Genomic DNA, 72,089 nt, shown 5'->3' on the forward strand with positions numbered 1-72,089 from the left:
AACTCAACAGGAAGATTCATCTCACTTCATACTTGACCTTGTAAAGAAACTCGGTGAGAAATTGACGCCTCACTGGATTTTAGACGTAGAAATGGTAGTGTTTATCGGAAAATTACATAAAGCATGCATTCATAAAATGAGCTTACTCTGGCCAGGAACTCATGTTCCTGCATTTCACTCTTTATGGACATTTAGATCGTAGATTATCATAATATATCGCTAAGAGCCACTTCTTCTTCTTCGTTTTGCCTCATGACTGAGGCCTCGTGACTATCATAATATTAAGCCCTCTAGCCGATGAACCATACTCCGCCATTCTTCCCTATCTAAAGCTTTCAATGTGGTTGCTCTGAGAGAACATGTCAATCCATCGCGTTGGTATTCGTTCTCGTTGTCTGGTTCCCTGGACTTTGCCCTCAACAATCAGCTTTTGAAGACTACCATCTCGGCGCATTATATTTCCAAAGTAGCGTACAATCCGCTGAGAGACCTTACGCGATAGACGAACTTTTATCTGAAGTTGGTTCAGGATTAATGTGTTCGAGCGATGAGCTGTCCAAGGAATCCTTAATATTTTCCTCCAGCACCACATTTCAAAGCTTTCTATCCGTTCACGATCATGTTTGAGGATGGTCCACCTCTCTGCGCCATACAAGAAGACTGAGAAGATTAGAGATTCAACGAGCTTGTCTTAATGATGATGTTGTTATCTTTCCAAATCTTCCGCAGACGGATCATTGCTACCTTTGCTATTTCAATTCTTCGCTTAGTTTCATCTTTGGAACCACCAGAATTGTATAGTAAGGAGCCTAGGTATACATACTGATGTACAACTTCACACCCTCCAATCTGTTTGATACGTGGACTGTTGTTGTTATTACGATCAACAATCATGACTTTGGTTTTCTGTCGATTTAGGCGTAATCCAATTTCTAGGCTTGCTTCCTCTACTCTCTTGATCAGCTCTGTCAACTCCTCTTCAGCTGATGTTATCAAGGTGGTGTCATCAGCAAATCTCAAGTTGTTGATCTTGCATCCCCCATTGGAAAACCCTTTGTCCCAGCCATCTATTGCAGTCCTCATTGCATATTCACCATATATATTGAAAAGTAACGGTGACAGGATACATCCCTGGCGAACTCCAGCCCTTGTACGAAACTGCTGAGACTGTTTGTTTTGAATCTACACAATGGCTGTATTTTCCTAATATAAGGACTTGAGGAGATCAATCAAATGGAGTGGCAAACCCATGTCATCCAAAATTTTCCAACGATGGTTCCATTTGATATTATCGAAGGCCTTTTGGTAGTCAATAAAGCACAGATATACCGGAACATTGAATTCTCTAGCCTTTTCTATGATTTGCCTTAGGCTTAAGATCTGTTCTCGAGAGCCTTTTCCTTTCATGAATCCAGTCTGGACTTCAGGAATTTGATACTCTAAGAATGCCCGGAGTCTCTTGTGCAGGATATGAAGCATAACTTTACTGGCATATGAAATCAAAGCAATTAAGTGATAATTTCCACATTTTTCCTCGATCCTTTCTTCTGAATTGGAACGAAGATTGACTGTACCCATTCCTCGGGCCATCTTCTAGAATTCCATATTGCTTGGCAGATTTTCAACAGCATTTCAATTCCAGCATCGTCTGTAGCTTTCAAGACTTCTGCACTTATTTCATCAGGTCCACACGCTTTTCCAGTTCTCAGCATTTTCAAAGCCATTTTTACTTCATCTCAGAGGATGTCAGGTTCAGGATCTGACTGCTTGTCTATCTTCACTTGGTCTTGTGAATTACATTGTTCACTGTACAGATCCTGGCAGTACAATCTCCATGATTCCAGAACTTTCTCTATATCCACAACATCATCACCCTGTGAGTTCTGTATATTCCAGGAATATGGCTTGAATTCTCGAGTGATTATTCTAATTTTGCAAAAAAGATCCTTGCTGTGGTTTTCGTTTGCATGGTCTTCAATCTGAAAACAAATGTTACTAAGGAAGTTATTATTATCTCTTCTACAAGAAGACTGAATCCTCCTATCAAGATCAGACATTTGCTCCTTTTTTTCTTTAGTGTTAATGCCAGATTTTTTAAGGCACCTTCTTTCTTCTACAAGCTGAAGGGTCAAGTAAGAGACCCACTGTTGCCTTCTAGTACGTGGTACCGGAGATTCATTCAAAGAGGACTCTATCCAGTTTTTAGTCACATTACACAACCCTTCTGCAGTTGTTACTGGATCCTGTAATATATAGGCTCTTCGCGCCAATGATTGAAGTTTTATTCTTATTTCTGTCTAAGAAGCTGATGATCACTGCCACATACTGCACCTGGACTAGTTTGGGTGTCCATTACAGAAGACCTCCATCTTGAACTGATCAAGATGTAGTCAATCTGATTTTTATATTGACCATCAGGCGATGTCCATGTGTACATGTGCCGTTTGTAATGCTTGAAGACTGTATTAGTTATAGTGAACCTGTTTTGAATTGCAATCTCGAGAAGCCTGTTCCCCCGTTCATTTCTTTCTCCAATTCCGTATCTTCCTATCGATGTTCTGACATGCTCATCATGTTGTGTTGAACCAATTTTGGCATACCATCTATTTGCATTCACTGAATTTTAATTAATTTTCATGTTCGATGGCCAAGAGATAAAAAGGATAGTCTGTCTGCCTGGTCAGATGTAGGGCAATTTAAGGTTTTACTTACGAAAGCCGCCTACTGTGCTGTTTTATGATTGGTGCAGTACTGTTGCATCTGTCTCTTGGCACAGGCCAGAGCAAAATGTAGCTTCCATCGGAGTTCTAGTCCCATCCATGGATGTGACAATATGGGAAATGGGTGATGCTGAGTAACGATATTCAGGGCATGGCCAGTACGTCTGTTTGTTATAATAGGTGCTGCTCATGGGGTCAGTCATGCTGCCATAGCACATTCTGGGCCAGTGAACAAAGGAATAGCTAACTACCTCACTTTTCATCTTACCTATAGGACGCATCATTTTGGTACTGTCATCGGTTTTTGCGGATTCCCTATAACTACTAAAACTTTGATGGTGCTATTTGAGGATCCAATCAGCCTCTGGACTGATGACCGAACAGAGAGGCTCGCATGACGCGAGCAGCGTTCAAGTCATCCAGCTACACTGGTGGAAAAAAATTCAAACACCGTGAAATAAGGAATGTATAATAGGGAAATTTTCGTTAATGCCTTTGTAAATGTATTGCCAACTGATAGAACAATTGGGAGATATTTCGAATTTGTATTCCACTTGTAATGATTTTATTTCAGTCACCCTCGTACAGTAGAACTGACGATTGCACATACTTCGTGCATTTTTGTAATTTACACGCCAATACTTTCAAAACAATCCGTAACTTAATTGGAATCGTGATTGAAACTCGTACTTACCCCCTCGTAAGTAGCTTAAAATAATGTACGGTAAAACATTTCTCTGTGTTGCTTCCATTCCCTGAGGTAACGACGCATTGCAGTAGGATGGAAGCTTTTCTATCGGCAAATGACAGGGAGCGAACATGTAATTATGAATGATAGCAAAGAAGCAAGTCTGAGTTAAGAGTAAAGTAAACGAATGCTTTATATCCTCTGCCACTGTAAATAAACAACAGGAATTTGAAAGCACAGAAACTCAATTCAATAGTGAAACCCCTCTTTACTAGATGATGTATTCTAAATGTTTGCAGAAAATGTAATGCTATTGAGCAGAACACAAGCGTGGTTTAAATATTCATTTCCTTTGCTATTTGTGTGGTACGGCATCGTTTTAAACTTAGGCCTAACCTACAAGAAACACACTTTTTTAGAAGTGTTCATGAAGAACTAAAATAGCATTTGTATGTAACCAGATATAGCTCATATTATGTACTTTCAGGTCTTGCTGTTAATGAAACATTATTATGGACAAATAACGTTAATGCTAACTGTGACTCGGTATAGGTTAAAACAGGAAACGTCCGACTGGTTACTGAAAAGTGTCTATTATCCACTTATTGCAAACCAAGTTACTTAGCACCGGGCGAGTTGGCCGTGCGCGTAGAGGCGCGCGGGTGTGAGCTCGCATCCGGGAGATAGTAGGTTCGAATCCCACTATCGGCAGCCCTGAAAATGGTTTTCCGTGGTTTCCCATTTTCACACCGGGCAAATACTGGGGCTGTACCTTAATTAAGGCCACGGCCGCTTCCTTCCAACTCCTAGGCCTTTCCTATCCCATCGTCGCCATAAGACCTATCTGTGTCGGCGCGACGTAAAGCCCCTAGCAAAAAAAAAAAGTTACTTAGCAAAGACTAGACTAATTCCACAGTATTGAGAAAAATGGAATATGAAGCATTTTGTGAATGATTACTAAAATCATATTTATATACTCAAACAACTTCTACATATCTTTGTCTTAAAGAAAGGACACTGTATGCAATTTTACAGGAGAGCTAAAATAATGTTTTTTCAGTGTTTGTTTCACTTGCTTGTGTTTTAATGAAAAGCTTGATGAAATTTCTTCACGTTATAATTCAAATACCGAACGAGTTGGCTGTGGCGCTGGCCTTCTGACCCCAACATGCCAGGTTCGATCCTGGCTCAGTCCGGTGGTATTTAAATGTGCTCAAATACGTCAGCCTCGGGTCTATAGATTTTCTGGCACGTAAAAGAATTCCTGCAGGACTAAATACCTGTACTTTGGCGTCTCCGAAAACCATAAAAATAGTAGTTAGCAATGTTTTATTTTACCCGGTAAGATTAAGGCCTTCAGGCCTTCTCTTTCGTACAACCAGGCACTGAAATGTACATATATTACATTTTATTGCTAGTCCCATGCCACTACAATCCTGAAGGACCTTGGCCTACCAAGTGACCGCTGCTCAAGCCGAAACCCTGCAGATTACGAAGTGTCGTGTGGTCAGCACGACGAATCTCTCGGCCGTTATTCTTGGTTTTCCAGACCGGGGCCGGTATCTCATCGTCAGATAGCTCCTCAATTGTACTCACGTAGGCTGAGTGGACCTCGAACCAGCCCTCAGATCCACTTAAAAATCCTTGATCTGGCCGGAAAACGAACCCGGCGTCTCCGAGTAAGAGGCAGGCACGCTATCCTACACCACGGGGATTACATTCTATTCCATTACAATAATTAGATTAAATACACATTAAATTACTTAGTGTGACGTAAAGCCAATATTATTATTATTATTATTATTATTATTATTATTATTATTATTATTATGCACTAACCAAAACGTACAGCACGAAATACAGAGTAATGCAGCAGCCCTCAGGTGAAACGCTTACACTTTTGTCACAGTGTGTTCAATCTGTTCTGTCCGACACCCCGGCGTTTGTCAAGAACTAGAATTAATTATTTTCATTGCAACACAGTTACAGGGCTAACTGGAGTCACAAACCAGGCTAAATGCAATTACTCTGTAAGGAGTCCACGGAGATCACGGGTCCTTTATACCAATATACTCAGATGGTATCCCTGAACAACCTCTGAAATTCTGTCGGTGGAGTTCGGGTTCACCCTGTATAAGTGAGCAATGTATGTATGTATGTATGTATGTATGTATGTATGTATGTATGTATGTATGTATGTATGTATGTATTGAACCCATGACCTTTGTGCCCTAAGAACATTATGCAGTATGTAACAAAATAATTAAAAGTTGGATTCTTGATAGCATGGATTTGACACGTGACGAGGGGGTGATTACCTTCGGTCCCACGCTCTGGGGTACGTGACGTCAACCACACGTGTCGACGGCGGAAGAATCTCAAGTCATTTTTATGAACTATTTCAAAGCGCGTGTACACGGCGTGACCACGCCAAGTCAAAAAAAATATAGTGCCTATCAAAGGAGGTCAATCATCTCACAAATCGAACCCGTAAAATTTTTAAATGTCCATGAACACTACCATCAGAAATGTAGCAAGCATGTAGTCACTTTCAAAACTCTTGAAATTACAGTTTAGGTAAGTCAGAAAATTTATAAAATGTTTCTTGGCGGCAAAGGGAGAGACCTGAAGAGAGGGGGTAACTGCTATAAATATGAAGGGACGCCATGACGAAGCTTCCTTCTCCGGCATTTGTGATACAAAGCGGACGAAATTGTTGAGCTGCTCTGCGAAATCAAATCAACGAAAGTAGACTGAGTTCGACTGCAGATTTTAGCCATTGCGGCTAAGTCTTGACTCCATGGGGAGATAGTTTTCTTGAGAGAAATAAGTGTATCAGATAGGACGGTCAAAGTACTGAAATATTCTAATGTGATTAAGTAATTCGTGTGCGGGAATAATTATAGTCCATCGTGTGCGTTCAAGCAAACAAGTGAAGGGTATTTTCTTTTTTTTTATGCTTTATTCCAGGAAACCTGAAGAAATAATTATAAATTGTGAAGCCATGAATGTAAAAATGGCTAAATAAAATGCCAGGGTCGCAGGTGAGCCCTAAGACGAATACTGGCATGAAGACATGAGGTAGGTGACTTCCCATCTTACTGCCTCTTATATCTCGTCTCGTGATTTCTAAAAGTGTATTTGCATGGGGATATACGACGCAGTGGTCGCCCTACTAAGTTTTGTAAATGTGAGAGTACGACTAAAAGAGTCATTTGTTTTATTTTCCACTTGGATAAATTTTTGAAGTCTTGCGAGGGCCGTATAATGTTGTAAAAAGTTATTGAATAGGATTCCGAAGTGATATCACGTCCAATGTAGATCGTCATCCGTGTGAGTGTACTGCCTGTATTTTGTGATGTCAATGTAAGATGTTCATTCGACGTAAAATTCTTCTGTCTGCAATTTGACGTTAATAATAATAATCCATGGTTACTCATTTTCAATCGAGTGGAAGCGCGCTGTCGGGTGAGAACCTAGGGGATGAATTTGGTCACGGAGAGAAACGTTTTTATTTAATGCCCATTTTAAACTGTGTCTGACTGACAAATAAAAGATCTAGTAGAATGTTACAGTCATTTCTCGTAAAAATCAAGTTATTAAATACGATATCATTTATGCGAAGTTATTCATGATTAATGCATTGTGCGATATTATACGTCGGTATTTCTAGTGAGGATTTTATTCCAGTTCTTTGTCGATGATAATTGTGGAGCTGGGAAACAGAGGTTAGTTTTGTGAATCAGGTTGGACCTGTCATTGAAGCCGGGATACGGAAGCCCGAGGAGTGTTTTATATGAGTTGAGATGAGATGTGCGAATCAGGTTAGAGTCCTGTCATTGAAGCCGGGATATGATAACCCGAGGAATATTTTATAATGTTGAGAATGGAAAGAAATTCATAGAAATCCATAGCGGTATAATTGGCGACGCGTATAATTAGTGTGGGCATCTTGAAGCATATCTGTGCATTTTGTTGGTTAGAATATCGTATTTGTTTAATCATGTCGGCAGAGTTTAAAGGGAGCATTTTGAGAAGTCAGTCAGGTAGAACGAACCGGGTGGTTTATGTAACTGCCAAGCGAACTTGGGGTGAGAGACCTAAGCGGACAGCGGGGATAATAACGGGAATAGGAGTGGAGTCGAGATTGTACTGTAATTCTCGGCCAGGGAAAACGTTAAATTGCTGGATTTAGTTGAAAATTCATAGCCGGTAATGATCTAAGTATTGTGAAATACTGTAATTGGGGACGTAATGAACATTGGAAACCATGAACTTTGAGTATAAGGAACAGAGTAACCCAATTTCAGGGTTGTCCAAAATATAGAGCGATGGTCGTGATTGATCGGTTTGTCTGCGAGGGGTGTGCAAAATTCAGTGATGACGAGATATGACATCGTAATTATATGGCGAGTTGTTTGGTTTGTACGTAGATTATTAGGATATCCAAGTGTTAATAACGGTTAGGATTAGATTAGATTTTAAAGTGTGATATCACGATACGAGATATATATAGCTGGACATGAATGATGTAACAAATTCTTTTCCAGCCAGATAAACATCGCAATATTGAATTCACATCACAGCTGCGTAGAAAGTTGTGAAGAAACCAGAGTCCGCGGAGATAAAATTTACTGTTCTTTAGCATTTCGATAAATCATTTAAATTTATTAAATTATTAAATTCAGTGAAACCGCATTTTGAAATAACTTTAATCAAGCGAATAACTTGGAGATGCATTCTGGAAATTTTAATTTGTTGTCTGGGGAATATTAAAAAATAAAGTAAAGATAAAAGGGACATATCCGAAGGAAATGGATTTTCTGCCACAAAGTTTGTGAGCATTGTTGTTGTTGTAATTATTGAACTTTGATTGATTGAGCAGTGAATGTGCTGGGGATAAGTAAAGTGGAACTTTGGTCATCAACCGATGTAACTTAATTGTGTTTAGCCTTCAGCTCAGAAACTTGGATGGTCAGGGAGTCATCAACCTCAGTGACTTAGATTAGGGCCATATGCCATTGTAGCATCATTTCCTTGCGGTCATCATCCACAATGACTTTAAAGTAACTTAGAAGATTAGATGTCGGTCCATGACATAGACGCAGGTCACATCGATTCAATTAAGGGTCCATGCCGTAGAACCACTGTGTGGCACACACCGATTGGACGGCCTTAATTATAACCAGAGTCCAGAGTTCGTGTTACGAGGGCTGGACCATAACGAATCACTATGATGGTACATGTGGTCTCACATGGAAGCCGAATTTAAGGATTTCCAGACTTTCCTTTCCTAAATGATTAATAATTGAGACAATGGTTTCTAGTAAGAATGCCCATCAGGCAATTACGTTAAAGTCTCACACCAGTGTTCTGACCATTATGTAAAAATGATTGTGGTGTCCAGTGGATACAGTTGACTTCTATGATACCAGTGACAGATTGCTTCAGAATTTCCTGAATAAATAGGAATCTTTTAAACAGACCTTTCATTCCAGTAGATAGATTAGACTTAATGAACCCTACCTTTACCTCAGCAAGTGACGAAGAACCCGAAACGACCCAAGAGACAGATCTCATGAACTTTGCTGATAGGTAAGGAAGGTAGGTATCCCTCAATAAGGACCAAAAGGGTTCATTAAAATGGCTTCCAACGTGGTGGCATCAGTCACTTAACGATGGGGCATAAGTCACGATAACGATGAGGGAACCTAAGTCACGATAACGATAAGGATATTTTGGAAAAATCGTGTACTAGAGGAAATGAGAAATAATGTTGAGGCTATGCCACATTATGGATGATAAAATCGTGCGCCAGAGTTGATAGTGAACTCGAAGAAATAGATAAACGCCCGATGAGTAAGGCTAGGAGATACCACTATGAGAATAATTTATCTACTGAATGAAAGGTATAATTTAAGTGTGTTAGTGTAATTTCCCAAATTTTTGAATACTGGTTTGAGTGTTTTGGCTGATCACTTTGATCGAGTGAACATTGCAGTTCACGTTTTATTAAATAAAAATTTTAGAGAATGTTGCATTAACAGTGTGATGTGTTAGATAGGAGGATGTTGTGATGTTTATCGTTGTAGTCTTATTATACGCCGTTGAAGTCTCGGGCTCACCGATGACCTATCGTTTTCTGTTAAATACAGTATGTTTATGCAGGAGGGAGAATTGGCCCAAGGGCAGGTGGCCCAAATGATCAAGGACTTTATGGAGAGAATGGAGGCCGATAGGAAGGACTTAAGTGAGAATATTAAATGTATGAGTATGAAGTTGGATAGTACAGAGGCAGAATTGAAAGGTATGAAGGAAGTCGTAGGAACAATGGACAATAAATTAGATAGTGCAGATGTAGAATTAAAAGGTATGAAGGAAGTTGTTCAAAATGTTGACATTAAAGTGCAGGACACTCAGGATAGTTGTAAGGAAGCCAGCGTTGATATTAGGAAGGATATTGGTGACTTTAAACACGAAATAAATCAGCAGTTTATAGAAACTCGCGAGCTACATCGTGTTCTGAGTGAAAATCAGGACAAAATTAGAGGAGACCTCGATAGGCACGTCAACGAAAGTAGGGAACTACATCAGCAGTTGATGTCAGATCAAGCTGAGCTTAAGGCCGATCTGAAGACAGAGGTAGAGAAGTTCAACATCATGCGTGAAGACGATAAGTCAAAGGTCTTCACAGCAATGAATGAACATAAGGAAATGTTGTGTAAAGAGATAGCCGTCGTAAATGACAAAGTAGACCAGGTAGCCGAAGACGTCAAGGCAACTGTAGACCAGCGTATTGAGGCCATTGACTTTAAATTAATCCAGATGAATAAAGAGGATATGAGGAAATTAGGTACAACTCAGGAAGAAACGGCTAGGAGTATTGAGGAGGTACAAGCAGATATTGAGGAACTAGGAAAGGATTTAGGCGATACAAGGGTAGACCTATCGAAACAACTTAAAGATACCCAAGATAAGGTCATAACACTGAGCGACGAGTTGACATCTGTTCATGAGGCTCTTAAGGGGGAAGTTAGTGCCCGGAAATTGGAACTGGATGGGTTAGTGAACAATATCGTAGGAGTCCAGGCCAAGATAGAGGAAGTGGTTAGTAAATCTCGCCGCACCTCAGATATGTCGTTCAGTTGCCCTAGCAACGCTAGTAGTCCCATACATCCTGCAGGGAACGGACACTTTGACAATTCTACCCATTCTCAGGGGCAAAACGTCACTAATGTTATAAACATGATTCGTCTTAAGGAAGATCAGCCTAAGAAATTCGATGGCAGTGGTACCCAGACGCCAAAGGGTTTTCTTAGAGAACTTAGAGAGTATATTCGCGATAATAGGATACCTGAAGAGAGGCAACTAAGGACTGTGGAACGGTACCTAGACGGAGTTGCGTCGCTGTGGTTCAAAGGTTTCCGATATAGCTTTGACACGTTCGAGGAATTTCAGACCGCATTTTTGGGCAAATTTTGGAATTCTGAGATTCAGCAGAACCTAAGGCTAGAGTTATATAGTCGCCGGTATAACACAGCAGGACCGCCGAAATTTTCGCTTTACTTTACCGAACAATTAGTTAAGTTCAAGGAACTGGAATCAGCCCCAAGTCAGCAAGAACTGGTTCAGGCTATCCAGAAACAGTTCCCACCGGATATCCAGAGAATATTAATTGCTGCGAAGGTCGAAACCCCGATGCAGGCAGAATTGATATTGCGACAGCTGGACCAGACCCATTCGCATCAATCAGCCCCGCGAATAGTCAGGCATTCAGAGCCCCAGGTGAATGTCGTAAATCACAGCCAGGAGAGCGCGCCAGATAGGGAAGTTTCACGAGCACCGAGATATGAGAATGAGGGGCGGCGGTTCGACACCAGGCCATACCAAGGTAGGAAGAACTGGGAACAGCCCAGATACCATCACGAAGAGTGGGACAGACGCCGAGAACAATGGAGAAGAAACCAGGGTCGATACCAGGGGAACTCAGACCTAAGACGAAGGAACCCACGCGGGAATGAAGGCAACAGAAGAGGGGACGGTTACGAAAATTCCAGACGTTCTGACCGTTGGCACGGGCCTGAAGAGAGAAGGAGAGAAGGGGACCAGTATTTGAGAGAGCTGAGGTCAGGTACCGGACAGGACAAATGGAAGGACAGCATCCAACGAAGGGAAGTCAACACTGACTGTGTAGGAGCTCAAGACATGTCCCATACTGGAGCTATCCGAAAAACCTACCACCAGGATAGGGAATTAAACCCTAACGCGCCTCATTTCGACGAAAGTCTGAACTCGTCAAATGAGCGAAAAAAAACCCCTCCAAATTTCCAGTAGTGGTTACGAGACAGGATTCCCACACACAACCTGAATATGTTTCTCGCGACGGCTGGATAGTAGCCCAGATTGACTCCTGGATTATACAACCAGATGAATTAGTGGAAGACCACCTCAGACAGGAGGTTAGGAAAATAAGAGAGCTACCAATCATTAATGTCAGGATATGCAACTTTAAGGTGAGCTGTTTATTGGATACAGGCGCCAGCATCAGCTTAATTTCACAAAATTTCTTTAACGAATTGTCTACTCGGAAGAAATTGCCAGAAATTCCTGTAGCAAATATCAAAATTAGAGGAGTCATTCCCGACAAAACTGCCATTTGTAAAACGCAGACATTTTTGGATTTGCAGATAGGAGACATGACATTTTCGCATCCTTTTGTCATAATTTCAAAGCTGCACTATAATGTTATTCTGGGAGCAGACTTCATTTGTGAAAGTAATGCCGTCATCGATTTAGGAAGGAGAGAGGTGAAATTTAGGAAGGATGACGGACCGGAATTAGTAGCTCTAAACGAAGAATCAGTGGGTCAGACTGGGAGAAGAATGTGTGAGGAAGAAGTCCATTTCACTACCGTTTCTAAGGAGGCAGAAGAGGAGATAGAACAGGGAACAGAAGAGGTCAACCAGGAAGAGTGGGATGTCCTCGAGACTGAATTGGGAAAGGCTGTAGAAGATTTGATAAATCAGAAAGTATCAGAATGCCCAGGGACGGCGGAAGAGAAGATGAAGTTGAGGGAAGTACTTCTCAAATATCAGGATGTATTCGATTCAAAGCCAGGATGCATTCCAAATTTCAAATATGTGTTGGCTGTAAACAGTTGGGAGCCGTTCAAACGTAGGCCGTATCCCATTCCGGAGAAACATCGCCAGGAGGCTGGAAAAATTATTAAAGAGATGGAAGAAAGTGGGTTGATTTCCAAGGCAAATACACCATTCGTTAATTCCTTAGTTACCGTTCAGAAACCCGACGGGTCCCTGAGGGTATGCTTGGATGTAAGGGTCGTAAATGACAGACTAATCCCTGAAAATGATAGAGCTCCTCCCATCAAAGAAGTTATTAGGAGGTTTAGGGGCAAGCGCCGCTTCACTAATATTGATCTGACCTCGTCGTATCATCATATAATGCTCGATGAGAAGTCAAGATTGTTTACTGGATTCCTGTATGACCAGCACACGTATGTTTTTAACCGTCTCGCGTTTGGGATAAAAAACGCCGGTGCAGCTCTCATACGCGCCCTAGATCGCAACCTCACCGAACAGGTTAAGGCCATAACTACGCGCTATGTCGATGACATATTGCTTTCATCATCTCGAGTTGCTACTCGAAAATCTCAGGGTGGCTGGTTTTAAGATCAACTTGAAAAAATCAAATTTCGGACAGGAGGAAGTTCTCTTCTTAGGACACATCATTGATGGTGAAGGAGTACGCCCTAACCCAGTGAAATTGCAGGCAATTGACAACTTTCCAAGGCCTGTCAAGGTAAAGAACGTCCGACAGTTCTTGGGTATGAGTCAATTTTTCAGTGATCACTGTCCAAATTATACGGAGGTTGTGGCTCCATTGCAAGATTTGCTAGTAAAGAACAATCGATGGAAATGGTCTAGGGAACATGAGATTTCTTTTCGGGATACTAAGGAGATGTTAGCTAGAAGTGTGAAGCTAGGGTACCCGAATTTCGATAAGGCCTTTATCTTGCAAACTGACGCTTCCACCGTAGGGATTGGTGCAGTTTTATACCAAGAGGAAGGAGAAGAACCCAAGAAGAAGAACTACTTGGCATTCTTTAGCCGTAAACTTAGGAAACACGAGCTAAAATACAGTGTCACTGAATTAGAAATGCTTGCAATTCTTCAATCACTACAGCACTGGAGAAAGATGATTTTTGGATTCCCTATAACCATTAGGACGGATCACAAGGCCTTGACCTTTGTGATGAAGACGGTAGTTGCTAGCGAGAGAGTAGATAGGTGGGCACTGTTTATCCAGCAGTTTGATCTGACCATCGAGCACTGTTCAGGAATGTCAAATGTCCTGGCGGATGCCCTAAGTCGAAACCCAAACGATAACGAACATGAGGTGAACTTCGTGGAGTTAACTGACGAAGATAGAACCTTTCTAAATGAGCTGACACGATTACCAGAATGTCAACGACAGGACCAGTTCTGTGGCAGGTTAATTTCGTTGTTGAAGGGAGAACTTCCACATGACGACCCAGGACGTGGAGAAGTTGAGAAGCTAGCTGAGAGCTATTTGTTTGTCGACAAACCTTGCTGAAATTCATAGACAAGGATCACACTAAATCTCGAATTGTGGTACCACCACCACTTAGGAAGGGTCTTATATGGCATGCCCATAGGATAACCGGTCATGGTGGGATTGACAAGGTCACCGCCACCCTTCAGGAAACGTTCACTTGGGTTCATCTACGAGAAGACGTGAGAAGCCTTGTAATTACATGTGACACATGCCAGAGGGTTAAGGCGAACCCGTACCTCATTCGACAGGCACCGATACCTCTCTTACCAGCTAAACCTCGTGAATTGTTCGCGATGGATATTTACGGAGTCCTTCCCAAGTCACGTAGAGGGAATAGATACGTCTTGGTAACCGTGGACGTATTCTCTAAGTTCACATCGTTATGTCCATTACAGAAAGCAAACACTAAATTGGTATTAAGAGCTATAAATAGGACCATAATTCCAGCTATGGGGAAGCCCATGTTTTTATTAACGGACCACGGCACACAATTTACCTCAGCTCAATTTAAACAGGAGTTGCAAAGGCTTGAAATTCGACATATTCTTAGTTCAGTTCGCCATCCGGAGGGAAACCCGTCAGAGCGAATTATGCAGGTCATCGCGAAGTTCTGTCGGATCTTCTGTGCTCAAGAGCATTGGAGATGGATGGATGTGTTACCTATCATAGAAGATTGCGTGAATAACACAATCCACGAATCTATAGGATGCGTCCCAAATGTGGTTCATTCCGATATTTATCCTCTGAGACCATGGCACGCAGTGGTGAAGTGTCCGAGCGACCCACGGCCGACTCAAGCGATGCGCATTGAAGAGACAGCTAGGCACCTTCGTCAGCAAGCTGACCGACGTTTGAGACGCGTCAAAAATAAGAGATTTCATCGGCCCTTGAAAGAAGGCGAATATGTGCTTGTTCGTAAACCCGCTCTTTCAAAACCTGAGGACAAGTATTACGCGAAGTTTGCACCGTTGTATATGGGTCCATTTAAAGTCATCCAGAGTTTCCGAAATAATTCCTATAAAATCCAGTCGTTAGATGGACGCTCTGAGGCTATTTTCAATGCAGCGAACTTGAAGGTTTATCGCAAACCTGAAGATATGGCGGACCAGGAAGTTAACCTCATTGAATCAGTGGTGGATCAAGATGTGGAACCGCTCGAAGAAAAGCAGGATGACCCACTGAAACGATGTAGGGAATGCAGGCAAGTCCCAGACTCTGTGATATTGAGAGCATTTGAGGAGTATTGGAATCTTACAGAGAAAATCTCGATAGAACAGGGAGAATTTGAAGAAGGTTCTGAGGAGGAAGACTTTGACAGCGAGGAAGACTTTGACGGCGAGGAAGGGATAAATAGCTCAGTCGAAAATTCAGTGGAGAACTACCAGGAAGCTGAAGGCATCAACCACTATCCGCACACCAGAAGATGACCAACTGCATAAGAGAGAAGAAAGGAATTTATGTTCAAAGGTCATGTTTCATCAGACGTCAAAATTAGAAATTTCGCCATCTGGAGTATTTTAAAGGAAATTCCTTGTCACTGTGCGAAAGGAATTCGTGTCTTGGGGGAAATATGAACCCATGACCTTTGTGCCCTAAGAACATTATGCAGTAACAAAATAATTAAAAGTTGGATTCTTGATAGCATGGATTTGACACGTGACGAGGGGGTGATTACCTTCGGTCCCACGCTCTGGGGTACGTGACGTCAACCACACGTGTCGACGGCGGAAGAATCTCAAGTCATTTTTATGAACTATTTCAAAGCGCGTGTACACGGCGTGACCACGCCAAGTCAAAAAAAATATAGTGCCTATCAAAGGAGGTCAATCATCTCACAAATCGAACCCGTAAAATTTTTAAATGTCCATGAACACTACCATCAGAAATGTAGCAAGCATGTAGTCACTTTCAAAACTCTTGAAATTACAGTTTAGGTAAGTCAGAAAATTTATAAAATTTTTCTTGGCGGCAAAGGGAGAGACCTGAAGAGAGGGGGTAACTGCTATAAATATGAAGGGACGCCATGACGAAGCTTCCTTCTCCGGCATTTGTGATACAAAGCGGACGAAATTGTTGAGCTGCTCTGCGAAATCAAATCAACGAAAGTAGACTGAGTTCGACTGCAGATTTTAGCCATTGCGGCTAAGTCTTGACTCCATGGGGAGATAGTTTTCTTGAGAGAAATAAGTGTATCAGATAGGACGGTCAAAGTACTGAAATATTCTAATGTGATTAAGTAATTCGTGTGCGGGAATAATTATAGTCCATCGTGTGCGTTCAAGCAAACAAGTGAAGGGTATTTTCTTTTTTTTTTATGCTTTATTCCAGGAAACCTGAAGAAATAATTATAAATTGTGAAGCCATGAATGTAAAAATGGCTAAATAAAATGCCAGGGTCGCAGGTGAGCCCTAAGACGAATACTGGCATGAAGACATGAGGTAGGTGACTTCCCATCTTACTGCCTCTTATATCTCGTCTCGTGATTTCTAAAAGTGTATTTGCATGGGGATATACGACGCAGTGGTCGCCCTACTAAGTTTTGTAAATGTGAGAGTACGACTAAAAGAGTCATTTGTTTTATTTTCCACTTGGATAAATTTTTGAAGTCTTGCGAGGGCCGTATAATGTTGTAAAAAGTTATTGAATAGGATTCCGAAGTGATATCACGTCCAATGTAGATCGTCATCCGTGTGAGTGTACTGCCTGTATTTTGTGATGTCAATGTAAGATGTTCATTCGACGTAAAATTCTTCTGTCTGCAATTTGACGTTAATAATAATAATCCATGGTTACTCATTTTCAATCGAGTGGAAGCGCGCTGTCGGGTGAGAACCTAGGGGATGAATTTGGTCACGGAGAGAAACGTTTTTATTTAATGCCCATTTTAAACTGTGTCTGACTGACAAATAAAAGATCTAGTAGAATGTTTGTCATTTCTCGTAAAAATCAAGTTATTAAATACGATATCATTTATGCGAAGTTATTCATGATTAATGCATTGTGCGATATTATACGTCGGTATTTCTAGTGAGGATTTTATTCCAGTTCTTTGTCGATGATAATTGTGGAGCTGGGAAACAGAGGTTAGTTTTGTGAATCAGGTTGGACCTGTCATTGAAGCCGGGATACGGAAGCCCGAGGAGTGTTTTATATGAGTTGAGATGAGATGTGCGAATCAGGTTAGAGTCCTGTCATTGAAGCCGGGATATGATAACCCGAGGAATATTTTATAATGTTGAGAATGGAAAGAAATTCATAGAAATCCATAGCGGTATAATTGGCGACGCGTATAATTAGTGTGGGCATCTTGAAGCATATCTGTGCATTTTGTTGGTTAGAATATCGTATTTGTTTAATCATGTCGGCAGAGTTTAAAGGGAGCATTTTGAGAAGTCAGTCAGGTAGAACGAACCGGGTGGTTTATGTAACTGCCAAGCGAACTTGGGGTGAGAGACCTAAGCGGACAGCGGGGATAATAACGGGAATAGGAGTGGAGTCGAGATTGTACTGTAATTCTCGGCCAGGGAAAACGTTAAATTGCTGGATTTAGTTGAAAATTCATAGCCGGTAATGATCTAAGTATTGTGAAATACTGTAATTGGGGACGTAATGAACATTGGAAACCATGAACTTTGAGTATAAGGAACAGAGTAACCCAATTTCAGGGTTGTCCAAAATATAGAGCGATGGTCGTGATTGATCGGTTTGTCTGCGAGGGGTGTGCAAAATTCAGTGATGACGAGATATGACATCGTAATTATATGGCGAGTTGTTTGGTTTGTACGTAGATTATTAGGATATCCAAGTGTTAATAACGGTTAGGATTAGATTAGATTTTAAAGTGTGATATCACGATACGAGATATATATAGCTGGACATGAATGATGTAACAAATTCTTTTCCAGCCAGATAAACATCGCAATATTGAATTCACATCACAGCTGCGTAGAAAGTTGTGAAGAAACCAGAGTCCGCGGAGATAAAATTTACTGTTCTTTAGCATTTCGATAAATCATTTAAATTTATTAAATTATTAAATTCAGTGAAACCGCATTTTGAAATAACTTTAATCAAGCGAATAACTTGGAGATGCATTCTGGAAATTTTAATTTGTTGTCTGGGGAATATTAAAAAATAAAGTAAAGATAAAAGGGACATATCCGAAGGAAATGGATTTTCTGCCACAAAGTTTGTGAGCATTGTTGTTGTTGTAATTATTGAACTTTGATTGATTGAACAGTGAATGTGCTGGGGATAAGTAAAGTGGAACTTTGGTCATCAACCGATGTAACTTAATTGTGTTTAGCCTTCAGCTCAGAAACTTGGATGGTCAGGGGGTCATCAACCTCAGTGACTTAGATTAGGGCCATATGCCATTGTAGCATCATTTCCTTGCGGTCATCATCCACAATGACTTTAAAGTAACTTAGAAGATTAGATGTCGGTCCATGACATAGACGCAGGTCACATCGATTCAATTAAGGGTCCATGCCGTAGAACCACTGTGTGGCACACACCGATTGGACGGCCTTAATTATAACCAGAGTCCAGAGTTCGTGTTACGAGGGCTGGACCATAACGAATCACTATGATGGTACATGTGGTCTCACATGGAAGCCGAATTTAAGGATTTCCAGACTTTCCTTTCTTAAATGATTAATAATTGAGACAATGGTTTCTAGTAAGAATGCCCATCAGGCAATTACGTTAAAGTCTCACACCAGTGTTCTGACCATTATGTAAAAATGATTGTGGTGTCCAGTGGATACAGTTGACTTCTATGATACCAGTGACAGATTGCTTCAGAATTTCCTGAATAAATAGGAATCTTTTAAACAGACCTTTCATTCCAGTAGATAGATTAGAATTAATGAACCCTACCTTTACCTCAGCAAGTGACGAAGAACCCGAAACGACCCAAGAGACAGATCTCATGAACTTTGCTGATAGGTAAGGAAGGTAGGTATCCCTCAATAAGGACCAAAAGGGTTCAGTATGTTTATTTTTGTTTTGTTACCGAGAGAGCTCGCCGTGCTGCTAGGGGCGCGCAGCTGTCACAGCTTGCATTCAAGAGATACTGGGTTTAAATCCCACTGTAGGCAGCTCCGAAGATGTTTTCCGTGTTTTCCCGTTTTCACACCAGACAAATGCTGGGACTGTACCTTAATTAAGATTACTGCATCTTCCTTCCCAGTCCTAATGCATTCCTATCCCATCGTCACCATAAGACCTGTGTCGATGCGAAGTAAAGCAACTTGTAAAAATAAGTTTGTTTGTTTGTTTGTTTGTTTGTTTGTTTGTTTGTTTGTTTGTTTCTTGATACCACAATACAAAGATTGCTCAGATCCCCAACAGTTCCAACTTAAGATGTCACAGAAATCTGCGGTCTCTCTGAAGAAGTTTAATGAAAAGAGATCCTGAATGACAGTTTAATTCCCTACTTTCAGTCAAATATTAGAGAATTTAAATTCATATTGCAATCTAATGATAACGAATTTTCTGATGATAAGTATATGTGCAATAATTGTAATATCCTGAAGATGAAAGGAAATAATTACTAATAGTTTAACATAGAACAATTTTTATCTCTCAAACTAATAGCAACGCATCATTGTGAAAGACAAATTCTGTTTAAGGATATTAAAATTGGACGACCGTTTAACATTTGGATATTTACAAGTATAAAAGTTTATTCAGGACAATCATACGAATAAAACACATAAAGACCGGGCGAGTTGGCCGTGCGCGTAGAGGCGCGCGGCTGTGAGCTTGCATCCGGGAGATAGTAGGTTCGAATCCCACTATCGGCAGCCATGAAAATGGTTTTCCGTGGTTTCCCATTTTCACACCAGGCAAATGCTGGGGCTGTACCTTAATTAAGGCCACGGCCGCTTCCTTCCAACTCCTTGTCCTTTCCTATCCCATCGTCGCCATAAGACCTATCTGTGTCAGTGCGACGTAAAGCCCCTAGCAAAAAAAAAAACACATAAAGAGATTTGTTCCATAGTTTCAACAAGTGCGAGTTACAGATAACCGAGATGTCCCTATGAATGTCTCTTAAACTTAGGTCCTTTGAAGCGTTGAGAGTATAACCGGTAGTTATATCAATGTCCCAGTAATTAGCTGATATTCCCGTTAAGAGCGGCTACATATCCATGACGCCAACCATCACGAGAGCTTTGTAGCGGGCTCAGGTCTCGAACCGCGGTCTGTGGTTGTTGAGGTTAGCCACAATGACGCGATAATTATGTGCAGGGATTGCGGTGTAGATTACATCGCCAGGTACATTATCAGGCATTGCGACAGCATTTCACTCTGCTCACCTATCATCAAGAGGAGAAATACCATCAACAATTTAGCTTTCAGTTATTACAAAAAGGAACCTTTGCTGGGATCAAGAGAGCAACAGCACAAATATTCGAGATATAAACAACGACATGTACTTTATTCTAAAGCAAATGAGCTGAAATACTGATTGGCCTTTCGGTCTAATTCTCATCTCCTGCTATCCTAATGTGTGATATAACCCATCCATTAGGTTAGTAAAGACACAAGAATTAATTTCAAATGAATGTATTTACACTACGCTAAAATAAGGCTTGAACCGAGCGATTTGGCCGTGCGGGCAGGATCGTGCAGCTATAAGCTTGCATTCGGGAGATAGTGGGTTCGAATCCCTGCTCTGGAGATGATTTTTCCATGGTTTTCCAATTTCACACCAGACAAATGGTGGGGCTTGCACCTTAATAAAGGTCAGGGCCACTACCTTCCCAATTCCATCCCTCTCTCGTCATTCCGTCACCGAAAACCGTCGATGTGTTTATGCGACATCAAACATGTAGCAAGGGATCCACAGTCCTAGCCCTTCAGGCAAGAAACGCAATCTTGAAAACATTCTAGGGATATGAGCTACGAAATTTAGGTAAATAAAATATAATGAAGTATGATAATCTTATTTCTTTTGCTATAGCCTTTTCCCACACCTGTGAGGTCGCGGGTGGGAACTTCGTCGCATATGGGGGATTATCCTTGTTTTACGGCCGCATGCTCTTCCTGACGCCAACCCTATATGAAGGGATGTAATCACTATTGCGTGTTTCTGTGGTGGTTGGTAGTGTAGTGTATTGTATGAATATGATCAGGAGAGTCTTGGGACGGACACATACACCCAGTCCCTGAGCCAGAAGAATTAATCAGAAGCCATTAAAATACCCGATCCAGCCAGGAATTGAACCCGGGACCCTCTGAAACGAAGGCCAGTACGCTGACCATTCAGCCAACGAGTCGGACAATAAAGTATGATAATATATTCTTTATTTAATCCAAAAAATACAATCCTTTTCTTAATCATCGTTATCTGGTCGATTAGATGAGCAGTTTACCTTTCTCTACCACTACAAGAACTAATAAGAGTCAATGCAGAGTTTATCATAATCCCTTATAACTACATTATGCGTGGAATTCTTCAAAAAATAAAAGAAATACCTGAGGGTATTGAAGTATCAAAAAGAAAACGAGTAAGAAAACAAACAATTGTAGGCAGTTTATCTGGAACTGCATTTAGGCCGGAAATGATTTTCGAATTTTTTTTAGTTTCATAGAAATTACCAAGACTCACAATTTGAAACTTTTCGTGTCCTTTAGATCTTCAACTTTCGACACATTTGAGGAAATCGCTTAATTTTACGATTTTCGTACATTGTTTGCTAAGAAATGTTTCCAACAGTGAAAATAAAACAAAATAACTAGGAAGCGTTTCACAGAAACCGGCCTGAATTAATGGAAAAATTGATAAACACAGAATGAAATTAATTCTTACGTACGGTATTTAAGAGCAAATGTGTACAGACCTCCTTATAACATATAGTTCCATTCAATTTTTAATTTTTAGTCCTAATTTTAAGTTACGATGATTTACATACAGATTAACAAAGAAAAATATTTGTTTAATTAATACAAGGTGTATACGAAGGTAACAGGCATGTGTATACAAACTTTTGCAAATCAAACACATACGAGATCATGATAGTATAATCAAGTATGGAAGGACCTCACTGAATTAGGTCACCAAATGTGCAGGATGGAAATGCAATCAGGAAAATTGTTCACCCAAAGGGGATTTGAGGAAGACGAGAAGAAACCAACACGACGTACAAGGTCGGAGGAACAGAAATTGCAACAGTCGATGAAAATCAACTATTGGGTAAGGAGGAAGGATCAACAAATATTGATTCCGCGTGGTCCTAAGTGACGCTGCACCAATTCAACAATGTGTTGCAGTTCCTATACAGGTTGTTGAATTACACGTTCGGAAGAAAAAGGAACTTGCAAGAATACCTGTTTCACGCAATGTGCTTTAAACTCTGGTGAACACTCTACGATCAGGAATTCGACGTGCCGTAAAACTCCGACAGTATTCCGCAACAGCAGCAGGAGCACTACAATCGTAGAAGCCATAAACCTAATCATATCTGCATAATCCTCAATATTGTATGTGTGTGACATTTTAGCTTCTCTCTGATACACTCTCACGAGGGAACATCGGCAATGGTTAAGTCTCTGATCGCGACGAAACTTGGAAAACACATTGAGGTACACCTAAAAAGATGTCGGCATCAATTTTGGGTGCCGACATTCATTAGGGCGTAAACTAAGGGGCCTAAAAGTTGCGACGTTTCAAGTTCCGCGCGAACAGCGATGAATACCTGCTGGCCAATGCTAAGCCGGTACACTGCCTGCCTCCTGCCACCTCCACACCTCCTCCCCTACCCCCTCCTATTGGTTCACGCCACACTTGTTCCTTCTCTCCGTGCGCCTGCTTAGCTGTAGAACGGGACCGGCGCTATACTTTGCTTCTTTTCGTACTATAATTATTGAAATACTTTAAATAACATTCCTTTTCACACATAATGATAATAAATAACCCGTTCAACATCTAAGCAGACGGTCATTCGCGGGGAGAAAGGAAACGTGTGGCTTTTTGTTTCAAATTTTCCTTCCTGTCATATCCCTGAATATTGACGATTCCTACTGGGACATCCTGTATGTTACGTCGTCATATCGCGAGGTTTCTGCTGTGACTTGTACCTTTGTGTGCTGCATGAAAAGACCTCTGTATACCACAAACGGGTATCTGTTGTCTGTTTTTTTCTGTTTGTTTGTTCCTTTGTTTGTCACAGTTCTTATAACTTGAAAACTACCAAACTTCATATTTAGAATCCACCTGTAATAGGGTAGGTTTTATGACCGATATTGCTTCAAACTCCCTGAACTGACTGGGGGATTTATATGAAACTGAGTCCGTGATTTTTTACTCCCACAAAATATACACAACCAAACTTAACGAAAATCTACCTGCCTTAATGGAAAACATTTTCTAAACCATTTTTCTAATGTGAATCATTTCGATACGAGGAGTAATAAGAAAAATATCATTAACGGACCATTTTTCGTTACAGATCCCACCGGACATAACTCAAGAGCGGGTGCGTGTAAAGCCCATTTCTTATAAGTTGAAAATTACTGGAGGTATACATACATACATACATACATTACATTCATTATTATTATAGACTGTTATGACTTTCAGCGTTCAGTCTGCAAGCCTCTGAGAATTTACTCAACGTCACCGCAATCCTCGATTTGCAACTAGTATTGTGGCCTCATTTAGTTCTATACCTCTTATCTTTAAATCGTTAGAAACCGAGTCTAACCATCGTCGTCTTGGTCTCCCTCTACTTCTCTTACCCTCCATAACAGAATCCATTATTCTCCTAGGTAACCTATCCTCCTCCATTCGCCTCACATGACCCCACTACCGAAGCCGGTTTATGCGTACAGCTTCATCCATCGAGTTCATTCCTAAATTAGCCTTTATCTCCTCATTCCGAGTATCCTCCTGCCATTGTTCCCACCTCTTTGTACCAACAATCATTCTTGCTACTTTCATGTCTGTTACTTCTAACTTATGAATAAGATATCCTGAGTCCACCCAGCTTTCGCTCCCGTAAAGCAAAGTTGGTCTGAAAACAGACTGATGTAAAGATAGTTTCGTCTGGGAGCTGACTTCCTTCTTACAGAATACTGCTGATCGCAACTGCGAGCTCACTGCATTAGCTTTACTACACCTTGATTCAAACTACTGGAGATATTTCAACCAAAATTCATATTTAGCATCCACCTGTCCAAAGATAGGCTTTTAAGTGAATACCATGTCAAATTCGCGGAATGGACTCGGGGTTAATAGAGAACCTAAACAGTGACATTATTCTCCCACAATCTAAATATATATATAAATAGGACCAAACTGACTGAAAATGGCCAACCATGATGAAAATCCAATTCCAAAACATTTTTATCATATGGATTAATAAGAGAGATATCGTGAATAGTCGGTTTTGCAGGCTAAGTCCAGCGGACATAGCCCAAAAGTTGTTGTACGTGGAGCAGATTCCTTATCTATATAAATAAAATCGTAACGACCGTGTTTCTTTACATTGACTATTTTGGCGAAATTTTCGTATAGTCATCCTTTTCAGGTGTAATAACGACCATCTGCGTATTTTTTTAGCTTTAGTTTCGTGATAGTCCTCAATTTAACCCCACCCCACCCCCCATCCTGCCTAGCAAGATTGCGGCACAATCTGCCAGACGAGCCTGAATATTGATATTTGGCAAAATTATGTCTGAGCCTGTAACCGACGGAAAGCTTCCCAGATCTTTAAATATTTCAAATTTTACCCCCGAAAAATATCGAAATATTGAGGCAATTTTAATATGGGGCAGACCTCAGTTTCGAGTTATTTCGTGGCTAAGCGGTAAGTCGTATCACAAAATGGATGGCTCAATCTCTGTTCAATTTGGAGTGATCTACAGATGTGGTCCTATGACGTTTTGTCGTATCTCTATTCCTTATACGTTAGATTTGTCCCCATTTCTCGATTGTACGTACATTTTGCACTCAGTAGACGTATAATTCATAGTTGGAATTACTTATACGTAAGAACAGAATCAACTACACGAATATTGGTTCACCCAATATCCATATGCGAACCAAATACTATGTTTATAGCTGTTACATAAGTATCCAAATATAACGCATTGTGAGAAAACCTTACCCAAATTTCACCCTATTCAACATTTTTACTCAATTTCAGCCATAAATAGATGAGAGAGGAAAAGATATCGTAAGTCCAGCCATTTAGACCGCTAAATGGGGCGTCTTACGGTACAATCCGTTTGTCGTTATGACGTATCGTTTAGCAGCAGTTAATCTGTAAATTAAGGTTTGCAATATTGTAAACATGCATATACTTCGTATGTCGATCTAAATACATTCATTGAAATCGATTTTTAGCGATGCAGAAAGGGTGTGTGTGTCATTATGAGTAATATTTTACAAATTGATAGTGACTCAGCCGGAGGACGTCTGCTATTTTAATCTCTACTCCCCACATCGACTTTGACTGGCAGTGGGAATGGGATTCTTCTCCAACTCCTGTGTAATTGGCATTAGTAGGGAGGGACTACCATTTTAATGAATAATTCCCTTTTCGATTTGACTGGCAGAAGATCTGGGAGCATGCTATTTTGTTCAAAACTAATAATAATAATAATAATAATAATAATAATAATGTTATTTGCTTTACGTCCCACTAACTACTTTTACGGTTTTCGGAGACGCCGAGGTGCCGGAATTTAGTCCCGCAGGAGTTCTTTTACGTGCCAGTAAATCTACCGACACGAGGCTGACGTATTTGAGCACCTTCAAATACCACCGGCTTGAGCCAGGATCGAACCTGCCAAGTTGGGGTCAGAAGGCCAGCGCCTCAACCGTCTGAGCCACTCAGCCCGGCTGTTCAAAACTCCCCTAACCGATTGTCTTGGGGAGTAGGCAAGTGTGCCCGCCATTATAAACAAATTTGCCCGTCTAAAATATGACTGGCATTAGGCAAAGTGGCCTTCTACGCTATTATAATGGAAACTCACCAACTCGGTGTGACAGACATTAAGAAAAGGGGCCTCTCATTATAATGATAACAGCACAACTCAATTTTGACTGGAAATATGGAAATTGCCTGGCATTATAATAAAAACTCATCAACTGTAATCTGTCTGGAATTAGGTTACAAATAGTAGGAAATAGTGGTCATCCCGTCTTCTTCACACAACTACTGAGTTTTCTCTTCGAGTTGTCAACAATGAAACTGTCAAGTGAAATGTGTTGTGTTTGTTACGGCAGCGACTCACACTGATTACGGATAATACACTAAATCAATTACAAGAAAATTCCTTCTTCACCGTAACAGCAACCTCAGCTCCACTGCTTGTTTTTCCTCGCAGTGAATCACATGCCAGCACTCAATCCAAAATTTAAATTCTTGGTTGAGCCTGAAAGAGAAGTGACCCTCCGGGTAGAAGATAGACATACTTCCTCTACACCAGCGTTTCCCAGCCAGTGGCAGTGTTCAAAGAAACGTAGAAAAATAAAATCAGTAATGGCGGAAGTGCTGTTTACAAAACAAATCCGTAAAATGCAGAACAACATAAAGGGGCGCGCGCATATTCACCAGAACTGGCAATTTATCTTCCATAAACTATTAAATAAAATTTGTAGCAGTGCCTTTGCGTCAGAATTTCTATTCTAACACAACTTGCACTTCCTCTTCTAAATTGTCCATAGTTTGGCAGTGCAATACCGATCATGCAATACCTACTTGCATATGATATCTACAAAATGCCTGGTTTTATATATAGGCAACTTTCTGTTTCCCCCTTACGTGTCTTTTCCTTGGCTCTTACTATCTGATTACACCACTATCTTTAACCCATCACCACATCTGACTATCCGACTGGTGACGTGCTGAGTGTAGGGACAGGCCGATACTCCTAGAGTATCACTTCTCTTCAATCCTTTATGCTGTCTCCTTCTCTTATCAGAATTAACAACATATTGGAGGCGATGTAGCTTGTGTTGATCACCACGGGGAGGGTGAGAGGCGGGAATGTTGCGGGCTCGTGCGGCCCCCCGTAAAATAAGTGTGTATGGAAATAGCAGGGTCTTCCTAGGAAGTACCACTAAGTTCATACTGCTAACTTTTGTGCAGCAACTTTATAGGAAAGCTTGGTAAGTTGCTATTTGTAGCTCACTGTTCTATCGAGAATTCACCTGAGATATCCGACATATTTGAGAAATGTACTGTACCTGACTTTTGTCCATCAAATAATACTCCTAGTTTACAATTCTGCAATAAGAATATTTTAAAATTAAATCAATGGTTTGTATTTTTAGTGTTGTAATTTCACGTTTCCAACTCATTAGCGCATTTCCGGTACATATACGGTACTGTAAAAATGAATCAGTGTCTCAAAAAACCGCTATGTTAAAGACAATGGGTAAATTTTACAGAAAAAGGTTTTATATGGGTAGATAAATACTAAAATTTGAAAAAAAATACTTACTTTATACCAAGAAAGTTATTATTAGTATTATTAAGTTACTATTTCCAACAAATGATACACGTTAAAACTAATTTCAAGCAGATAAAACTTCGAGATGAAAGTGATGAAAATATATGTATATGAAAAATATACGTAAGATCATTCATACGTTCCTCGTTGTGCTCATATGAGAATTACATTGCAATCGCTAATATCTGGATATCAGTCCAACACAGATTTCCAATCAAAATAAATTACTAATAGGAATTATACCACTGCATGATGCAATATAAATCACCACTTTAATTAAATTTTTGTATCGGTATTTCATCTGACGTTTCTAATTCTTTATTCAAATTAATATCAAGGGATCATATAACTTGATAATATTCGTATTCAATGTTTTAAACGAAATAACTGAGACATGTGGGTATATTTGATTGGCATAACATCGTTGATATCGAGTAATAATAATAATAATAATAATAATAATAATAATAATAATAATAATAATAATAATAATAATAATAATAATAATAATAATAATAATCTGGTTTCAGCATTTCGGAAAATCCGAGGTTCCACAATTTTGGCTTGTATACTGGGAGTGGGTTGGCTTTTTGACCATCTTCAAATACTATTGGACTGAGTCGGTATCGGACCCAAGAACTTCGTATGAGCCTCTTAACCACGCCTTTTTAAATCTTTGTTCACAGCTAATGATGTGAGTGGGTACTACTGCATAAGAAAGACAGATAAAATTTACTGAGATGAACTTCAGCTGGTTCAAATCATAAGCAACGTTTTTACAACCAGTTGCCTAGTGACATGCTGAAAGTCTAGTGTATAAGTGGAAGAAAAACAGTCAAGTTACGGGACAAATATCACCCTCTACCCCTCCTCATCGTCCCCTCTGAGACCCTGCTATTGTATTTAATTCGAAAACAGTCTCTTGATACTGGACGTGGTTTAAAGTAGCGCAATGTTGAACATTCATTTGTTCAACGGTGAAGAGTGCTTCATATACTAATAATGATGTAATTAAAATCCTTCAAAAGCTTACTAGATTTCATTCAATATGAAGAGTGTTTTGATAGGTAACTGGTGCTCAGAAAATGAAGTGAACCAGTATGTGTCTGACGAGGATCCTTGATAAACTTCACCAGACATCCACCCACCATTTCTCGAACATGTCCTATTTTGTAGCCTTCTGTCCGGCAACAGGCAGGAATTTTCATTAATCCGAAAATGTCCTCCATTTATGAGAATAGTAACTTCAATTGCCATATTCTGCTTACTTGTTTTAAAAACAAATCTGTATTTAGATTTTCTAACATAACCTGGTATGCAAATTACATTTTCGTATTTTAAGAATTTTGAAAGATGCAACCATGTTGAATGTCAGTAAGAGATACAAAAATGACTGTTTTCAGCTTTCTCAGAGCATGATGCATACGTCGAAAGAGTATTTTTTCTTTGATTTCATCACAGTGGACAAATGATAGAAATTAACCAACTACTCAGCTCAAAGTTTGTTGCTGCTTAACACGTCGAGCACCACAAAGGTCAGCCGTGACTATTCCTCGATTTTCTGTTAGGTCACGGCGGACACGTGTGTGCACTTGCACAGTGTAAAAGTAAGGTGACCGTAAGTCAATGCAGCTGGGATGTTAGAGTTAACGGACGAGAAGGGAATGCAAGAGGTGGTTTTAAGCGACGAACTACCGAGCTGGATAGCTGCAGTCGCTTAATTGCAGCCTGTATCCAGTATTCGGGAGATAGTGATTTCGAACCCCGCTGTCGACAGCCCTAAAGATGGTTTTCCGTGGTTTCCCATTTTCACACCAGGAAAATGCTGGGGTTGTACCTTAATTAGGGCCACGGCCGCTTCCCTCCCACTCCCAGCCCCTTCCTCTCCCTACCGCTTAGAAAATAAAAAGAGACGAACTAGTCGTCAGTAATATTTTAAATATTAATAAAGTTTAATGCAGCCAATGGCCATATATATTGCATAGTATTGCATAGTAGTACAATAGTAGTGATATTTTAAAAGGAAAAGCCATGAGAACTGAATGCTACTGGTGAACGCGAAGAAAGGCAGGCGAGTAAGTCCTCCAACTGCCATCTAGTGTGTTTCTGCGTTGAAAAGATCTGTCACGCAGGTTGCGACTGAAGTTTATACTAGCTGTTAACTCGACATGTCGGCGTAGCTCAAGGCTGCAACGTAAGCACAAGTATGGGCAGGCGAGTGGTTGACATTCTGATGACTGAATGCGGCTGAATGCAAGTTACCTAATCCCCTGCTGGCATTGTGTAAAGAGATGGAATGTTCTAGAAGCTGAATATCAAAAGTAGCAGTGGAAAACTAACAATTAAGTTACTACAGAGAATAATAAAATTTAAAAAATACAGAAAAAAACGAAAAAATGTCCTGAAGGAATATTACCAATAACATTCAATAAATAATTTAGAAAATATTAAATAATAAATTAAAAAGAATAGCCAATCAATGGCGAGAGGTGACATCATCGGTACCAATCAGAGTAAAAGTTACCGATGACGTGAACAGCATGTGCAGGTGATAGTAGCCAATAAGAAAATCAGGAATTAATGACCACAGGGTCAGCATACCTGCCAAGAAATTATATAACATAGTTTTCATTAAACCTGTCACATGAACACACATCAAGGGGGACTCCTCTGAATTCAAGAGCTGCGTGAATTGGGAGCAAGTTCAAGGTAAGATTGACATCAATAAATTACGAAGTTGATCAAAAATAACAATTATGTTTGTGCATACTTTTCATTAACGTAATCGCAGCTTGATTATAAACGTATATGCACAGTTTTTAAATCTCGGTACCTCTCGTTTTTGGTCATCATATCATTAATTTAGAATTATTGACAAGTTTGCGCACTTTTATATAATATTCTACACATATAAACGTGGTTAAAACGGATTTCATAGAATATGAGGATGTTCTTGCAGAATTATTTTGTTACTAATAGGTTTTTTGCAGATGTATTATAGTGTTCTAAATTGTGAATATCGTGTTTTGACACACTGAAAAGAATTAAACGTTATATTGACTGAGGATTGTCGGACGTAGTTTTCTTGGATATCCCTGAAAAGCTACGGCTTCTTTCTGTTATGTTCATAATATGTTACGTGTCAAACCTGACCTATTTATGGATGAAATTCAAGAACAGTCTTTCAGAGTATTTACTCAGAGCACTATATAAGAACGTATAAAGCAATTGCAATAATAATAATAATAATAATAATAATAATAATAATAATAATAATAATAATAATAATATGTTATTTGTTTTACGTGCCAGTGACTAAGTTTACGGTCTTTCGATGAGGCCGAGGTGCCGAAATTTACTACCACAGAAATTATTTTACGTGCCAGTAAATGTAACGTGTTTGAGAACATTCAAATACCACCGGACTGAGGCAGGATCGAACCTGCCAAGTTGGAGTCGGATGGCCAGTGCCTCAACCGTCTGAGCCACTCAAGCCAGAAAAAAATACAAAATAAAAATATCTACTATTGTTGCAACACAAGATAATATAGACCGGCTGCATGTCTCTAGAGCAACCCCTCATGCGGCAAATACAAACAGAAACAAACTATACAAATATGAATTAATTTCTGTTGTACAGAGAAATGAACCACTATTAAGTAGTGAGCAAAAGCTCGTATGGATGTCTATCCATTGGTCCCATTTCCTGATAGAGGGTCGAGGATGAGGTGAAATGAACTTGTTGTATGGCCGGATGCCCTTCCTGACATCAAACTTAGTTGAGGAGCTATTCAATCTGAAATGAATGATGGTGAAAGAAATAGGGCAAGCAGGTGGAAGGAATCGGTTATGGCGTATGAATAGAAACTGTCCCGGCATTTGCCTGGAAGTGGAAAAGGGGAAACCACAGGAAACCATTCTCAGAACAACCGACGGTGAGGTTCGAACCCATGCGTCTCCCGAAGGCGGAGCTTAGCTCCATAGTCAATAGCTCGTTAACACACGTGGCCACACACCGCTTGGTGAGCAAAAGCTCGTATGTATAGTTAATTTTACAGAGCATTAATTAGGGCTGTAGAATATACCCATTTATTCGCTGCCTGTTGTAAAAGGGGGCTGAGGGGCGTTCATCATAGGAGCGCGTGGGTTGGCAATCACGTGTCTTCTAGCTGAGTTTGCATTGCTTCCACTTACCTGTGCCAGGCTCCTCACTTTCATTTATCCTATTCGGCCTCCCTTGGTCAGCCCTGCTTCTTTCCCGATCCCGATGGTCTAGGGACTCTTTGATTTTCATTCCCTTCGTGGCCCTTCCCTTTGCTTCCCCCGATTCATTCTTCGAAGTGTCGGACTTACTCGACTTTCACTGTGCTAAGTGTTAAGGGAGAATGGTTGCTCAGTTGTACATTACCTTAAATATTTTCCTTTCTTCTTTAATCCAGGGTTCGTTTCTCCCTCGGACTCATTGAAGGATCCAACCTCAGTGTCCTGGAGCGTAAAACTTTGGGTCAGTGGGAGGGAGGATCAGTACCGCGCCAAACCGGCCTCACTTGCTATGATGAACAAGGGCCTTGCGGGTTGTATGAGATGATTGGAAGGGAGAGACAACGAAGAAGAAAGGAAGCTTCCGTGGCCGTAAGTTAGGCACCATCCCGACATTTGCCTGGAGGAGAAGTGGGAAACCACGGAAAACCACTCCGAGGATGTCAAAGCCGTGAATCGAATGCGGGCCTCCAGGGTTGGCAGCTAATTACACTAATCATTTCAGCACAGAGGCGAACTGTCTAAAACTTCACGGAGATAAACTTGTAAGAGAAAAGAAAAAAGACTTAGATGTGATATAGTTCGGCCAATATTTTTAGAGCTAAGTTAGCACCGTCATTTTATAACGTGAGTCGGGTTTTAAAACAGCAATTCCCAGCCGTTATCTGAAATTACAGTATATTTTTTTCTCGTTAACGCACGGGCTAGAGGAGCTTTTGTTTAGTTCTGTTCCAGTTCTCAATATGTTTTATGCTCTGAGCAATTACTATTGTGACGCATTTGAATACTGAGCCTTTGGGCAATGGAATATAATCATATTTGCAGTACAGTGTCGCTGTTCGGTATTGTAATTACATACTTATTTTGGGAATAATTTTGGATGAATGTTGTTGTATGTGTGTGATTCTGAAAATATACAGAGTATTAATTACCATTTACCGTAGTGAAGCAATAAAAGCCAAACGAATGAATCACTAATTACAAACAATCACATTTCATAACAACTTCAGAATTGCTTCTGATATTTCACACTTCACTGCTTCCAAATTTGATTAAAACGTGTTACTGATTGTTGTAAATTTTATTTACACAACTCGGAAAGTTTACGCTTTCACTTCGAAGTATTTCCAGTATAAATAGACTCAGATATTCATGATACTCTCCTCTTCGTTCTGTCCAGCATTGACTTGCCCATCTATGAAGGTATAGTTCTAGTGCTTCCATCGGTTACTGGAAACTACACGCCTCACGAAATATCTGAAATTGTGAGATGAGAGAGTCTGGATGGTATGAGCTACAGTATGTAGATCTCTTTGGTCAAGAGTGAGCACTGTGTGGAGGACTACATATATCGATAACTGTAGAAAGTAGGATGAACGATGCCAATTGATGGGAAGGCAGGTACTAATTCATAGACTGGAGTGGAGCTGTGGCATACAACTTCAGGGTTTGTAGTAGTACATTCCGTATTCCTCATTTCGACGAAGCCAGATTCATAACGTGTATTCCAGGTGGTCATGCACAAGCAGACGTATTACGAATGGCTGGGGTGACACAAAGTGCAGTTCCCGATACAAACGAAAAGATCAAGTTAGTTTAGTAATGCTTTTTTTTGCTATTTGTTTTACGTCGCATCGACACAGATAGGTCTTATGGCGGCGATGGGATAGGAAAGGCCTAGGAATGGAAGGAAGCAATCGTGGCCTTAATTAAGGTACAGCCCCCGGATTTGCCTGATGTGAAAGTGGGAAACCACGGAAAACCATATTCAGGGCTACCGACAATGGGGTTCGAACCCACTATCTCCCGGATGCAAGCTCACAGCTGCGCGCTCCTAACAGCACGGCCAACTCGCCCGGTAGTAATGTTTTATTTTACCTGGCAACATTAAGGCCTTCAGCTCTTCTCCTCCATTAACCACGCACTGATATATTACATGTATTAGTGCCTTTGCTGGCAGGACCTAGTGTTTACAGTGCACTATGTCTTCTGGTATGGGCTAGAGCAATTGTGTTACTTTCATTGATCTGTCTCAGCTTTATCCTTGGCTTTGTCAAAATGAAAGTGACTGAGGTATGAGTGATACTACAGTAGTAATGCAATTCCTTCTGCAGCCAGTCCGTGCTATGAATGGTGTGAAAATACTGCTCATAGGGTCGGTTGGTGCATGCATTTCAGTGGGCTTGGCAGACTGATATGTAATAGCAACTTCTGGTTCGGTGAGGAAAGCAACGGGAATCTACCTCACTCCTTATTTCCCTAGTACGCCTCGTCAGTGATGCCTGGGCCATCTATGACAGCTGGTGGCGGAGCTGTAGAGGATCCAACCAGCCTTCGGGCTGAGGACTAAACAAACAGAAAACAACATTACATTGTTTTACTTTACACTAATTAAATTAAATATAAATTAATAATAATACAAGAATAATGAGTGATGAGATTAAATTAAGATGAATTAATAATAATAATAATAATAATAATAATAATAATAATAATAATAATAATAATAAAAGAGAAAATTCGTAAAACTAATATCCTACATTCAAAGAAATTAGGTAGTACATACAATTTAATAACATTTGAAAACAAAACTGTTAAGAATTTTAAACTAATCTTCTACCAGAGCGTCTATGGCAATAGAACGGTTATCAGTAGCAGCATCAAATTTATATAGGATACTTACTGGTGCATAAAATGTCTCCAAAGTACTTTCCTTGCAAGTGTGAACAGCGCTTAACCCCCTGTTACTTTCGGGATGGAGGTTTCACTCATGGCAGGGAATTACTGTGAATAAATTATTGTGGATAGCAGTTCGAGTGGGTAAAGCAACAATGGAATTATTAGTAAATCTTGTATGAAGACTGTGATACAATGAGAGGTATTTGAAATGTGAAGTAAGGTAAAATGGCTGTGAAGAACGAAGGAATGTATACAGATGGCATAGGGTATGCACAGTGCGACGGGTTTGTACTTGGGCCAATTTAGTGAGTTTGTGTACACATCCCGACGTGATGCAGCTTCTTCAAGGCTTCACCCCCAGTGGACGTGAGCTGCATGTACATATTTAACCGTATACCAGCCCTCCTGCCAATCTTAACATTTCTGGCAGTACTGGGAATTGAACTGTGATGCCTGAGGAAGTCTGGTAACAGCCATAACCTTTACACTACGGAACCGAACTAAGAAATAGTACAATGATACCAATAATGTGGTCGATAGGTGGAGCATAGTTCAATGCCACGACGGACCGATATATCCCACCAGCAATGATTAGGAGACCAGTATTTAATTAATCCGTTGAGGGCAGCAGGATCTATGTAAATAACATACAAATGAGAAATTGTCTTCACAACATAGTTTCTGCACGTCAGTAGGATGTGTTCCTTTCGGTCGTCAACATCGTGTGATGAAAGAGGAGGGGTGTGGGAGGAGTGAGGAAATATCAGCTGCCTAATATCGGAATTGGGGATTGGGTGCAGGGCGTAACGTATTGTTTGCACATGAAACATAGGTAGCACATAGACCAGACATGACGGTAAAAAATATGGAGACGTACGGGACGCAGTGAAAAGTACCGTAATGGTCAGGAAGTCCATGCCTTTGTAGCTGGTTCTATTATGTATCAAGCTAGTGACGTACATTTCTGTTACCTAGTGCAGGGATGTTGCTGAGATTCTGCAGTCTTTTGTCCTACCGTATCGAGACCTTTATGATACAGGATTCGGTTTTGTCAACGATAATGCTTGGTCTCAACCTGGAAAATCCGCAGAAGAGTTAATTAGTTACAGTGATATCAGCAATATGAATTGGCCTATTATGTTACCTGACATGAATTTAATTGAGCATGGTTGGCACAAGTGGTAGAAGGCAGATTTAAATCGTTCAAAATCTCTATAAACACTTCCATATTTAATGAAAATTGCCCAGATATAACGTGACCTTCCTTTTCAAGATTTCATTGACGCGTAAATTAAACACATTCCACAGCGTGTTCGGGACCTTCACAATGGCAGCGGAACCATAGACTGTACTGACCGGCACTGGCAATAAACCTTTATCTGTCTGAGGCACCATTAATTTAATTTTGTTTATATTATTTGTCCATTAATCTCTCAATATTGTAAAATTAAAGTACTGTATTTTGTTAGAAACACTTGACATTTCAAGTTTTATACCCGTATGACAAATTAAATTTGTAACTTGTATTTGCGGTCCGCCTCTGTGGTGTAGTGGTCAGTGTGATTAGCTGCCACCCACTGAAGACGGGGTTCGATTCCCGGCTCTGCCACGATATTTTAAAAGTGGTATGAGGGCTGGTACGGAGTCCACTCAGCCTCGGGAGGTCACCTAAATAGAGGTGAGTTCGATTCCTACCTCAGCCATCCTGGAAGTGGTTTTCCGTAGTTTCGCACTTCTCTTCCAGGCAAATGACGGGATGGTACCTAACTGAAGGCCACGGCCGCTTCCTTTCCTCTTCCTTGTCTATCCCTTCCAATCTTCCCATCCCCCCCCCCGTAAGGCCCCTTTTCAGCATAGCTGTGAGGCCGCCTGGCGAGGTACTAGTCATCCTCTCCAGTTGTATCCCCCGACCCAGAGTCTGAAACTCCAGGACACTGCCCTTGAGGTGGTAGCGGTGGGATCCCTCGCTGAGTCCGAAGGATAAACCAACCTTGGAGTGTAAACCGATAAAGATGAAGAAGAAGAAGAAGAAGTACTTGTATTTGCAATGCTTTCTTTTACGTATATTACAGACACTTTGTGAGGCGCGTGTGCCATATGATATTAAGATGTTTAAGATTAGTATTTCAAAAACAAAACATTTTAAGTAAATCAATGATAAGTAGTCTACAAGGATATGGAAAATTGTCTAAATGCTTTCAATTTGAAGTATGATATTTATAAATGGGTTTAGGGGACACTCATTTGAAAGCGGTTATGAATAAGTAAGACGAAAATATGACCACTCTTGGACTCCCGTGGTTAGGGGCGGTAGAATACGTCCACATTATCCACTGCCTGTAGTAAGAGAGTACTAAAAGCGGGACTGGGGACTCTCACCTTGATTCTACTTGCTTTATCAGGCTCATCAATTTCACCTTTCCTGTATGTCCACACTTGGTGAACTCTTGTTCTTTTCCGACCCCGACGATATTACGTTTTGAAGGCCTAGGAAGTCTGTCCTTTACACGCACGTCGTGTCCCTTCCCTGCCTTTAAACGATATCTTCATATTTTGAAGTGTCGGTTCACTTCCTCTTCTTCCTCTGATTAGTTGTAACAGAGAATGGTTACCCAGTCTTACTTCCTCTTGAAACAATAATCATCATCACCATCTGACCACTATTGGAATTTGAACCCGAATCCTTCACTCGCCGGACGGGTTCGTTAATAACTTTATCTAGAACGACCAACGAACGGGACAGATTTCATTTAGAAAATTTGAAAAATCTGCTGGACAGGCAACACTTGGCGATGCATGGTTTACTTTGTTAGCCAAAGCCACATACTGGGTAAAATTTTAACTTTAGGAGTCAATTTTTCTGAATACTGTCGACATTCTATGATAATGCAGCTGAAATTTAGACTGCTATCAGAAATTTTCTGAAAGTGTTAATTATATTATCAATTGTTTTCGTGAAACTGTGAATGTTTAAATTCTCAAACAGCTAGAACACTAACGATTACAATCTTCGTCTTTATTTATTATTACTTCTGCCTATAAAAATCAGCATCAACTATATCAAGTCTCGAATGACATAATCCATCATCCCTAAACTCGAGAAATGTGAATTTAAATAATTGCACTAACCGTATTCAAACTTCTCAAGCAAAAATTGTTTTGTTTTCCCACTTGGTTATATATTTAATGCTTTGATGATAATGATGATTGTTGTTTAAAGGGGCTTAACGTTAGGTCATCAACCCCATTTAATGAAATCTCTGACCCATAATTACTTAATCCATTAGTTCTGTGAAACAAAAATCCTCTGAATACATGTAAGCGAAGTACATTTCACTCCGTATGTTTGTAGGAAGTCCGCCTCTGTGGTGTAGTGGTTAGCGTGATTAGCTGCCACCCCCGGAGGTCCGGGTTCGATTCCCGGCTCTGCCACGAAATTTGAAGAGTGGTACGAGGGCTGGAACGGGGTCCACTCAGCCTCGTGAGGTCAACTGAGCAGCGGTGGGTTCGATTCCCACCTCAGCCATCCTGGAAGTGGTTTTCCGTGGTTTCCCACTTCTCCTCCAGGCGAATGCCGGGATGGTACCTACCTTAAGGCCACGGCCGCTTCCTTCCCTCCTCCTTGCCTATCCCTTCCAATCTTCCCATCCCTCCACAAGGCCCCTGTTCAGCTTAGCAGGTGAGGCCGCCTGGGCGAGGTACTGGTCATTCTCCCCAGATGTATCCCCCGACCAAAAGTCTGAAGCTCCAGGACACTGCCCTTGAGACGGTAGAGGTCGGATCCCTCGCCGAGTCCGAGGGAAAAGCCGAACCTGGAGGGTAAACAGATGATGATGATGATGTTTGTAGGACCTATATACACGGTGAAGCGTAATTCGCGCACTCGGGCGTCGCAGCGCGACTCCTCACATGCTAGCAATAAAAAAAAAGTCTCTTACAAAATTTCGTCTTGCGAGTATATCCGGTAGAAAACGGACGTTGAAGAGCAGCAATCTGGCAACACTGTAGCCATATGTAGGGTAACTACCGCTGTCAGCATGTTCTCGTCGTGCCGTACAGTTGGTGCAGTGGGGAGAGATTTTGGTTGGCATGCAGGAGGTTGATGGTTCGATCCTGGGCTGAGGAGCATTTCTTATTTGCTAATTTCCATCTGACATTACCTACTGTAATACAGTAAGACACCGTTTCTGAGGTTACATGTATCCTACATTTACAACATTTTGTAACGCTGAAACAACAAATAACTGGTTAGACTAATAAGAAATAGACAGCTGAAACAAACAGGTTACACATCTAGTAGATGAAGTGGTGCGAATAAATTCACGCCCACGACGTGGAAAGGGCGCCTTTCAAAGCTGACCAATGAAAACGATTGTTCGTCCATTTCTAGGATCGTAGTATGTAAGTGCAAATGGTTTCTAGAGGACCCGCTGCAATCGCTGTTGACGATTAAGATGCCAGATACCATACCACCTGGACTACATTTACGAAATAAAAAACACACGCCTCAACCCAGGATCGACCACTCGACCTCCTGCATGGTAACCCAAAACTCTACCCACTGCACCAACTGTACAGTACGACTAACGTCTGCTGACAGAGTTAGTTACCCCACATGTGGTTACAGTGTTGCCAGATTGTTACTCTTCAACGTCGTTTTTCTGACGGATATACTCGCAAGACGAAATTTTGTAAGAGACATTTTTTTTATTGCTGGCATGTGAGGAGTCGCGCTGCGGCGCCCGAGTGCGCGAATTACGCTTCACCCTATATATCTGAAACTGAATAATAATTTATAATGATAATAAATATTTCACAACTTGGAAACAGCTTCAGAAATACCGCACAATATAATCTCGGAATTTAACAAATTTATCTCCTCTTTAGAACTTCTAACTCTTCTATCTCTTGGTCAAGAGAAGACACAAATATCATAATAGGCTCGCCTTAACATGGGTAAAATAGGAAATGCACCCACACCTCTCCATTATGGACTGTTCTTTCAGTGTTCAGTCTGCAAATATTTGTGTATTATCTAAGAGCCTCTACAAGATCTCATTTAGTTCCATACTTACCATTAAATCTTTAAAGAATGACTCTAACTATGGTCACGTTATTCTCCTTCTGATTCTCTTCCCCTCCATGGCCGAGCGGAGTTATCCGTTTTTACTCGCCTCGCATTATCTCAGCATGGAAGATTATAAGAACAGCTTCAACCATCGAGTCTATTCCTAACCTATTCTTTAGGCCTAAATCTTTACTATGAAAACCCTTCTTCCATTGCATCATTTGTCAGACCCAATAGCTAAATGCTTAATGTGCTTGCCTTTGGTCCAACAGGTTCGATTCTCAGGCGGGTCAGGGATTTAACCTTCATTGGTTAATTCCGATGACTTGGCGCTGGGTGTGTGCGCCGTCTTCAGCATTAGAATTCATCATAGATAGGGCAGGTCGCCTACATGGCATCCAATCGAAAGATCTGCAACAGGCCCCTCCGAAGGCCACATCATTACATTAAACTGATTCATTTCCACCCTTTTACCCCCTGTGGATGAGAGTGGTAGAATACATCCATGGTATCCCCTGCCTGGCGGAAGAGGAGACTAAAAGTGGGACAAGGGACTCTGAATATTGGAGCGTGGATTGGCTGCCACACTTCTCCTACCTGAGCCTGGCATTGCTTTCACTTACTTGTGTCAGGCTACTTACTTTCAGCTGTATCCTTTCACCTCCCTTTGCCAACTCTTGATCCTTTCCGACCCAAAGGTATTAGGTTTGTGAGCCCTAGGGAGTACTTAATTTTCACGCCGGACATAGCCCTTGCCTTTCTTTTGCCGATACCTTCATCTTTAGAAGTGTGCGACTTCCTCCATTTTCCTGTCTGATTAGTGCTAATAAAGAATGGTTGCCTAATTTTACTTCCTTGTATAATAATGGTCATCACCACCACCTGTTCCTACTGGCATTCACCAACGTTATGTTCGAGTCTACTTTTTACTCAATAATAAGATCCTGATTCCACTCAGCCTTCACTCCCGTACAGTGAAGTCGCTCTGAAAACACACCGATGTAAATATATTTTCATTTTAAATTTTATTCCTTACAGGATACATCTGATGGCAACTGTGAGCTGACTGCATTAGCTTTAAGAATAATAATATTATTGGTTTTACGTCCCACTGACTAGTTTTACGATTTTCGGAGACGCCGAGGTTCCAGAAGTTTGCCCCGCGAGAGTACTTTTACATGCCGGCAAATGTACCGATATGGACCTGACGTGTATGAGCATCTTCAAATACCACTGGACTGAGCAAAGATCGAACCTGCCCACTTGGGCTCAGAAAGCCATCTGAACCACTCAGACCGGCTGCATTAGCTTTCCTACATATGGATTCATTTTAAATTAGTATACTACCATTCTCCTCCCCCTGCGAACCACGTGACCTTTCCACAGTTGTGAGGCTTGCGTGTCCCTTTGAAGCAGGTAGCCGTGCAGCAGGTGCAACCAGATCGGATTGGTATCTGTCGAGAGACCAAAGAGGCCTAGCAGCCTTTCGGAAGTTGCAAGGGTGGCAGCCTGGATGATTGATTGTTAGGGCACAGTATTACTATTTAATATTGCTTAGCTGTGTTGATACTGCTACACGGCTGAAAGCAACGGGAAACTACATCCGTAACTAAATCAAGAGGACATGTAACTCTCTCTGTATGAATGAATAGTGTACTGATGATGGCTTACTCCCGGGTAAAATATTCCGGAGGTAAAATATTTCCCCATTCGGATCTCCGGGTGGGGTGTACATGAGAGCGGACAATCATCAGTAAGAGCAAGATTTTGGGTCAGGTAACTACAGAATTATCAACACAAAATCAGAGAGGAAATGTAGAAATTGGATTAATAAATAATAACAAAATAGGATAGCAGATTAGAGCAGATGTAGGATGTGGTACTTTCGTAGAAATGAAAAGATTGGCACAGGATACGGTGGGATGGAAGCCGCATCAAACCAGTCTACGGACCGATGACACAAAAAACAACAAAAACAACGACAACATTACCATCGTGTGGAAAATGCACAGCCCAAGTACTTGAAATTATCCAGTAATTCTAGTCTTGAATTCACCTTTTTTAAAAATTTTTATTTACAATTTGCTTTACGTCGCGACGATGGGAGAGGAAACGGCTAGGACTGGAAATGAAGCAGCCGTGGCGTTAATTAATGTACGGAAAACCATCTTCAGGACTGTTGATTGTGGGGTTTGAACCCATAATCTCCCGGACGGAAGCTTACAGCTGCGTGGTTCTAACCGCACGACCAACCAGCACGGTCTTGTATTCACTACCAGGAAATCAATCTCCTTAGATTTCTTCCAATTTGGCATCAGTTAAGTCTGAGAAATGCTATTTACTTTAATATCACACCGGGAAAAACCTCCTATGTTAAATATTTTAGCTTAGAACTTTGGCCAGTAAGTTTCAGTCATCTAAGGTGCAATATTGTGTGAATATTGACAAGGCATTCTCGCTCTTCATAACGTATGTGTTGCGGGTCAGTATATCCCCAAAATATTATCACATAGGAGGTTTTGTCCCGGCAACGACGATATGCTACATAAACGGTTCTGATGAAAATTATGGTGAAAGTATTTTCATGTCCACCCTTAAAGATATTATAGCTCATGCCAATGAATTGAGTACGAGAGAGTTGCCATATATTTCAGCCGTGGCTTTGTGACAAGTTAACTTTTGTGAGGTTAAATAAAAGAAAGAGCACCAGCTCACACACAAATACAAATGTTTGGTGGTGGACGGACGAGAGCAGGCGACTTGTGAACTTCTCATAGCGAGAGGTCAGGAGCTCTCGACCACAGCCGCCTCCAGCTACTGACGCCTGTCGTCGCGACACTGCACTGCGACCTCACCAAGTGTCTTCTCGCTGACCACACGCTGTCAGCGTCACTGCGTTACCATGTATTTTTATCTGACAAGAGAAAACGAGCCAGTGTCGTCCAGTTTGTGCACACTCATAATAATTTAACGTATGGTACTGTATTGGCCATCTATAAATTAATATTAATATTATTATTATTATTATTAATAATAATAATAACAATAATAATAATAATAATAATAATAATAATAATAATAATAATAATAATAATAATAATAATGTCTGCCTCTGTGATGTAGTGATTAGCTGCTACAAAATTTGAAAAGTGGTACGAGGGATGGAAGTGGGTCCACTCAACCTCGGGAGATCAACTGAGTAAAGGGGGGTTCGATTTTCAACTCAGCCATCCTCGAAGTGGTTGTCCATAATTTTCCACTTCTCCTCCAGGCAATTGCCAAGACAGTAACTAACTTAAGACCACGGCAGCTTCCTTCCCTCTCCCTTGTCTATCCCCTTCAATCTTCCCATCCTCCCACAAGCCCGCTGTTCAGCATAGCAGATGAGGCCTCCTGGGTAAGGCAGTGGTCCTTCTCCCCAGCTGTATCCCCGACCCAAGTCTCATGCTCCAGGACAATGCTCTTTTGGCGGTAAGGGTAGCATCCCTCGTTGAGTCCGAGGGAAAGACCAATCCTGGAGGGTAAACGGATTAAGGAAAGAAAGAAAGAAAGAAAGAAAGAAAGAAAGAAAGAAAGAAAGAAAGAACTCACAATAATAATAATAATAATAATAATAATAATAATAATAATAATAATAATAATAATAATAATAATCCAATTGCTTGGCTGTGTGATCAGCATAGCAGCTTTCAATTCAGAGGGTTTCAAGTTCGATGCCGAACTTGGCAGGAAATTTTAGGCACGTTCGGTTAATTCACTAGCTCGGTGTCTGATATTTGTGTATGTCTCAATACGCACCCTCAATACGCACCTCTTGGTTTACAAACAACAAATCACAGTATCAACAACCACCGCCTGTGTGTGCGGGCGATAGAATACACCGACGTCTTAAGTGGCTACTAAAATCGGGACCAGGGGCTCAGAATTTGGGAGCGTCGGTTGGCAGCCGTGGTTCCTCTAACTGCTTCAACTTACATCAGGCTCCTCACATTCTCTTTCCTATCCGCTCTCCCCACTTTCATCCTTCTCCGCACATTAAATCACCACACTGGGATCGAATCCTGCCGTCTGTAACACTGGATGTATTTTTCCCCTGGTTTCTCATTTTCACACCAGATGAATGTCTGGTTTCTACCTTATTTAAGGCCACGGCCGCTACCATCCCAGTCCTATCACTTTCCCATCATTACGCAGTCTAAAAACCTTCCATGTGTTGGTGCAACTTTAAACGACTACAAAAATCACCACAACACATCTGGCCTGAGAGAGTGCATCACCCTCTAGGAGGCCCGCCGCACACCATCAGGGTACGGAATGGAAGCTTAAAAATTACAAGAAAAATATGTTATGAAGTAGACCTTTGCTTTTCTACAGTAAGATGTAAATGCAATGCCTTACCGTGCGAAGAACTTGAATGATAGAGAAGTAAGTATAATTTCGTAATCAATGATACTGTAAAATAAATTGATTGAGCAGTATAATACTTGCGTGTAGGTCTTTTGTGTTGATGCCGTATAGGTGACCTGCGCTTCTGTGAGGACGGGACCCTACCTGTGATGAATTCTAATGATGAATACGGCACGCACAGACCAAGACACCGAGCCATTGGAATTAACCAATGGGAGTTAAAATCTCTTTCCCGGACGGGAATCGAACCCAATTTACCCTGGACCAAAGACCAGCACACTAACCATTTAGCGCTGTAGCCGAACGATTGAACAGTAATTACTGTGTACATAAAGAAATACAAGTATTATGATTTTCACTGAAGAATACTGTACATGAAATGTCTTAGTGCATCTGCTAGCCGTATTGTACTAGCACAGATGATACTGACTACCGCAGGACAAACTGTGTGTTGTTATAAATACGTCGCAGACCTTCGTCCAATACCAACATTAGAATGCCCGAAAGTACTGAAGTTAAGTTACCCATAATTTCATGCCTTCTTATTAATTTGACAGGTAAAATATGTATCAACGTTCCGATTTAATAAAATTATAATATAATCATCATCATAATAATATAATGTCGTATGGCTTTTAGTGCCGGGATATCCCAGGACGGGTTCGGCTAGCCAGGTGCAGGTCTTTCTATTTGACATATGTAGGCGACCTGCGCGCCGTGATGAGGATGAAATGATGATGAAGACAACACATACACCCAGCCCCCGGGCCGTTGGAGTTAACCAATTAAGGTTAAAATCCCCGACCCGGCCGGGAATCGAACCCGGGACCTTCTGAACCGAAGGCCAGTACGCTGACCGTTCAGCCAACGAGTCGGACATCATCATAATAATCATCAGCTTTATATTGAAAGTGGTATTTTCTATATTTGGTATATGTATCCCCTCAATTTGTGAGAACTTCAGTTTGAACCAACCTGGAAACAAACATCTGAAATCAGTTATTCAGTATCTTGCTCCGTCTTGAAATTATTTTAGATTACATAGTTTAGGGAAAAACTTTTTTTTTAAATCAGAACTTGATGCCATTGTGAATAAACAAAGGCACATACATAACCCTGTATTCGTAAGTAGAAATATGGCTTCTTCAACGTCTTCATATCTTACCAGGAAATTATTAAAATCGAGTCTTACCGTCGTCACTTAAGTCACCTTTCACAAGTCATGGAGGGTTCGAACCCCTCTGTCGGCAGCCTTGAAGATGGTTTTCCGTGCTTTCCCATTTTCACACTAGGAAAATTCTGGTGTTGCGCCTTAATGAAGGCCACGGCCAGTTACTTCCAACTGGTAGCCATCTCCTATCCCATCGTCGCCATAATATCTTCCTGTGTTGGTGCGCTGTAAAGCCAACATTGTAAAGAAAAACTCATGGTGGAGTACATTACTCCTCAATCCACCATTCACCTCAAATTACCTCACTATCGAAGTCCTTTGTTAGAGTTTCTTTCACGATTTCATTCATAATTTAACCTTCGTTTCTTCATTGTGCGTACTCGCCGACCATCGTTCTCACTTCTGTGCTTCCACTGGCTAATGAAAGAGGCATCGTGAACGTACAGAAAATGTCGTATGCAAACAGAACAATATGAAGCTCTTTTCCATGCAAAAAGTCGTCGTTCTCACAAATTGCCATTGATCTCAACTGAGAACTCACTACAATAATTTCGCTTCGCGTTAATATTTCATCGTTGCCGGGACAAAACCTCCTATGTGATAATATTTTTGGTGATATACTGAGCCGCATCACATACATCATGAAGAGCGAGAATGCCTTGATAATATTCACACAATATTGCACCTTAGATGACAGAACCTTATCGGTCAAGGTTCCAAGCTAAAATATTTCACATAGGATTTTTTTCCCGGCAGCGGCGATTTATATTGGTACATTTTCAACCAACTGAGTCTCGCCATGCCCTTTTATATCTTTTAGTAAGAAATCAAAATACTGTACATGATAAAATAGAAAGGTGAAAGTTACAGACTTATCTAAACCCTATACTTACTTTGAACTACTTTGAAACATTATCTGTGCAAAATTTGTATATACATCTCCTTAAATATTATCATTTAATAGGAGTACAATTTAGATAGAGAAATAACAACAAGGCTTAAAAATGAGAAATCACAAGAGGCTTTCTTCTTGCAGGAATTCAAATTCTGCTTCGAATGCACTGGCGTGTTCGTAAACGGATTTGCGTAATACTTTCAAGACATCTACAAATCCATACGCCTCGTTGTCTGCTACTTTGAGAAGAGAGTCCTGACAATCTTCAAGGTGGGATTTGGGAGGAAAGGAAAGATTCTGAGAAGATTTCTCTTTCTCCTCCTCAGCAAGAATACAGTAGAAATCACTAAAGTAAAATACGTCTTGTGACAGTTCTCTACTTCTAAATTTACTTCGTGTAAGGGAATTCGTGCTATATGAAGAAAAGAACAAAACTGAATTTACATCGTTTAAAAACAAAGTAAGCAAAGCAAAAAAGGCCTTTTGAGTGGCGGAAGGTGAAGGCTTCCATTATCCGTAACCTCGGCGCTTGCTGCGGTACAGTGTTTAGGTCCACACCTGGCCACCTTTGTCCTCAGGTATTAACCTGGTACTCATATTTTTGGTGAAGGGTGAGTGAACCTCAAGGCCATGTAGAAATCAGGGAGTAAAATTCTCGTTCATTAAATTGAGTTCCTGACAGGAAGTCGAACCCATGCCCTTCCCGATGAACCAAACACGCCTCAACGAGGCAGCCCCTGAAACATAACTAAAGGAAAGTTCGATTACCCAACAATGTTCCGTTGTTCACATCGTCCTTCCTGTAAAATGATAATGAAAAGTGAAACAATGATTTCCATAATTGTAAACATGCCAAAATTTTGATTTATTAGTGGGCATACCCTGACGTAAGTATTATTTGAGGAGACTCTTGTACAGAAGAATCAGTGCCACTATAACCTTCGTCAAAAGCTACGATATTTCATAAATGGGAATTTCGAGGGTAGATTACACAGCAATCCTAACAGGAAATAGATAGTAATAATATAGGCAGGCGTATTTACTTAAACATTTAGGAGCTTTACTCCCAGTAAGTGTGGAAAATCCGAAGCTTCGTTTAAAAACAACGAATGATAAATGAAGAAACCAGTAAAGTAACCATAATAATAATAATAATAATAATAATAATAATAATAATAATAATAATAATAATAATAATAATGTTATTGACATTAAGTCCCACTAACTACTTTTACGATCTTCAGAGACGCCAAGATTCTGGAATTTAGTCCCGCAGAACTTCGTTTGTATGCCAGTAACTCTCTCTACCGATCACCTTCGAATACCACCGGACTGATTGTGAGCCTGGAACGAACCTACCAAGTTCGGGTCAGAAGGCCAGCGCCTCAACCGTCTGAGCCACTCATCGCGGCCGTAACAATACCAAGAGATGCAAGAATATATTGACTTTTAATTCTAGTTACAGCGTTGACAGTGAAATGGCTTTTGTAGTCCATAAATTTTTCACTTTGGTAAACTACTTTAACCTTCCCCACTTTAACGTAAAATATAAAATTGCAAGGCGACTGCTTAATCCATTGCGAGTCTTTTTCCTACCCCTGTTCGACGGACTCTCGGTGTATTCCAAATTCACGGCATCAACCCTCATTTCTTTACCTTTGCGCTCTTTCAGCACTGGTTGGCGCCCAGCTCAGTTACAAAGTCCAGTTATTAGCATTTTCAGAGAGTTTAGATATATGAGCTGTGTTTGCACAGCCGTCTACTTTTCTGACAGATGCAAGCAAGCACTGTCTGACAAAAGAGTAACCTCACGCACAGTAGTCAAGAGGTTCATTCAGTATTACATATGCCATATGCCTCAAATTCGATATTCCCGCTATACTATAATTTTTGTCAATGTAAAGTAATACATTTGGTGATAATGTTCAGATGATGACGGAAACGGGGGAAATATAATAATAATAATAATAATAATAATAATAATAATAATAATAATAATAATAATAATAATAATAATAATGATAATAATAATAATAATAATAATAATGTTATTTGCTTGACGTCGAGGTGCCGGAATTTAATTCTGCAGGAGTTTTTTATGTGCCAGTAAAACTATCGGCATGACGCCGATGTATTTGAGCACATTCAAATGCCAACGGACCGTGCCAGGATCGAACCTACTAAGTTGGGGTGACAAAGGCAGCGCTTCAACAGCCTGGGAAAATAAAAATCAGGTTTAGTTTGAACCCCGTTGTCTGAAGCCCTGAAGATGGTTTTCCGTGGTTTTCCACTTTCACACCAGGCAAATGCTGGGGAAGTACCTTAATTAAAGCAACGGCCGCTTACTTACCTCTCCAAGCTCTTTTCTCTTCCATCATCGCCATAAGACCTCTCTGTTCCGGTGTGATGTAAGGCATATTGTAAAAAAATCGAAAATTAAATATTTTATCAACTATATGTTAATGTGCTGTTCTGTTGGTTTTTGTTGTCCAGTTCCTTTGCTGAATGGTCAACGTAGTGACATTCGGTTCATAGGGTCCCACGTTCGATTCCCCGCTGCGTCCAAGAATTCATCTTTGTCTTGTTAGTCCATCTAGCTTGGAGAATGAGTGTTTATGTTTATCATAATACACGTCGTTTGACAGCATTCCATGAATTTTTCTGTGTATTTATTTATTTTCATCTTGTACTCTTCCAAGACTGTATTCACATCATTTATCAATATTTCCAGATCTTCCGAGACTCTAATGAAATAACCCCATAATGACTTCATCTTCAAATTCCTATTTGAATTCCTACACTATTTAGCCAAACGTCTCCGGGAACCCGATTGAACTCTCTATGTGTGATATCCGGTTTTGGATCCAAGGCTATATAAATACAGGCAAATCGCTTCAACGTCATAGACCTGCTTTCTATCAGATGGAGTCAAGGTAAATAATTCAGTGAGTTCAAACACGGCATGATTGCAAGGACCCACAAGTTCGAGAGAGATTTCACAGGAGTTGTATGTGTCCAGGTCTGCTGTTTGGGATCTTGTTGTGAAGTGGAAACACTGAATACAATCATCGCACTGGGAGGTATAAGAAATTAACCGATAGGAAAAGAACTAATCTTACTCCCTGTGAGTGGGGGACGCAGACGAAGAATACACCCATGGTATCCCCTGTCTGTCGTAAGAGGGGAACAAAAGGGGTGACCAAGGGATGATTGAATTAGAAGCACGATACTGCTTGTAATTTGTACCATCACGCGAGGAATACCATGGGTCACCTTTACTTGCGAATAGTATCACTATGTTAGGTACACAGTAGATTTCTAGATAAGTAGCAACAGAAGGTGAATCATTATGGGTTTTGCTGCACCCGTGATTAGTATCACAATGTGCGGAACACCACGGGCTTACGTTGCCTCTGGTTAGCAAGTACCATTGTCAGATACGTCACGGGTCTTACCGTTGCCTGTGATTAGTACCACTATATGAGCTACACCGTGGATCTGCGTTGCCTGTGAGTAGTGCCCACTATGTGAGAGAAACTACGGGATATTACGAGTCCCTGTGATTAGTACACCTATGTGAGGAACACCATGGGCTTGCGTTGCCTGAGTGGCACCGTAACGTGAGAAACACAATGAGCTTGCGTTGCTTATGAGTGGCACGGTAACGTGAGAAACGCCATGGGCTTGCGTTGCTTATGAGTGGCACCGTAACGTGAGTAACACCATGGGCTTTGGTTGCCTATGAGTGGCACGGTAACGTGAGTAACACCATGGGCTTGGGTTGCCTATGAGTGGCACGGTAACGTGAGAAACACCATGGTCTTGGGTTGCCTATGAGTGGCACGGTAAGGTGAGAAACGCCATGGGCTTGGGTTGCCTATGAGTGGCACGGTAACGTGAGAAACACCATGGGCTTTGGTTGCCTATGAGTGGCACGGTAACGTTAGAAACACCATGGGCTTTGGTTGGCTATGAGTGGCACGGTAACGTGAGAAACACCATAGGTCTGCGTTACCTGTACGTATTTCATTACCTGTGAGTAGTACCACAATGTTTTGAACACCGCAAATTTACGTTACTTATGATTAGTACCGCCACATGAGAAATTCCATGGTTCTTACTTACCTAGCGATAATTACCAATGTGAGGGGCAGTTGACCTCGATTTTGGACCCATTAGACAATAAGCATCATCGATTCAGGATTGTGCTTTTGAAGCAGCCCCTTGGTCAGTATACGTATATTATTGTTTTAAGATAGTTTCTGTGAAGGTGAGGCATTGCGGATCGAATCCACTGACTGTTTTAAGTTCATAAACATTGTTCATCATCTCTTTTTCTGAATTAATAATCAGTGGGTTAATCTTGGAATTATTTTTATCTTTCAATATTGTGAGCTGAATTCGCTGATTATTCTAAATTCATATTAATCCATTCATTCTTCATCACGTTTTTAATTCTGGCCAGTGGATGATTTTTGGACTTTTACATTGTCACTAAATTTCGTCCCATTTTGTATCATTAGGGTCCGATGCCACCTAGGTGTTAGGCCCCTGTAATAACAAGCATCGTTAAGAACCAATCGTCAGACATGCTTTAAATCTATTGAAGAGGACCTTCGTAGTAGGATAGGGACAGGAGTCGATAACAGAACGATCCAGCGAGTGGCAACAGTACTCGGCTTCAGGGCCGTGCTGCTGCTCAGGAGCCACTGATCACACAAAGGAACGCATGGCAACGCGTAGAGTGGTGCAAACAACGCCGTCATTGGTCTGTGGATGTTTGGGAGGAGGTTTTGTGGAGTGATGAGTCACGGTATATTCTGTGACACTCAGATGGGCGTGTGTGGACCTGTCGGATGTCAGGAGAATGGTATTTATCTGAGTGAGTTGTGGTGACAGTGAAATTTGGTAGAGGTCAAATAGTCTGTATTTGACTTACTGGTTCTGGCTCGAACCATTAGTTCTGATTGATGGCAAACACTGGTGACCCTGAAAACATTTTAGACGATAACATACTTCCCACACTGATTCAACAGTTTACAATTGGACCTTTTCAGTATCAGCGTGTTACTTCTCCTTTTCACCAAGCAACGACCATTGTAACGTTATTCGAAGAAAATCAGGAATTTGGAATGAACTAGAGTGTTGGTTGCGTACCAGATCAATTCACCAACAACCCTGCATCAACTATTTACCATCCTTCAGGAAGAATAGTAGCAAATTTTGCCTTCAGTGTATAATCATTTCTGCGATGAAACGCTGTAAAAAAACGAGGTCGTAAGTTCTGTTAATTACACAGATAGCGTCTTTGGGATAGCGCCGGGCTGAGTGGCTCAGATGGTTAAGGCGCTGACCTTCTCACCCCAACTTGGCAGGTTCGATCCTGGCTCAGTCCGGTGGTATATGAAGGTGCTCAAATACGTCAGGCTAGTGTCGGTAGATTTTTCTTCTCGTTTTTATTATTATTTCTGGATGGATGCCTTTTTCCTAGACCTCGATTCTTACCACTGTGGGCTGATTTTCCTATAGATTGTAAATAACCCTTCTTACATGGTACATTGAACAAAATTGATCATGATCTGCTATGTTTTCACTGTTAATCAGAGTATAATATTGTACTCTAGAGAAGTTTTCAACAAGTAATATATTTCCTTTCTTCGATTTCGTATTCTCCTGCTTAGATTTCTCCCTCATACAACCAGAGGGTTTATCTTTCTACTGCGATAATTGAAAATATGAACTTAAACGATTTTCGACGAATCAGTCCAGCATTCAGTTCGAGAAAGCGCAATGTTGTTGATTTGAAAATGTCACACTTCGCGTGGTTCACATGCTAATACTAACCACTTGAAAACCATAAGAAATTTAGTTCTATGTGGTGAGAAAATAATCCTTGTGAGCATAGATGTATTTTATAGGGGATAGGAACATCTCACAAAGTGGCTATGGTCAGGATTCAGAAAAGATCGGTACAGTACCCTTTACCAGCACCTTTAGCAGTGAATGAAGAAATTGTCACAGCACTGTTTAGAAAAGTTCACTGTAATTGAATCAAAACCGAGCTCCTTCACTGTGGTAAAGGTTTCAGGCGTTGATTCAGTTGTATTTTGCAAGAGTATTTACACATCTGATTGCTTGGTTTGTTGCCTGTTGTCGCAAATTCCTCATTAGTATACTGTTTAGTTTCCAGTTCGTTTCTGTTGCACTGCTACTCATTGTAATTATGGTCATCCATTTCATTCATTACTTCATTAAGTTCGATATACTTGTACTTGACATGCTCCTAATTTCGGTAGGGAGAGCATACAAGGTGCGGTTTACTGAGATAACAAATGACTTGCTGTAGCCAGCTGATTGGCGAATTTGTATACTCATCATAGTCAGATAAGGATCTCGTTTGTGGGATGATAGGAGCTGACAGCTAATGGAACTGTGAGGCAAGATATTCTGGGTTATTTAGTGTTAGTATGCGATGTAATGTGGTGACATAATAATGATTCCATCACTCATGCCAACGTAGCCTTGTAAACTGGAGAAAATTAAGAAGATACAATAGAACAATTGTACATCAGGGATAAATATAACAGGGGAACTATGAGCTGTTGAATTTTGGCGGAAGATGAAGAAGTACTTGAGTTATTGTAAACTATGTCACAGTAATCAAGGACGGGTATTACAAGACTTTGTACTAGTAATTTCTTTACAGTAAATGCCAATAATTATTTGGGTTTTGATTAGAATGTAAGGAATAAATCATCCTATGACATGCACTTTTGATGTGCTGATACCAGCTGAGGTGTTTGTCCATAAGACGCCCTAGGTTCTTGAATGTCCTTAAATTGCAGCGAAGTTCCGTTGAATACTATAGTCTGAATAGGGATTACGTTGAGCTGTGCATGAGATTTTTGGGTAACTATTAAAATCCATTGAGATTTAAGTGTATAAGTGCATTCGCTTTACGTGTATGACCATCAACCCCTTGACATATTCGTCTCAAGTCATCGTTAATGTCACTCATTACGTCTTCATGATGAGCATGGGTATATATCAGTAGATCATCTGCATACAATTAATAGGTGCTTAGTATTTTTATTCAACATAATCCCCTAAAACGACCTGAATTAACAGAGGTCGAACACACAACCGTGTGGTATACCAGTCTCAACAGTTCGCCACGAAGAGGCATTGTCATCTACTCAAATACACTGTTGGCACTCTTAGAGCTACTAATACATCCAAGATACCATGCTTTTAGAGAAGCCGATGTTGCTTAATTTGGCTAGTAAAATATCTGTAACGACATAGTCGAAGTCATTACTGAGATGTAGTAGAGGTAGAAAGTTACTTTCACTTAATTTATAGCCATATCAGTGTCTTCTTGCAGTGCTCTTGTAGCATTGCAATGTATTCTAAACCTTGATTGGTGTTCGTCAGGAATGTTGTTGCGGTTCAAGTAAACTCTCTTTCCAGTCTGTATACTATTTTCTACATTATTTTTTACAGATTCAATAGGATCTTAATGGGTCAGAAATCTTGCGGTTCTGTCTAGTTACTAGTCTTTATTATTGAGTGAAAAACAGCACCGAGCTCGATAGCTGCAGTCGCTTAAGTGCAGCCAGTATCCAGTATTCGGGAGATAGGTTCGAACCCCACTGTCGGCAGCCCTGAAGATGGTTTTCTGTGGTTTCCCATTTTCACACCAGGCGAATGCTTGGGCTGTACCTCAATTAAGGCCACGGCCGCTTCCTTCCCAGTCCTAGCCCTTTCCTGTACCATCGTCGCCATAAGACATATCTGTGTCAGTGCGACGTAAAGCCAATAGAAAAAAAACAGCAATTTTCGAAGCGAGGGTAATCTATCTGTCATCAGCGAGGTGTTAGTTGTATGTATTAAGGTCGGTGGAATTATATCAAGAATTCAGAAGAGTAACTTTAAGGTTAAATCAACGTACTCTCTAAAAGTTGATATAGAGGTGCCGATCTTTTCCTTCCTCAGCTCGCTGAAGTTCCATATAAAACGTTGCATATTTTACGTCGCACCGACACAGGTAGGTCTTATGGCGACAATGGGATAGAAAAGGATGGATCTTACCCCTAATATCTATGCAATCCCCATAGCACAACGGTTGTGAAGGTAGACTATACTTGCAACTCGCTTCAGTAAGTTTGAATTCTAACCAATTACTGCATAAAAATCCGGGCCCTAGTCATCAGATCCCGTTTATCAAGCGTCATCCGTGGAGACACAGGTCTAGTTACACAAGCAGTATGTTCCGAGACGAGTTTATTCAGCAGGACTAGAAACGGTTCGTTGAAGAATGTTACCTTATCGTTTATGCCATGTTACGTCGTGGGATATTAGCAACGTCTTCAACTAGAGCGTCATCGTGTGTAGACTTCATGCCTTGGAATGTGATCAGTTTAGATCCATGTCTGGGTAATATTAGTGAAAATGGTACATAAATTAAATCATTATTTGTTCACTGATAAGAGTCTGTCTGAAAGTTGTGCGTTCTATTCTCTTGCGGTTGTTGGTCAAGTAACGTATGCGCTGTAGCCGTGTTATATTATTAATTTATTAATTAAATATACTGACAGTTTCAACCCTATTGTACTTGAGTATATTAGGGTTACAGTTTTGATAAGTTTTTTTAAAAAAGTGATTGGTCCTTCACACAAAATTAGGAAACGAAACTATTGTAGATGTGGTGAATGAACGTAAGGAACTGTTTGAAGCAGCAGAATTTCCAAAGCAGGTGGTAAAATGGATTTGAAAGTTCCGCTTTGCAATTGTTTAAGTGGCACTCAAGTTCGAATCTTGTCCTTCCAAACATGGCACAGTCGAACAGTAGATTGTCCACTGTTTGCGAAGATCCACAAAAGCACAAGTAATCGCCTGCAATGTTACTTCCATGGCCGGAGAGAAACTGAGTGTTTTGCTCTGGAATCGGCTGTATGTCGGGAAAAAATAATTCTGCTGTGACAGATCCTTTCGTAATTGATATCTAGAGGTTGTTCCACTCTTTTATTAGATATGTTTTGATTTGGACTTTTGCATAGCTTGGAGGTGATTTGTTGTAGGTGATTTCTATGTTTGCGAGGATGTATGCCCTTTCATTTCCAGGAGAACAGGTGTGTTCTCGACTCCAGGAAAGACAGACGTGGGGGCACTGCTGTGCTGTATATTTTATAGTAGCATATAAGTGATATAGCAGACGTAGTATCGTCATCGGTGAGACCCAGGTTAACACGGGGAAAATAGGCCAATATTCTTTCGATTGTTATGTATGCTACAAACGTTGTTGACAAATGCTGCACATATCCCAGTATTGGCATGCTTCCTAGCTATCAGAAGCCACTTCAATAATGTCAAAATTCTAATTATAAAAATTTAAAATAAAATGTTCAAAATTTCCCGCCTTTTTAACAATATATCACGGTTTCCTTCATAACTATCTTACTCTTTCACGGATAATTATAATTTTTTTTCAGAGTTTCCTCCCACAGTGTTGTATTACAATCTGTACCTCATTCATATCAATAGGATTTATATTGGATTTTAGAGAACATATTTATTTAAAAAAATATTAACATTTTCAGGTGCTCGGAATGAAAACCCGACAAATATATCTAAATCACAGTCAATGTTACTTATTGAGGTTCATTTTGTATGTGGAGGTTTGGTACAAACTTTAAAAAAGGAAAAGTAGGAAAATTCTTATAAACTTGGAATTTATAAGGGAAACAGTAATATATTGTTTTAAAGGCGGGAAATTTTGAACATTTTATATTAATATATTGAAATTATTAAAATTCTGACATTACTGAAGTTGCTTCTGGTTTCCAGCAAGCATGCCAATATGTGCAGCAATTGTCAACAACAATTGTAGCATATTTAACAATCGAATGAATATTAACTTTTTTTTTCCTTTGTTAAGCTGGATCTCCCCGCTTAAGCATATTTGTCAGTTGTCCAGTCTCACTTGTACTCTTAATCACAAGGTCTGCATTAAGGTTACCTAATAACAAAACACAAAGAATAAGTTAACAAAACAATAAAATAAGGTAATACCTTGGTGACAGGTTCTGCAGCAATGTTTTTGGTTTTATGTCTCCTCAATATGCCAAGGTGCCGAAATTTTGTCCCGAGGAATCCCTTTAAATGCCAGTAAATCTACTGATACTAGGCATACTATGTGAGCACTTTCAAATGGCACCGCACTGAGCCAACTTTGGCTTAGAAAGCCAGCGCTCTAACAGTCAGGGCAACTCTGCCCGTTTCTCATTATACTTCTCCTCAAAACAATAATCAACACATGATAGATGAAGTTGTCTTCCAACCACAAGACAACCCATACTGACAGGAACGAACCAGCTAGATACTGAAGGCCTACACTAAATTGTTACCTCCCTTTATATCACGGTAATCACTCATCAACTGTACGAGACTGAGTACATTTAATTAGAGGTATCTGTTTCCGAAGGTTACAACAATTACATGTATCCATTGCAACTCAATCCCGACGTAATTAACTGGCATTCATGCCAAAGGCCTTAGCGTGATAGCAATCTGGAACTCTATTTTGTTGATTTTAAAATATTCTCTGTTGAGGAAATTATAGTGCAAGTAGATATAAAAATGTGGTCATTTCCCTTTAATTCCGGAATTAATTTTTTAAAATAATTTTTAATTGTATTTTATCGCATGTTTCAGACCAAAATAAATAATGGAACAAGTTTCAGAATTTTGGGACGGCTAGTTCATGATATATTTGATGTTTCCGTACGACAACGTTAGGCGTTTGCACTACATATTTTTTAACAATGGATTTTGGAAGAAGAGTTTATGTTACAAAGTAGATTTTTGTTTCTCGTACAATAACAATAATGAAAAATGCTAGCATTATTTATTGTAAGAATAAAGCTAAAAAGAACTAAAGAACTAGCTTATTGAACAAAGGAAAAATATTTGGTTGCAGTACAGAGATAGAGATATCAATAAAACACTCACTGGAACAACAAAAAAGATCAAAAATAATAAAGCGAAGAACAAAGGAACTTCAGCTGGAGTTACATAGAGCAGGGATGGCGAACCTATGGCACGAGTTCTGTGGCACGCCGTGCAACATACTAACATATTTAATGTTCTTAACATGTAATAAATAGGTCGAAAATCTTGTAAAATAGCATTTTAACATTACGCTTTAATAAAGAAATATATCACAATTAATGTTATGGCTATATGGTCCAACTCGTTGACTGAATGGTCAGCGTACTGGCCTTCGGTTCAGAGGGTCCCGGGTTCAATTCCCTGCCGGGTCGGGGATTTTAATCGCTTCGGATTAATTCTTCTGGATAGGGGACTGGGTATTTCTGTCCGTCCCAATAGTCCTCTTGATATTCACACAACGCACTGCACTACCAACCAGCACAGAAACACGCAATATTGATTACTTCCCTCCATATAGGGTTGGCGCCAGAAAGGGCATCCGGCCGTAAAACAGGGCCAAATCCACTTGTTCGACGCAGTTCACACCCGCGACCCACCACAGGTGTGGGAAAAGTGGTAGGAAAAGAAGAAGAAGAATGCTATGGCCATATATTATACAAATTTTATTAGGTTAAAACAAACATAATTCTTATTCTTAAAATTTGCTTGTTTTTGAAATGCGATTTCCAGTGATGTTTACAAAATAAAATGGTGAAACGTTCGATCGAACGGATTTATGTGTTATGCAATCTAGTGCTTAAATGAAGTCAAGTGAGGGATTTCATGGTGATTTTACGTAAAATTACCGATGGCACGCTGGGCAGTAGAAAGTAATAAACAACACATAACTGACACGCTAGTCAGAAGAGGTTTGACATCCCTGTTATAGAGTAACTACATTAGTCAATAGTTTCTGAGGCAATTAAAAGCCTACCCTGAATACGTGCGCGTTAGGCATAGAGATAGAGAATGACAGCCGTTTGCTGTCTTCACATCATCCTGCATGTCCCGACAAGAACGCTTGTAGGGTAACTTAATGCATCTAGAAATGAAAAATTTGGTGATGATCAACGAATTTCGTCAGAAGTTATTTGTGGGTCCACACAATTTAAAAAAACATTGCTCACTTTTTCGTCGCTTGATCTAAATATCAACAATAGTCATTGATTTGTACTTTCTATAATTATGCTATAGAAGGGTAGAGAGTCACCCTATATCGAAATCAGCCCCTTAGGTCCATTTGGGTTTATAATTTGATCTGATATCTTCTCTATAAGTTACCCACTCCTGTGCAGTTTCAGGTATTGAAATCTCGTCTGTAAGTACGCGTACACTGGGCGGTTCAACAAAAATATGACCGTCGAAATCTTCAGTCAGAAGCATAACCAGTACTTCTGAAAGGGAAAAATCCCTTCCCACAAAAAATATGTATGAATTAGGATAAAGTAACATGATCTGACAGCTGGAGCAATTTTACTGAGTATAAACGCTTATGATTCAACAAGCACTACTACGACATTGTGCGCCCGTACTACTACAAATGCTTGCAACGTATATAATGAAGTGTGCACAACACTATTGGAAACATAGTCTAATGAAACAGCTTCATTTATATACAGTATTTTATATCCTTCTCACCCATAGCCAGCAGCCATTTCGCGGGAATCTGAAAATAACCAACAGTCCACCACCCCTTGCGTCACAACAATGGGTTTTAAAGTTAAATAATCGCGATTACTGGATTGTACGGATATTTCTCTAACTGTGGGAAGACACCACAGGTTTCCAGATTCTTCGTTTTTACCAACAGCACTAAAAGAGAAAAGTGCGAAAATCGTTGCCACATGGCAACACACAGCGCTAATGGGTTTTGATCCTTTAATCAGTATTTACCCGAATGTTTAGGCTGCGTTTTATTTCTATAGCTTTCAGAGCAAAGGATGTTCTGCCAATAACTTCCAAGACTGTCCTCATCCGTTTTAAATGTAGTACTATATATCATTATTTTAAAATGTTGTATTAATAATAATAAAATTTTTACCCTTATCATTAATTCTATGGCAGATACAAAGTCAAGTCAAATTTACAGGTACGTGTATACATATAGCCCATATACAGTTCTCGAATTTAAATATAATTTTTGCCTAAATTGTCAATTATCACACGTATCGAGTCTATTAAAAGAGTGAACTCCCTCAGAAGACACACATGCACGATGTTTCTGACGGTCTATCTCCCAGCACCAAAGTTACATTCAGGAGATGGCAATTAGTTTCACTAATGCAGCGAATCGGCACAAACACCGTGGCTACTTCGAAAGCTATTAATTTTAGCCCACCTTCACGTGCGAATGTCGAATCCAGGAACCTTGCTGTTGATTGATGAAATGTTATGGAATCCGGGAGCAATAAACAAGTTCCACAGAAATGACCACCGTTTGGCAAGACTTAAGTCCTTAGTTTTTTATCTTCGGTTTGTTCTTTGACTTGATCTAAATGAATTCCAGAATGTTGGTGTCGCTACGAATCGGTAGGCATTGGCTTTTTTTGCTAAAAAATATTTCTCCTCCAAATATTCAAAGACGTAAAGCCTTAGTCAGCAAATATCATAAAATATGTCAAGACTAACAAGGATAACATTATAAAATGATTTGAAAATTATAATCACAAAGTAATTATTTTCATTCTTGAAATACATTGCAAAATTTAATATTAATCCCTGGCTTTGTGTTGCCTTAGCAACACTTTAATCCCCAAGGGAATAAAGAAAACTTTCTTCAGTAAAAGAGTACTTTTTATATGGAATTATTTTTTTATATACGTTTTCACTTTCGCCGGAGTAATTTATATGTTACTACTTCAGTTTCATAACACTCATCTGATGGATCTTTACTGTAGTCTCCTGCTGAAAATCAAACATTTTCTCAAAACGAATTAAGATATGTATATAAGTCATTTGCCAGCTATAATTTTCTCTGTTATAAAAATGCATGGAAATATTTATCGAAATACGGATTTAATCTTCTTTATATTGAACATTAAAATAAATACATAAAATAAATTAATCAAATGGGAAATTCACACATCACGTATTACGTCAAAACTAACAACCGAATTATGGCAGTAGATTAAGTGATTGACTCCAAGCATCTCAAATATAGAATTGATGTCAAGCTTAAGCACCTAAAATTCAGTACGTCAGCAATGAGAAAGCTACGTATTCTTTGTATGAATCAATCTCTTATGTTACATTGTTTAGGGCATCGAAATATAATGTGTTGAAGGCATATTGACATTAGTATATACAGTAGACAACACAAACCTAACGTTAATTTTTCGAATATTCCTCTTAGTGTAACTTCATTCTGATGAAACCATGAAGACAGGTGGGTACATGTAGTATTAAAATATAAATCTATTGATAATAATTAAACAAATATTATATTTATTTTCGAATGCATCGTCATGTTCAATAGTATTTGTTTGGCTTTGTGTTGCTAAAGAAACATTTTAAATAAAAGAAGACTCGTGATTTGATTACTATGGAATTAAATTTTACATTGAATAATTTTTTCATAGATACGTTTTGACTTTTGACTTTTCTGGAAATAATTTACATACAGCTTAGAAAAGACTTTCGTCTCTTCACCAAAACCTCTCACGAAACGAATTACTGGACCTCTATTTATAGTTATTAGTCATTTACAAATAAAAAATTGTTTTGGTAACTATTGTTTTGTTACCGAAACTCATGGCAATATTGCTCTTACTAAACATTTCACTTCATTCAGATTAAAATTTGAAATAAATACATAAAATAACATAGTCATGTAATAAACCACTCTGTATAACAACACCATGAAATAGTAGCCCAAAACAGGACTCCAAATTTCTAATGAAAAGACAAAATATATGGAAGGGACTAGATCAGGTTTCATCAGTCAACCATTAATCACCAAATATGGATATATCTCTCAAGTGGACAAATTTAAGTAATTAGGTAAAATTACTGGACCAGCAGGGTTAAATCAGCAAGCTAACAAAGAAAGAACTATAAAACTTCAACGAGCATACTAAATTACTCGGAAGAGATGAAATAGCACGAAACTATTACAATTGGTGGCAAATCTCGAATAAAAGTGACCGTAAAATGAAGAAGGATATCCTCAGAATTTTTTTTAGGAAGATGTAATATGCATGAAAGAGAAATCACATGAAATCTATACAATTACAGAAAAAATACAGATAATGTTAGGAAACGGCTATTACAATTTTATGGTCACTTATATAAAATGGATAACAACAGGCTCGTGAATGAAAATTTTAAACAATGAAAAATCACAATAATTGGTTGAAAGAAATCAGCGAAGACCTATGTGAATTACTGAAGACACATTCAAGATAGAATAAAATTACCCTTCATTCTTGAACACAAAGTTTCTGTAAAGGTCACCCGACTAAATACAGGATGGACCGAGCAAAGTAAAAAGGAACACAGTGAGAAGATCAATAAATATTGAGAAGAGAAGAAGAAGAAACAAATAATAATAATAATAATAATAATAATAATAATAATAATAATAATAATAATAATAATAATAATAATAATCCTGTGGCCTCAGCTACCGTGTGCAGACATTTCAATTTGATGCCATCTGGCTGTCTGCTCGTCAATTTCGATGTTTCGTTTTACTCTAGGCCTACTAGGCGGCAGACTGGAGTGTCGAATGGACTTTTCTCCGCCCTTCAAAAATCTGACTACCTCTGCCAAGTTTGAACCCGCTATCTTGGTATCCGGAGGCCGACACTCTACCACTGATCCACAGAGGCAGCTTAAAGAAGTACTAATAAGTTAAAACGCGTTCCTTAGTTGAGCATAACGAATCAAAAACAAATATGCAGGGAGGAATAAAATATTGTAAATATCAAAAGATATCACGTCCCTCACCATAAAACGCTCTGAACTCAACATTTATTCCTCACGGATAAAGCTGTATTTTAGGCTACCGATAAAGAATTACTATTAAAATGATAGATTATACATTTCACCATTGTGTAATTAAATATAAAGTGACTGAAAATGCATGAACGCATAATTTTCGTTATCATGGAATAATTTCTAGAAATATTAATTGGCAGCTTCTAGCTTGTTTGGCGATGATATACTATGTGGCATTAAACTAATATCTACCCATCTGTATGGATGATCACAGTTTGATTACTATCTCATTAGGATTGGATAAAGCCTGACAGTGCCGGATGCAATCGTAATGTGAATATCATCAGATGAGATTTGTTCAAACAGTTTTAGAAATCATGAAAAATAATTGATGTAATGGCACGGCTTTGATGTCATGAAATATATATTAGCAAGGATTCCTCTATTCGGACGAAACTACAATGTGTAATATAGAATTTGTTTAAAAAATCAGTGATATATTTTACGATAATGTTACAATCACACTGCGCTTTCTGGGAGTCGTATCCATTCCACAAAGTGACCTCAAAATTCCTCAAATTGCAGCATATACAATTGTCACATACAACTTACTACTGAGACAACGCATAGAATATTGCCGGTAGGCTGACACTATTGTAATGGCCGCAGAGTTCGAGGGCTTCGTAGACTTACTTTTTAGAAATAAAACACAAATATTATGTGGTTAATACATTTTGTTCAATAGACCGTAGTACAGTTGGAATGTGGGTAATAACTTGGTTTAATGTGTGTCTACTGATATGAGAAGTAAGAGACATAATTTGAGAGTTCAGGAGTAATATTACGAGTTAAAGTAAAAACAATCAATGAAGTAGATATCATCAGATTATTTATATAACATTAAATTCGAAATGAGGAAATCTTACAAATGTACGAAAGTAGATGGGAGTTTACGAATAGTAAACTTGTTACTTGTTCATGTCAAAAGGCCTATACGTCAAAATATTGAACTAATGCGGAGTTGACGTTTATGTTACAAAGTGTACGTAATTTTCCGGATACATACCATGTTTAGCATTTGAATATCGGCTCTCTGTGTCCCTGCCGAAAAATCTCCTCTCTACACAAGCACAATATTTTTAGTTTATTGGTAGACGACAACAATAAACACCTTGGATGTTCTCAGATGATGAAAAAAAACAATGTAATACAATATCAGTTTGAAAACTGACGCACGTAAATCAAAATGCCTGATTCTGTAAATAAATTTACGTCTTCAGAAAATGTGTCATAACAAAATATGGCAGGATTTTAAAGAATGAGGAGTTAAGTTGGTGATATTTGAATAATTTTGTTCGTTTAAAGTCCCAACAACTTTACAGGTTTTTGGAGGCACCTGGATCTTTGAACGTGAAAGAATGTACACTCGTTAGCTCTAACTCATGGAACATGAAGGAGATAAAGTGTAATATTCCTGGGGAATCAAATGTGATCTTTACAGTGGTGTTTAATGTTCGTAACGAAATGCTCATTATTCTGTCAATTGGTGATATAAGATGAAAAATACTTCTTAAAAACCTCACAACTAAATATTGATATTTATTTCTCTAATAGAAATACTACACAAACAAATTTGAAGAATTCAAATAACATTAATTTAGTGCCTCGAATGCGCGTAGGAAATTACAGACATATATTCTAATTCTAATAGTATAATACAAACTGAAACAAATACAATACAGTGGTAATTGAATGTAGTAGAGTAAGACTAAGTGAAGGGCGCAATTAGAAAATTATGTCGTTAAAGAAGTAGAGGAATGTTGCTCCCTGAAAATTAAAGTAACCGATGACGGAAGAAGCGATTAGAGTATGATATATAGGTTAATATTTATCAAAGAAGAATATGGTGGAAAATGAAATGGCGTATGGCTTTTAGTGGCGGGAGTGCCCGAGGACATGTTCGGCTCGCTAGGTGCAAGTATTCTTATTGACGCTCGTAGGCGACCTGCGCATCTTGTTGAGGATGAAATGATGGTGAAGACAACATATACACCCAGCCCCGCCAGTGAAATTAACCAATGATGGTTGAAATTCTCGACTCTGCTGGGAATTGAACCCTAGACCCGTGTGATCAACGGCCTGATAATGGAAAACAAGATTCACCACAAAAATAAATGTACTTTAGATGCCAAACTGTTGTTTCTGAAGGTAGTTGTCCAGAACGAGAATGAAAATGGATGATATTCGGTGAGATAGAGTATGGTGAGATATAATAGAGATCTACTGTGACCTTATCGGTCATGTACATATTTATTTATTAATTATTTGGCAGTGAAAAACCTTTGTAAAGCTCCCTCGTACTTGTTACAAAAAGTTGCATTAGGTTGCACATGCTTACACAACCTTTGTAACCTGCTAAACACCACTCCGTCTTAACTAAAAGGATACACAGATAGAGAGAGAGGGAAGAAAATCTGAAGCCAGAAAAATCGATAATGATACCGTCACCCGTTGAAAAAATGGCCGAACACGATGTTGCCAGCTCGCGAATCGCATTATTATGATGAGATTTCGAGACATGCATAATATTTAATATGGGAAACCTCGGGATGTTATATGATTTCATTGTAGACATCTGCCAAAATTCTAATTCTTTATAATATATTAACGTGTGGAAGAATACGCAATCGTTGCATTATATAACAAGCTAAGCGTCCCTTGTACGCAGCACCTTCATGGAAGACATTGTTGGGGCATTATTTTGATAATTAATTTTGAATAAATGGCCGAACATTTCAGGTTCCGCACATATCCAGACTACTTAAGAATCTGAGTCACACGTTTGAGTGTATTACCGATGTCATACGACACGTGGAACTATTAATTAAAAAAGGTAGTGGGGACTATCCATTGTCTGTTGCATGGAAGGGGGAAAGTTTATAAAAGGAATCAGATGATGACAACAGTATCCACTTCACGCGAAGGATCCAAAGCAGAACCACGGTTTGATGGTGTTCTGTTCTATTTAGTGTTTCAGACTGTAAATGTACAGTTTATATCTTCGAGAATATTGTAATTGTCTACAAACAATAGTATTTAAAAACAGGTTGAAGTTATGTGATCGCAAGAACGGTATAATTGTAACTTTTTAAATGATGCAACAAGTATTAATTTCATTATAGTGCAATTAATTGTATTTTGTGTGTTAAAGTGACGCAACAAGTCTTAATCTCATAAAAACTCTTATAAGTGTAGAAGATAACCATTGGAATATGAACGAGCTCAGCGGGAGTAGCAACGGACATGAACCCGTGACCAGCGTCAACACCATGGAAGCTTAGAAAGAAAGAATGAGGGTCTTACCCGGGACCCGAACCTTGGATTGTTACGACATGATGATAAGTACTAAAATGAAATAATTTTTTAATAAATGCGCGGTTATTCATTATGCAGATCACGTAAATTAGGTTAGACATGTAAATTGCATGTATTTTTTTTAATTAGAAAGAGAACTTGTGAGTGGTCTTCATATTCATTTATGTTCATTTCATGGATAATCTACTCCATGGGCTTAAATATATATATAATTAACGTAATGCATGTATTTGACGTGATGATAAAATATTAGTTAGTCAGAGTGCTTAGATTAGGTAAATGTAATAGATAGTGGATTTGTTTTTGGCACTGAGCCGAGCCGTAATTTTGTATAATTTATTTACGTGATATCCAAGCTTATTATCATAATGCATGGTGATTATGCTTGTAAAAATGGATTATCGACTGTTAACATTAGGAGAGCAAGGCACTCTTATTTTCACGTAATTTGCATGATTATATTTGTAGATGGCTGTATTAATTATATGCGTAACTAGTGACATGCCTAGACATCGAACAGACGCCCTCCTATTGAGATTAGCGTTTTCCTTTTATGTGAAATATTTTCCCTTTCTATATATGCGAAAAACGTTATGGATATGTTTAAAATCCATATTTGATTTTATTGATTTGATTTTAAAACGTAGGAAAAACCTAGGCTGTATTCTGTAATCGGATGGAATCGAAACCGGTCATTCTGAGTTGATGGATGTGAATATAAGAAAATGAACACTGGATTGATATTGTATTATAGAATTATGGCAGGACAGTGAATTTATAAGCCAGTGGAGCTTTGGAAATATGATATGAGAATATATAATGAAATAAGATTATTTAACAAATATGTGTTCCAAGGGAAACGATTTGCTTTCACCTTGAGATGTTGAAAGGATATTTCTGCCACACTGGGCCATTATTTGCCAGGGCTTTGACGTCCAGAGATTTACGATGAGGGGAGAGTGAAGAAGGCTTGCCCCTTTTAAAGTATTACTGTATGCTGTATTGTTCGAGCTATTCCACTTAGAATGAAGGCCGTGCGACACCGATTATTGTTTAAAGGGTTCTTTGACTTTTTCATGTATGATCTTATAATAATATTTAACTAACTGGAACGCCAGTATTATCATTTATTTGTTGACCATATGATTAATTAAGAAAGGCAGTTTTTTTAGTCCCGTTTGTCGATGCTATCTTGGATATCATCGGTTCGAGTTCTGAGGCAACCATGGATTTTTGTTGTCACATTTTTTTTAATATACAACCAATTGCATGTGTATATTGTTATTGATTATTTTCATATTGTGTACATATTTTCCTTTTTTATACATTCTTGTAGTCGTGTTTCACTCTTTATGTGGATGACAAATCGAGTTTTATTTTCGTAATTTTTGTCATTGGATTCATTGGGATGTGGGTTCGATTTCTGGACCCGACATCAGTCATTTTATTTTGATTAGGATTATATCGACTAGCATTCATTTATTCTTTGTTTATTTTTGTAATATAATTAATTTAGCTAGGTGACCACTTCAAGTTATCTTCAATTTAATTTGTTGTATAAATAATTGCTTCTTCTGATAGTGAAGAAAGTTATTAATGATAACCGTCGCATTTATAAGGATATATCTGATTTTTTTATTTGAAAAGTATGTTATACAAATTATGATGTAATATTTATCATCATGTCGGGAAGAAGAAAGAGTTAAAGGAGAAATAAAATTTTTGACACTTTACAATTTGTATTTAGTCCATTGGACATAGCATATTCAACATTGATATACTATAAATATTCAGGGTCAACTTTTAATTAATTTGATTTATCAAGGCTCAATAAATAGGTATTTAAACTTTTGTCTGCCTGTCATTTTGCCGAATAACATTTTATCCCAGGTTTCCTTCCGTTCATTTATGCCTTTAAGCTAGTTATGTGTTATTTTCTTTGATCTTCTGCCGCGAACGCACCATGGCCTTGGGAGGTCGGTGGTTTGATTCTTTGGAACGGAAGGGTGCAGTAGACCCTTGCACGGTCGGAAGAGCATTTGCTCACCCATCATTCTGAATTTTTTTTTTGTTCCTTCCTGATGAGGTGGCATTTGACTCTAGACTAAAAAGGTCCCTTTCCATCAGGCGCTTTGGCGTATGGTGCTATATGGCGGTATCCCGACTCTTTAGGGATTATCATGCAGTCATTTGGTTCTATGCGGCAAACGGCGTGGGGTGGAAAGGTAGCACTACCAGGTGTATGCACAAGCTTTTTCCGTTTTTTGGGTAAAGAAAACACGTGATTTTCAAGGGAAATTCACTTTTTGCCTACACAAAATATTGGCCATCGGCTTCTACACACTTCGTCCATCTGTCAGGTAAGTTATGAATACCATTCCAGAAAAACTGCTCGTCTTTTGCGACAAACGATTCCTCGAGCCATTTTCCAACTTTCCCTAAATTGCTGAAGTGCTGCTTTGAGAGCGCATGTGCTATTGATGCGAAGAGGTGATAGTCAGATGGCGCCAGGTCGGGAGAGTACCGCGGTTGCGGAAGCATGTCCCAACAATGCGATTTCAAGGTGTATTTCACTCGTTTATTTTACATTGTCGCGTAACAAAATAACTTTGTTATGTCTTCTGGACTATTCTTGTCGTCTTTCTATCAGTGCATGATTCAAATTAATAATTTGTTCGCGATAGCGTTGTACATTAACGATTACGCCGGGCTTCAATATTTCATCATACATAATACCGCTATCAGAGCACGCACTGTTCTTTCACAATGAAATTACTACGTTTAAATTGTCAAAACCATGTCTCACATGTTCTAATAGACGGAGCGTGTTCAATGTATCTTTCTATCAGCAAACGGCGGGTTTCCACAGCCTTTTTCTTTTGATTACGGACTGGTTATACCACCTACTGGTAAAGTAGCGCGTAACTTGCCCTCCTCGTAAAAGGATTTTTCCGTTCGACCACTTCCAGGTAGCGCTATCGGCAGCATAAATAGTAGTTACCCGGCGCGTAATTTATCGGCCACTTCGAGGTCCCGAAAAGACTTTATCTGCCGAGAAAGTTTTGAGAGCTGAATATTATTCGCTGTATTTCTGGTGACATACAGCTTAAGTTAGTTTAGTATACTGATAAAATCATGATACCGTAACAGTGATCGATATTATATTGTAGGATTTTGAACATTAATGCTTCCCTTGAGTTGCAACGGTCACACCAGCCTCTCGCATCGACAGCATAGGGAACACATTTTATACGTTAAGCATTCGCAAAGAAACTCTACAAAGGATATGAAATCGAAACTTATTTGGAAATAATCTCAAATGGGCTTTAATTTTCTAATTTTCCAGTTTTCAGACACCAAGTATAACTTACTTACAGTAGTATATGTATGTTATTTACCCCGAGCGTTCTCGAAGCGTAATGGCTAACGCGCTCGCTTCGTAATACGAGGTGCGCAGTTTCGAGTTTTCATTATGCCGAATTCTTTTAAAATTTTCATTATTAGCGTTGTATTAATCTGTATCCTCTTTTCATACGTTCATTTGGTATAATATATGCAATAATGAAATGCTTAATCACAATACTATGTCTACTAGGAAAATGCTTTATATGTATGCTATTTGCCACCTCTGTGGTGTAGTGGTAACTGTGATTAGCTGCCACCCTCGGAGGCCCGGGTTCGATTCCCGGCTCTGCCAAGAAATTTGAAAAGTGATACGAGGGCTGAAACGGGGTCCACTCAGCTTCGGGAGGTCAACTGAGAAGAGCTGGGTTCGATTCCCACCTCAGCCATCCTGTAAGTGCTTTTCCGTGGTTTCCCACTTCTCCTCCAGGCAAATGCCGAGATGGTACCTAACTTAAGGCCACGGCCGCTTCCTTCACGCTTCCTTGTCTATCCCTTCCAATCTTCCCATCCCCACACAAGGCCCCTGTTCAGCATAGTAGGTGGGCGAGCTACTGTTCATTCTCCCCAGTTGTATACCCCGACCCAGAGTCTGAAGCTCCAGGACACTGCCCTTGAGGTGGTAGAAGTGGGATCCCTCGCTGAGTACGAGGGAAATACCGACCCTGGAGTGTAAACAGATAAAGGAGATGAAGAAAACGAAGAAGTGTGCTACTTATAGAAAGTGATGTTATTAATATAGCTTATATGACTGTCGCCCAGGTAGCAGATTCCCTATCAGTTGTTTACATAGTCTTCTCGTAAGTGATTTCAAAGAAATTGCAAACAATTCCATTCACGAATTCCTCTTCCTATGAATAGATATTTACCCCGATTAATTCTTTACATTTACAGTTTCTTCCAACTTTATCTTCTTAAAGTTAAACATTAGAATGAAGTGCATCATCAATAAGTGGAAGTATGAGGAACTAAATGAGGTCTCACAGCTAGTTGCAAATAGAGGATCTTGGAGATACTTAATAAATTCACAGAAGCCTGCACATACAATGCCCAAAGGCAGTAAATCCGTAAGGAAAATGTGTGTGTATATACGTACATGGAAGTGCGTAAAATAGAGTTAAGAACAATGGCAGGGAACGAAAATAAATTTTTAAATGTAAATTAGAAAGACGAAGAAAACCTGCGTACGTTCTATTACGGAGCGAGCGACTTGACCAATCAACTACGAGAATACTTTCCAAAAACGCTGCTTTACATGACAGGTTATAACTGGCGTAAGAAAATGTAATCTCGAAATTTTAATTCCAATTAGGTACCTATTGATTTTGAAGCTCATAGATTAAAATCACGAAAGCTTGACATAAATCGTTGTTCATAACTCTTAAGACTCCCCTTATTAGGTTTTTTGTTGATAATCAGAAGATGCAAGCACAGGAAAATAAGACAATCGCAATGAGCTTCATACATCTAACGATAGCACCACACTCGAAAGCGAGAAGTCGCTGAAAATCAGTCTTGCCAGCCCCATATATCAGTGTCTAGCTGCGGGTAGCTTCATAGCGCTTGCGCGGAGGTGGTTGCACGCAAGCCAAAGTATCAGCTGATTTACACCCCCAGGTAGTTTACCTCCCGGGCAGCTGCCAGCCACTTTACCAGCAGACGGTCGAACTGGCCCTAAATAAGAAAAGCAATGCGTGCCGTAAGTGTTCTTTTTCAGGCACAAACGTCGACATGATCACTGAACGATACAACATAGACGCTAGTGTTTGGCGGACTCAGCTTGTGTGTGTTGGTAGGTTAATATCTTACGTATGTGTCAAATTTATTCGCTGCGTACTGTTCGCTGGCGCCATCTCAAACTGAAACTTGCACATCAGACCAGTCCATGGGATGATGACAACACACGCAAAAAAATCATTCTGAATAACTCCTCAAAAGGCTAATGAATTACATACATATCGACGGTGCGCGAACAAAACCTCGTATCTCACATTTCTCTTCCTGTCTATTATCCACCGTAAGACTGGTCACGCCTCCCAGTCACATATGGATATGCAGTCCATCAGAACAACGATTGTTGTGTTAATTTTCCTTTACTTATGTGTAAAGAAAATAGAACCCTAAATACCTTTTACTGTAGGAGTGCTTAAATACTTAATGAAAGTATACATTCCTACAGTGCGGTACAATAAGTTTCATTATTCTTTACATATTCGCATAGGAAAATGAACGCAAACAATTGTATGATGGACTGCATATCCTTCTGTGACTGGGAGGCGTGACTAGCCTTGAACTCAGGCACCGAAGATGAAATATATTTCTCCTTATGATTAGTTGGGATATTAGTTTATAAGTGATCGATGGATGGTTGCCCAATTGTTTAATTACAAAATCTTAAAGTTTTATTCTTGCTATGCCTCGGGAATCGTCCATATTACGGATAAATGAATCAGCATATATGAACTGAAGGGCGTTGAATATCGCACGGAGAATATACGATAGGAAGAACGTTGTGGAGTACGAGTTATTGCTTGTGCACCGTCGATATATTGAATTTTATACAATAGTAATAATAATAATAAGAAGAAGAAGGAGAAGAAAATTTATTATTATTATTGTTATTATTATTATTATTATTATTATTATTATTATTATTATTATTATTATTATTATTATTATTATTATTATCATTATACAAAGCCTTCAAATTGATGTATTGAAATTCAAGTTAGGATAGGAACATAAAGTTCTCTCAAACGCTTCAGGAGCTAATGTCTGTTTCTTCAGAAATCCATTTCGTGGTTAGTCCCAGTCCGTAACTTGCTATTTGCAGAGCTATCAGGCAGGATTAACGTAGGACAATCGTAGTCATGCTAAGTTAATATTTGAACCTCTTAAAGGAACTCAAACACACTTTCAAGAGTTCTCCACAGTTCAGTCTCTCTCTCTCTCTCTCTCTCTCTACATCTCTACATCTCGATGGAAACAGCAAACTTCGCACACCATCCTCTAAAATTTAACCTATTTTCTAATTCTTGTTTGGAAATGCTCAAATTAGTAGGAACAAGAGGATCAATTAAGTACTCTGAGTCTTGTCGTCTATTTCCTTAATCATTGTTTAACCAGCCAGCGTGGTTTAGGGGAGCAAGCCAGCCTCTTATCCGGAGGCTCAGGTCCGATTCCTGACAATTGCAAGTATCATAATTCTGGCATAATGGCTGGAATGATGTTCAGCCACCGTCATCAGACCGAGTTGTCTGATATGATATGTTATGGACCTGGTCAAGAAAGCCAAACAATACGGCTGAAGATTTCGTTATTACGCTGACCTCATGACACTCCATTATGTATAGGCTATCCCGCTGGGCAGGCAGGCCAAGGCCAGTAATGGGCTGTCGTCCCAGTGGTTATTCGTATTGTGTCCATTGTC

The sequence above is a fragment of the Anabrus simplex genome, chromosome 7, assembly GCF_040414725.1.
Source record: "Anabrus simplex isolate iqAnaSimp1 chromosome 7, ASM4041472v1, whole genome shotgun sequence".
Classification (NCBI taxonomy): Eukaryota; Metazoa; Arthropoda; class Insecta; order Orthoptera; family Tettigoniidae; genus Anabrus; species Anabrus simplex.